Raw genomic sequence first — 55,640 nt, forward strand, 5'->3', positions numbered from 1 at the left:
TGTGTGATCAGACAGCGGGTCTGGGAGGAGTACTCCCCCGGTGTGGAGAGCTGGGGCAAGAGGAAGCTTTCTTGGCATGTTTCTCTATGGTCTTTCTTCATCTTTGTATGATGAATTACATATTTTACGTGTAGACTTATATTTAACTAAAACTAATAGGTGCACACAAACTCATTAATCTTGACAGGCTCCCTGACTCAGGAAAACATTACCTCAGATACATTAGGAAGTTTGCCCCAGTTAGGGCATGGCCAGGTCTAGGGTGCGGAGCTGTGGACTTTGAATTCAGGATCCCCTACCCTGCACCCACACCCTTAGCTGCCAGGCTGCCCTGTCTCCTTCCATCTTCCCATGGGGGAAGAGACGTGATGGGTGTCTCTATAAATGCATGTGGAAAGTTGGGGAAACACTCCCTGGAGATCAGGCTCAGACCAGAGCGCAAACCCTCATAGGAACCCAAGGTTGGCTAATCCCCAAGGACATGCCAGACCTCATGGGAATATCCCCTGCCCTCATGACCAGCTTTACCAGTGTCAGTGACACTTGGCAGTAAAATAGAGCAGGTTTTGACACTCTCTGGTCTCAGCAGCTGACAGGACAAGTCTCTTTGCCATTCTTTCTGGTTTCTCTGTTTTGGACACTCCATCCCTGGTACTAAACCAAATCATTAAAAATTATTTGGGGGAGGGGCTGGTGAGACAGCTCAAGGACTAAAAGAGCTACCAGAAGTCTAAGGACGTGGGTTCAATTCTCGGGGACCCATGAGGTGGAAAGAGAGAACCAACTCCCAAGAAGTGGTCTTGTGATCATCCTATATGCTCCTCTCCTAAAGAAATCAAGAGCAAGGGACTGGAGAGAGGGTTCCATGGCTAAGAGCCCTGGCTATTCCTCCAGAGGACCCAGGTTCAGTTTCCAGTACCCACATTGTAGCTCAAAACTATCTATAACTTCAGTATTAAGAGATCTAATATCCCCCTTGGGCTTCTATCGGCCCCAGGCAGTTTCTCAAAAGCCCAATTAAAGGATAGCGTGTGTGGTACATGCCTGTAATCCCAGCACTCAGGAGGCAGAGCAGGATGATCTCTGTGAGTTCAAGGCCAGCTTGGTTCAGAGGGTTCCAAGCCAGCTAAAGTTACATGGTAAGACCCCCTCCACACAGACAAATAAAATCACACACACACACGCACACACACACACACACACACACACACACACACAAATAATATTTGTAATGGTTTTAGAGCATTAAGGGTTTATTTTATTTGTTTTTCCTTTTCTTGGGTATGTGCCCTTTTATTTATATTACCTGGGTTCCCACGAGGTACATCAAGGCGGTGGAAAGCAAGCCTCAATAGATGAGGAATGACATCACACAGGACAATCTTCCTTGCCATGGAGGAGGAGGTTGGAAAGACCTGGTCTCAGTAGGGACGAGTGTGGGAGGAGGGCCAGGAAATGGTACCAGCAGCTCAGTGTCTTCTGTTTGTTTGTACGTGTGTGTGTGTGTGTGTGTGTGTGTGTGTGTGTGCACCTGCTTGTCTGTATGTGTGCCATTTGTGAACAGAGCTCATGGGAGCCGGAAGAGGAATACCCTGGAGTTGGAATTATAGACAGCTCTGAGCTGCCACATGGATGCTGAAAACTGAACCCAGGTCCTCTGTAATAGCAGTCTGTGCTCTTAGCCACTGTGCCCTCCAGCCCCACACCACTGGTTTTCAAAGATCAGAACAAAGCAGCTGAGATGCTGATCCTCCCTCGTCTGGCAGAGTTCAAGACTGAATGATTCCCATCGGATACCCAGTGGGAAGCATTCAATTCCAATCCCCAGAGGGGCCAAAGCATGCAGGCGCTTGGAGGAGAGCCAGGCCAACCCTGCCGCGTAGTGCCGCCCGAGCATTAGCGCCTATTTTCTTCCTAGCTCTTCGGGTGTATGTGCCCAGGAATGTGGCACCCCGACTCCTACATCTCAGTGTTTCTCTGGGTGCCTGTCTCAGCAGTTTACCATGGCAAGCAGTGGCCTTAATGAAGGCCTCCTGTGCGTAGCTCCTGCAAGTTGCAAAAGGACTTCGAAGCAGGCCTGAAGAGTTAGGGGTTCATAGGAAATAAAAGCTCCTAAGATGCTCAGGAGGTATCCCTGCTTTAGGGAGCTTATTCACGGGTCCAAGAGACACGCTTTTCTAGGTCCTTTCCCCATTTAGCATCTTGCCAGGGATTCATTGTTATGTACAGGTGGTATTCCAACTTGAACCTCAGCCATCCCCTTTTTCTGTCTCTCCCAGGGCCGGGGAAGAAGCTCTAGATCCCCATCACTTCGGTCAACATTCTCTGAAGGCGCCTAGAAACTGAAGCCAGCACAAAGGGTTCGGTGAGGGGGTGGAGCAGGGTAGGTATTGAAAGGCAGGTAAGGCAAGATGTTGCCAAGAGGTCAAATTGGAGACAGGAAGCTCAGGTGTTGCCGGGCACTGGTGGCCCACGCCTTTAATCTCCCCTCTCAGGAGGCAGAAGCAGGTGGATCTCTGTGAGTTTGAGGCCAACCTGGTCTGCAGATGGAGTTCCAGAACAGCCAAAGCTACAGAAAGAAACTTGTCTCCAAACAAACAAACAAACAAACAAACAAAATGCAGGTGTTAGGCTCAAAGGGCAGAAGGAAGGCTGTCAGAAGGGGAGAAACCGATGGCCCTGATGGAGTGTGCACAGGTTAAGGCACAGGTTAAGGCACAAGCGGGGTCATTGCCCCTGTGGGTGAGGACCACAGACATCAGAGGTGCCAGAAAGGAAGACGGCCTTGACCAGCCCAAACGCTGAGGCAAACACCATGCACCTAGCTCCAGAGCCCTTGTCATGTTCCTTCCAACCAAGCAAAAAGTAGTCAAGAGTCTCTGGGCACGAAGATTCCCTGCAGTCTCCTCTGCCACTGCTCCCGCTAGAGGACGGCATTTCTGTCTGTCATCTGAAAACCGATTAGAGAGGGAGAGGTAGATAGACAGACAGACAGAGCATATCTTCTTGCTTGGCGTCGGTGAGATGGCTCAGTGGGTAAAGGCCGGCCTGAGTTCTGTCCCTGGAGCTCACGTGATAGATGGAGAGACGCAACTCCCACAGGCTGAAACTCTGACGTCGATGTGCTGGCTAGGCTTGAACAGGCACACAGGCCCACAAAGTAAATAACAGGTGTAAAACGTTAGAGAGACGTTGGTGAGGTTAGGCCACAGGCTTAGAGGGAGAAATATTAGTAAAATATCAGATTCCGCTCCGCTTGCTTCTCCTGAGAAGTCAAAACCTGGTCCTTGAGGCCCAGATCCTAATTGCCAAAATAATGTCCGTCAACAGCAGGGCTAGGCGGGATGCCCTTTGAGCGGAGCCCTGCCCTCCGTCTCTCCCAATAATCATCTCCTCCCTTCTCCAACTTCCTGCTGTGCCTATCTTACCTACAGTCCAGATGCCCCTCCCTGCCTGACCTGCCCCAGTCCATTCATATTGGGTAATTGAGTTCGGTCACTGTCAGAAATGAAAGCCCAGGACAGCACTTGACCACAGTTAAAGGAGTCTCTATCTCAGACATGGCTGCTGAAGTCCCCCTCCCCACCAGCTGCTGCCAGCCTGACCCATTGCTTCTGTGAAACTTTGTCAGGGGACACCCACACCCCTCCCCCCCCCACACAGTCCCCCAACCTCAGCTAACCGGCTGAAGCCTGATTTGACCTGGAACTCGACAGAGATCCCACTTCCAGGATCTTATTTCATTATCATCACCAACCGCTTATTGCATTCTTTCCTGGCCCCACTGGAGCGGCAAGGCTGCTTGTGGCTGCGAGCAGTCTCCTCTGGGAGATTTGAGGGACGTTAAGGCATGCGTGGCTCTCAACGCCTAAAAAATCCACAGAGACACCCACCCCTGTGTGTCCCCAGGATTGCCTCCAATGTCCAGCTGAGCCCGTTACAGGAAACCCAAAACAAGCCAAGCCCTGTGCCTTATTCCTGTAACTCCAGGTGCTTGGGAGGTCAAGGCAGGAGAGGTTTGAGACCAAGTCTGCACTGTGGTGTAAGGTCAAGGTCAGCCTGGATGAATTAGCAAGATCTTGTCTCAAGAGCAAATCGTTTTAAGAGCTAGAGAGATGGCTCAGTGATTGAGAGCACTTTCTGCTTTTGCAGAGGACGGGGTTTCAGATCCCAGCACCCATATGGTAGCTTGTAGCCATCTATGACTGCAGTTCCAGGGAATCTGATGCCTTCTTTGACTGACACAGGCACAAAGCATGTATGTAGTGCATACACCTACGTACATACAGGCGAAACACTCATATGCATATGACACGTTTTTAAAAAAAATATTATTTTTCTTGGTTGTTGAGTTTGGGGCCCCCCTTTAAATTCTGAGGCAGGGCTGAATGTCTCACTCTCCCCATGTGGTGTGGTTTGAAAGACTTAATGAGACCCCATGTGGCTGGCTCTTAGGCCGGCCTGCGGACTCCAGCCTGTTAAGACAACATTCTTCCCCGATCTCATCCCCCAGGAAGCAGAGGCCCTCCTCAAGGGCAGGCCAGTGACTGCTGCTCCACACTTCCTGTTGTCCAGTCCTTACCAAGCAGTTCCACCGATTGCCCGGCTGGGCTCTTCCCAACACGGTCAGGCTTTGAATCACCCATGTGACTCCCGGAGGAGAGCCTGCTGCCCAGCTCTGAGCCCAGCACGGGCCACCTAGTCCATCCTCCTCCCATTTCTGTGTGTTCCACCTTCCTCTGGCTTCTCACCTGGATCTTCCCTGAATCAATACTTCACCACTGTGGAAGGCTTTCTGTTTTGTTCCCCTTCCTCTCCACCCCCCGCATCATGTTTTCCTAAATGTGCTAAAGATGAGAAACTTTCTTTCTCTCTCTCTTTCTTTTCTTCTTACTTGTTTGTTTGTTTGTTTGTTTGTTTTAGTTTTTGAGACAGGGCTTCTCTGTGTAGCCCTGGCTGTCCTGGAACTCACTCTATAGGCCAGGCTGACTCCCTGAACTTACAGAGATCTGCCTGCCTCTGCCCCTTGAGTGCTAGGATCAAAGGCGTGCGCCACCACCACCAGCAGCTTTTTTTATTTTTTTTCTTTCTAAGACAAGGTCTTAATGTATATTCTACACTCTTCTGAAGTTTGCTGTCCTCATGCCTCGGGTGCCACAGTGCTGGGATAAAGTGTGTGCACGCCATACCTGGTTAAGACAAACATCGAATCACCCTGACAACCGTGGAGGGCATCCTACGTGCCACCTGTAGTAACAGGAAACACGAGCTCCGAGGACCAGGAGGTACATACAGCCTCATCTAATGTCCTCAAAGAGCTGGGTCCAACCTAGCACTGCAGCAAACCAAGTCAGAAAGGGATCCAACGAGGCATGGACTATAGGGGTCAGCCTTCCGGGGCTAAGTCCAGGCTCTGTAGCTCTGTGTGGCTTCAGGCAGGACCTTTAGCTTCCCCACGCCTGGGATTAAGGGGGTGTTCGTGACAACAGTACCATCTTCCTTGCCCGGGCTTATTGTTGGTGCTGGAAGTGGAGTAGGGATATAATGACCTTAAACAGTACCCGGAGCTCACCCGAAGCTCTCGAAATGTCAGCCAGTCTCTAGAAGAGCAGGAACTGCTGGGTGGCCACTAATTAGCAGTGAAGGAGAGTCTCCAAGAGGTTGAGGAGACACTCAGTGTCACACAGCTTTTGCACAGTGGACCCAGAGTGGAAATTCAAAGCCCCTCTTCAAGTCTGGCCAGCTCTCCTGTTCATTTGTTTGTCTGGCTTTGCTTAAAAAAAAAAAAAAAAAAAAAAAAAAAAATTTTTTTTTTTTTTGAGATGGTGTTATGTAATCCTGGCTGTCTGGGAACTAGATTGTCAGACGAGGATGACCTTGGATTAATGATCCTCCTACTTCAGCCTCCCGAGGAGCTGGAATCACAGGCCCACACCTCCAGGCTTGTTTTATTTCCATTTCTGATAGGACTGCAGTTGGACTGGGTGCCGGGCCACTCATTCCAAGTCTCATTAATACTCTGCTGTAAAGTAGGACTCCTCTAGCGAGCATTACTGTGGGCAGCAGCAGAACCACACAGCCTCGGCAGCTGTCCACTTCCACCCGGGCCACAGAGCCCTGTAGAACTACAGAGAACTACCCTCACCTCTACACGGAGCCTAACGACGCCAACCTCGAACGTGAGAAATGAAGGGAGACAGCAGTTTGCCTGGAAATGATTGATGAGGCCGGCTGGTGTTATCTTCCCCTCGGTACAGGCTCTAGGCTTTATCAGGAAGCAGCCTAGCCATGTGGTATCTCCCTGGCTTTGTCGTGGGCGCCAGGGCAGGGAAGGCTGATTGGGGAAATACAATGCCAGTGACTCACTCCCAGGAGAAGGCTGTGATGGGTCATTAAGCTGTCTTGGAACTTATTTTAGTCTCACACCCCCGAGATGAACAGTCTCAATGTTTATCAGGTCTCTGTCAATAGGTCACTCTTCCCCTTCCCCGCGCCTGGTTACACATCTCTCAGCCACTTACTGAAAAGCCTTCTGCACTGGGCCCTTGTCTGTGTCCCTCGACTGAATACCTACCTGGCTGACATGTCATGACCAGCTGTGTTGGGGACCTCACTGCACAGGTCTGGATCATGAGGTACTGCCTCTCCTGCCTCCGTCCTCAGAGGTCAGAGTTTGTTCTCCTTGCCATCAAACCGGATCTAGGAGTTTGAATTGCCCCCTTAATTTCTGGCCTGGTCCTTCCAGTTTCTCTCCAATCTAAAATTCCTAGGTAGATTTTTTTTTTCATTATTTAAAACTTTGTTGTTGTTTAGTTCATTCTGTTCTCTCTTTAAGATAGGGCCCTCTATCCCAGGCTGACCTCAAACTCACTATGTAGCTGAGGATGACCTGAATTACTGCCTCTGCTTCCTGAGTTCCGGGGTTACAGGCACAAACCACTAGGCTGATCCCATGGGGTACAAGATTTCAAATCCAGGGCCTCATGCATGCTAGGGAGACACTTATACCAACTGAGCCATAACCCCCTCCTTATTTAATTCTCTTTAAACTATGCAACTGACTCACTTTTAATATATTTGTTAAAACATAAATTTCCTACAGTGTTGCCACCCAGAAGTTATTCCGGCGAAAGTTTCGGGAGCACAGAATCTCAGACTCATATTCTGTGCTCCTCTTGGCTTTGCCATCTCCGATAGATGCCCCCAGCCTGGTACACTGTAGTTTGCAAATGGCACTTACGTTTTTCCCTCTAAGCTGTGTGTGTGTGGCAGGGGAAGGAGGCGCATGCCACAGCATTTGTGTGTTGAGATTCTGTTCCTCCGTTTCTCCCGTATGATTGAACTCAGGTGGTCAGGCGATAGAAACCTGCTGAGGTTTCTTGTCAGCTCTCTGTCATGTTTTGAGACAGGTGTAGATGGCTTTATGTGGACTCCCAGGCTTCTGTGGCGAGAAGGTTACCCGCTGAGCCGTCTCCCCAGCCCTGCAGAAACTGCTTTTTAATGAGCATCTACTACAGTGGAGGCTGTACTCATGGAGTACATGGCTGTAGATCTTGGGTCAGCCCTATGGCCTCTGAGAGGCTCCAGGTCAGGATATCGCACCTGTTCTCTAGAAGAGCCCCTTCTCACATTGGTCTCCAGTTCACCTCCGCATGGCCTCTAGATTGAGCAGCCAAGACCTCAAGCTCTGGGCAGCTCCTCTGCCCGCCCCTATCAACGGCTTTCCATCTTGATTATGGACAGAATCCTGTCTGTTCATGATGTGAGCCTCATGCACTGCCGTGGTTTGCTGTGTCCCCCGAAATTCATGCTGCAAACAAAATCACCCAGGTAAGTGTTGAGAGAGGGGACCCTTAAGAGGCCTTATGGCGTGGCGGTTCTGCCCTCATGAAGGGATAGCTGCCGTTGTGGAAGCTGGGTCCATTACAGTGGGAGAGGCCTCGTGGAACAGGCCTGAAATCCTAATACTCAGGAGGACTGAGCTGAGACAGGAGGGTGGCAAGGCTGGACTGGGTTACAGAGTGAGTTCAAGCCAGCCTGACCCTCTCAGAGTAAAAACACAAGAAAGTAATTCTGTGCCGCTGGAGAGATAAGTCGGTGGTTAAGAGCACTGGCTATTCTCCCAGAGGGCCCAGATTCAATTCCCAGCATTCACTTGGTGGCTCCCAACCATCCATGACTCTAGTTCCAGGGGATCAAATGTCCTCCTCTGACCTCCACACACACCAGGTGTGCAAACAGTGAGCATATATACAAGGAGTCAAACTTTCAATATGTATAAAATAAACCTAAAAAAAAAAAAAAAACACTGTGACTATAGCTCTGTCTGGAGGTATTTGTTAGTTTGTTTTGCTGTTGTTTTTGAGAGAAGTTCTCAGTATGTAGCCCTTGCCAGCCAGGAACTCAGCCTCGAACACGCAGGAATCCACCTGCCTCTGCCTCCTGGATGCTGGGATTAAAGGAGTGCTCCATGACTTTGGCTTTCTCAAGTTCGTTTGTATTGTCTCCCTAGCCATCAACAAGCTTACAATATTTATTTATTTTTTTAGGGATCTAGTTTCATTATTTTAAGTCACGTGTCTGGGGGAAAATATGTGCATGTGAGTCCAGGGACTCACGGAGGCCAGAAGGGGTGCTGGGTCCTCCAGAGCTGGAGTTCCAGGGGGCTGTGAGCCACCAGACACAGGTGCTGGGAACCAGACTCAGGTGCTCCGCCAGGGCAGTGCAGCTCTTAGCCCCTGAGCCAACTCTCCAGAAGCCGCTGTGACCATTTTGGCTCAGCTGATGAGCGAGCATCAGACCTACTTGCTGCCCTTGCCTAGATTTCAGACGACTCAGATACTGTTTGTGCTCGCCTGCCATCACAGCACTTCACAGTATAGATGATGTCACCTCATTCCAGCCTGACAACAGCCACGTGAGGCCAGAGATACTTCCATCCTGTAGATGAGCAGCATTCAGGAGTTACGTCATGATCTCAGGTATTGTAAAGAACTGGACAGGAACTAGAGTGAGGGCCAAGGCCATGATCTCTATAGAGGAGATTGGGATTCCAGTTGATTTATATTTATATTTTAATTAAGAATTTTTTTTGCTGTTTTTTTTTTCTTTTTCTAGACAGGGTCTCTCTGTTAGTCCTGGCTGTCCTATAACTCACTCTGTAGGCCACAATGGGCCTTGGACTCAGAGATCTGCCCGCCTCTGCCTCCTGAGTGCTGGGATTAAAGGCCTGCGTTGCCACACCTGGCTCAAGTGTCTTTTTTGTTGTTGTTGTTGTTATTTTAAATCTCTTCTCTCCCTCTCTCTCTTTCTCTGTGTGAGAGAGAGAGAGAAAGGGAGAGAGAGACAGAAAGGAAGAGAGAGACAGAAAGAGACAGAGACAGAGAGGAGGAGGGCCATATCGCCGTGGCGCACACGTGCAAACAGAGACCAGTTTTTCTCTTCTAGGCAGGGTCCCTCTTGTCTCTGTCACTATGCCGTGTGCCAGGCCAAGAGTGTCATGTTACAGATGCGTGTGCCTCTGCTTCCAGCTTTTTACATGGGTTCGGGGGTGGAACTCAAGCCGTCAGGCTTGCATGGCAAGTACCTTCACCCGAGGGGCCTCTCCCTGGCCCCAGCATTCCAGCGTCTGGAAATGATCTCTTTGGATACAGACACTTGTTTGTACCTAAGGGGTGTCCTCAAACAGGCCCCTTCAGTGTCAGGTCTCTGTAATTCAGCACCTGAGTAATCTTGGGTTCACCAGCTTCTCATAGGGGTACATCGCCCTCCCTCCTTTCTGCGAGTGTGATACCCCATCACCCCAGTCATCTTGCCTCAGCCAAACACCTGCTGCTCAACCTGAGAATTCAGCTGCTTCTCACCCACAAACAAGACGACATCCTGCCTGTCCCGGCGATAGGCTCAAGAACCTGCCTTGAAGATCCCAAGACAGGGAACTTGGCGACTGAATGTTGCTTCTGAGTGGAAATTGCTGAAAACATTTACACAGGGCCTGCTGAGCACACGGAGGACATTTGCCGACATCTGCCGAGGGCTTAAGCCGAGAGGGACAGCTTTTCCTGTTTGGGAAGGAGAATTGATTTCATCTCCGTTGGCCTCCGTGGACTGACTGTTGCCTCGGTGTTCGAAGTGAGCCACAGAGACAGAGAGGGCTGTCACTTGCCCAAGGCCATGGAGCCTGGAGAGTCACCTGCACAAACAGAGCTCTCGGCCGGGTGAATGTATGACAGAGACACTGCCCCCGTAAAAAGCTCATGTGCTCATGACACGGAGCAGAGACTGGCAAGCCTCTCTGATGAATCTTCCATGTGCCAGGAACGTGTGCAAGGTGATGAGGAGCTGCCTCGGGCATCAGTGTGCTCCCTGGTCGGAACCTTTGTTCCTCAATATGGTGGTGTTGGTGTGGGCCTGGGTGGGAAACCTTTGGGTTCTGGGTTGTTGATGAAGGTGTTGATGCTCGTCTGGTGGGAATGGATTTACGTTTGAAGGAGTCTGGCATGATTTTCTCTCTTGGGCTCATTACCTACATGCTCTTCTGCTTTCTGCCATGTGTTGAAGCAGAATGAAGCCCTCGCTAGGTCCAGTTGCTCAATCTTGGACTTCCCAGACTCTAGAATGATGATCACAAATAAATCGCTTTACTATGTAAGTGACCCCAATCTTGAGTATTCTGCTATGACAGAATAACAATTAAGACAGAAACCTAAAGCAGATCTCTGAGAGTTTGAAGCCAGCATGGTCTACAAAGCCTGTCCAGGACACCCAGGGCTACACAGAGAAACCCTGTCTCAAAAACAAACAAACAAAAAGACAGAAACCTAAGAAAGTGATGTTTAAATTGGGTGGTGATGACACATGCCTTTAATCCCAGCACTGAGGAGGCAGAGGCAGTGGATCTCTGTGAGTTGGAGGCCAGCCTGGTCTACAAAGCGAGTCTAGGACAGCCACGATGACAGGACTACAAGAGAAACCATGTCTTGAGAAAAAACAAAACAAAACAAAACAAAAAAACCAAAAAAAAAAAACTAAACAAAACAAAAAAACTAAACAAGACAAAAAACAATTGCAATGTCACAAAATCAACTGAAAGGCAGTTGGAATTAACCCGGAAAGAAACACACAGTCCCTCAAAGCAGTATCGAAGAAGTATTTTGAGAAGCAGAAGCAGGATCCGGAGGTAGGGGCTTGTCACTGAACCTGACGACCTGAGTTCAAGCCCTAGGTCCCACAGTTCTGAATCCTGCAAGCTGACCTCTGATCGCCACACACACCCCCAACTCAAACACACACAACATAATAAATAATTTTTAAAAGAGAGAAAGAAATCCATTAGACCTAGCCAGGACTGGTGAGGCAAGCCTGTAATCCCAGATGCTCTTGTTACCAAGGTAGGAGGCCTGCCCAGCAAAGGCCTGCCCAGGCTGCAGCGAGAGCTCAGTGACATCATGGCAACTCAGTGTGGTTTTCAAAAAGGGCCTTGTGGTGTTGGAAGGTATAGCCCCAGGACCAAGGTTCAATCCCCCTAGCACCACAAAAACAAAACAAAAAGACTCAAAAACAAAACAAGACAAAAAGACTCATCTCGGGTTCTGAGTAGAGAGCTTCCTACTTGGGCCTGAGTGAGTAAGGATGACACAAAGCAGGTCAAAGAATAAAGGGAAAGGGGACTGGCTCATTCGTCTATTTCTTTGTCCAGCATACACTCTTTGGGGGAAACAACGTACTGTAGGTACAGAGAACCCAACAGTGACCCAAGCCTGCCCACACAGGACTGGCAGTCTAGTGGGTGAGGCAGTCATATAAACACTGGGTGGGTGGATCACATATGGAACCAGAGTCCCCGGAGCCTTGATGGAGACATCTTGACGTCTGCCCTCGTTGGCATGGCCGGCCCTGGGGGTGGCTGGTTTCTTTCAGTCTCTCACTGGGTTTCCAGCCTCACGTCCCTGGGGAACAGTCCAAGAGCCTTGTGAAGACACTGAGCAGGACAGTACAATGCCAGTGGGGGAGCCATATTGGTGCCCATTTGGGAAGCTGGGGAGCTGGGTGCCAGCTCTTGGTGTACCTCCCTCAGTCAAAAGGGGAGGGCAAGCCAGAACATAGCTCAGTGACTACCTCAGCCCCTGAGGGAGTTCACTGCCTTCTGGGGCCGGCCATGTGGAGATGGGAGGCTGCTGAGGGGCAGCTGAAGGTCAGAGCTGGGACTGCAGCAAGGGCAGTCACCTCTCCTCACTCAGCAGGGGGGCTTCCCACCGGTAGGGACCCACACCGTTCACTTCCGTGGGCTGGATTGCAAGGATCCAAGCCTGACCCTTAATGGTTCCATCAGGACCATATTGTTGGAGATGGGATAGGGCAGGGGAGCCGAGGACAGACAGCAGAGCCTGTAAGGGCAGGTTTGTCCTGCTCTCCCTATCTACTTTCCATTAAGAAAGAAAGAAAGAAAGAAAGAAAGAAAGAAAGAAAGGAAGGAAGGAAGGAAGGAAGGAAGGAAGGAAGGAAGGAAGGAAGGAAGGAAGGAAGGAAGGAAAGAAAGAAAGAAAGAAAGAAAGAGAAAAAGAAAGAAAGAAAGAAAGAAAGAAAGAAAGAAAGAAAGAAAGAAAGAGAAAGACCAGCAAACAAAATTGGAAGGCTTGGAAGCTTCCGAGCATGATGGGAGTCTCATCCCAGGGCCTAAATGCCCAAGCAGAACCCCTTCCAGAATATTTGGGTCATATGGATAAGGCCAGAATGTGGAGTGGAGAAGATCACAGGAGAAGAGAGATCCTGAGTAAGAAGGGAGTGGTCCAGAGGAGAAGTTGAGCAGGAGTGTGGAAGAGAGACCCTGCCTGGATTCTAACAGCGTAACTTTGTCCCACCAAAAGGCAGAGGTGGCCAGGAGGAGGCTGGGGCAGGAAATGGGCGGGGGGTGCCTGGTTACAGCATGCTTTCTGAACCCGAGGAACTTGAATTGTGACTGGAAATGACAATAGGGCTGCTGAGCCACACAGGTGCCACAGGCCGGGAGGGGCGGGGCGCTGGAAGCATCTTGAAGATGACAGAGACAGCTGGAGCCCTGATCAGCCGCAGGCTCATCTCTCCATGGATCTCGGCATTCAGTGGCATTTGCGTCATTCCTCGGTGGCTGTCTTTTCGTTTCATTAGCTTTAATTTGCGGTGGGTTGTTCTCCCTGAAGGGTGAAATAGAGATTATCATAAAGACACACAGCAGGTTCAGAGACCCACAACGGAGCTGCTGAGGTCCCAGAACCTTCCCTGAAGACACTCTTCTCTACCAGTAGGTTGTGGCCTCGTTGACTCAAGGAGAAGCTGATGTGTCAGAAAGGGCACTTCACAGTTTGGATGGATTCGGTGTGGGCAGCCTTGATCTAGAGAGCAACCAATGTAAGCGTTACAGGGAGCTCTTGTATAGAGAGCAATCAGGATCGGGAAATGGAGTCTCGGAGCCTCGAGCACAGCCCTTGTTCTGTGCTACCCAACCAGCCCAGGCTGGACCATGAGTTCCTCTCCCCTTTGCCCATTCTTTCTACCCTCACTACCCAGGAGTGTGTTCAGAATGACTCAGTTTCTTCTGGATCCTCATGTGGTTCTCCTAGCTGCCCCCCACCCCCCTCTCACCCCCAGCTTGCCCATCTTCCTCCACCTCCCAAGACCAGGTTTCTCTGTGGTAGCCCTGGCTTTGTAGACCAGCCTGGCCTTGAACTCACAGAGTTCCACCTGCTTTTGCCTCCCCAGGTGCTGAGATTATGGGTGTGAGCCATAGCGCCCGGCTTCAGGTTGCCTGTCTTATAGGAACTTACTAGGTGCCAAACCCTGGGACAGATGGCTGAGGTGCCCATTTAACAAAAAGCAGGCTTTCCTAGGTGCAAATGCTGCCCCTGCTTATAAAATTTTCAGGCTTCTCCAGGACAAATAAGATGTCCCTTAGAGCCAGGCATGATGGCACATGGCTGTGACCCCAATACTCCGGGAGGCAGAGGCAGGCGGATCTCTGTGTGTTAGAGGTCAGCCTGGCCTATAAAGTGAGTTTAGGACAGCCAAGGCTAACTTGTCTCAAAAAACAAACAAAACAAAACAAAAAAAGCAAACAAATAACCAAAAAAGACGTCCTTTACCATGTAACAATGCCCACCCCTCCCCTGCCCCCATCCCAGGCAGAGTGTCATGCTGTGTGCCTGTAGTTCCAGCACTCGGGAAGTTAAGGTAAGAGAATCAGGAGGCTAAGGTCAGCCCCCACCACATAGGGAGTTTGAGATGGCTTCTATTGCCTAAGACCCTGTCTAAATAATATTTTGAAAAAATAAAGCCTCCTAAAGTCTGGCCTGTCTCATGCTCCATGTTCCTGATCCCAAAATGTTCCCAAACCCAGCCAATCCTTGTGTGTCAGGGCTCCTGCCTGGGCAGTTCTCTCTTTTTGACCATCCTTTGGCTTTCACATGAGAAACCTCTATCCGCCTTTCAGTTAAATAAGTCCTTGGTGATCCTCTGTGACTTATTTTTCAAACTTAGTGCTCCCATGCGCTCTGTGCCCTCCTTCCTTCTCCCCTGGGTCCACTCTTCTCCTCTCTCTTGCCAGCACAGGCCCCTCACTACAATGTGGTATCTGCCGTCCACTCTCATCAGTCCTGTGTGTGCTGTCCTGGCTTTGCAGACCTCTGGGGGCAGAGATCCGTATCTCTGAGGTATTCCGTCCTTTGAGGCCCAGCCAAGATAAAGCCCGTGTATAGACAGTATACAGAATGTTCTCAGTGATAAAGCTGGCGCTGCATACATGGAGTGTTTAAACCTGCCCTTTCTGCCAGAACCTTCTGTGATGACAGAGGACCTCAGGGCTGCCAGGCCTTGGCTACCTTTATCACCTGTCAGAACCGAGCGCTTGAAATGGAGAAAATGCCAAGAAGGAGTTAGGGATAATTTTTTATCTGATTTTAACTTGCATGCTTGTTTTTTAGTTATTTGTTATTATTTTTTTGAAACAGGGTCTCCTGGAGCCCAGGTTGCCTCGGATGTATGTCCCTGCTCAGAAAGGTTGAAGCCTGTGTGTGATCAGACACTTTGCCAATGTCTCAAAGGGAGGAAAGTCCAGGTAGAAGAAGGAGGTCGCTGCCGACACAAGAGTTAAGGCCCCTTTAGTTCCAGCTCTGAGGAGAGTTAAGGAAATACAACAGCTGGTCCTGCACATCTGAGGAGCTTGTATTAGCCTCACAACATGCGAACACAAACAAACACATTCCCCATAGGCACAACCATATCACACACAGACACATATCACACACACATATCACATACACACACACACACACACACACACACACACACACATACCACATTCATCGCATACACACCCATGTACACACCCCAAATACACACATCACACAAACCATACACACACACACACCAAACCACACACACAACATACATCATACACATGTACACACACACCCCTCGTATACACCTCACATACAAACACATCATCCTGAGTTAGGGAAGAGGAGCTAGCTCCCTGGTGACGGACGATGGGGTGGACCAGTGGGTCACCCAGGGGAGCAAGAACTGGATAGGACACTGACAGCCCCAAGGCAAAGTTCTCCAGCGGCATGTGGTCATCCCTTGTTATCAGCCTGTGTTGGTGGGAAGGGGACAAGGGAATAAGGGGCCCTGAGTGTCCTGGGTTTGGGGCAAGGGGAGGGGAGCGGGGTGGGGACGGCAGCAGGCAGGAAGAGGGCGATGCTGCTGTCTCAGCAGCAGCCCTGTTTAAGAACACCCTGGCGGTGGTAAAAGCGAGCAAAGGGGAAATAATGACAGTTCCAGCTGACACTGTATCTGCTTAAACTCAGGTATAAATAGATGCGTGTGCCGTCTTCTGCTGAGCCGGGCCACACTAACCTCAGTCAGGGACTCTGAGGAGGCAGGGAGATGTTTTCCGGGGAAGGGAAGCTCCCCCACCCCACAGCACCTTACAAAACGTCCCTGCGTGGTCCCCAGGTGGAGAACAGGTCAGGATTCGGGCAGGGACATGGCCGTCACAGTCCCTTCCCACTTGTACATTGTCAATGGTACAGTCACTTTGGGAAACAGTCGCCTGGTTTCTTAGGAAAGGAAGCATACATTCCAGGGGGTGGAAGGAGGAGGGTGGTGGATAGTTCCAAGCCAGCTGGAGCTACACAGCAAGACCTTGTCTCAAAAAACCAAGGGCTCAGTGGTCATGGAAACTGTTTTCCGGACACAACAGAACTGGTGCACACAGGGACTCAGACAGGCTGTGTCAGCAGACGTGAGACCCGAGTGGGTTCAAGACAGACAAGTCATAGCATTGAGAACTCGGTCATACTTTTGTGGACCTTTCGGTTCATTTTCCTCTGTTTTTGCATTTTTTTATCCTATTGGTCTTTTGCCCGTTTGTTTTGATTTTTATTTTTATGAGTCTGTTTGTTTGTTTGTTTGTTTGTTTGTTTTGAAAGAGAGAGAGAAAGAACATAAAGTTGGGGGGAGGATCTGAAAAGAGATAAGGAAAGGAAAAAACACTATCAAAATATACTGTATGAACCAGGCATGGTGACGCACGCCTTTAGTCCCAACACTCAGGAGGCAGAGGCAGGTGGAGTTCAAGGCCAGCCTGGTCTACAGAGCAAGGCCAAGACAGTTACACAGAGAAATGTTGTCTCAAAAAACCAAAAATAAGGGCTGGAGAAATGGCTCGGAGGTTAAGAGCACTAGCTGCTCTTCCAAAAGTCCCGGGTTCAATTCCCAGTACCCACATGGCAGTTTACAACTGTCTATAACTCTAGTTCTGTGGACTCTGACACCTTCATATCAATGCACGGAGAAGAAAATTAAATAAATTATTAAAAAAAGATAACTGTTTAAAAAAAACAAAAATAAAATGAAACATATATGCATACACATATATAATGAAAAAATTAATAGATCTGCTGCTATAAATTCTATCATAATTTTTTTAAAAAAGCATCCAAGGGCTGTGGGTGGGTGTAATTCAGTAGTAGAGCATTTGCTCAGCCTGTGTGAGGTACTAATTTGATCAAGAGAGAGACAGAGAAAGAGAGAGAGAGAGAGAGAGAGAGAGAGAGAGAGAGAGATTGGAACCACAAACATACCATAGGACATAGCTACCCTGCTATTGTTACTGACATAACATGATCACGTGCCAAGGCTCACATGCAAAAGTCCAAAGGCATTTTATTCATAACACCGCCAACTGGAAACAACCAGAATGTCTGGACACAGGCGAATGGATAAACAAATATGACAGATCCAGAAGGTGGAATATTACTCTGCCATTAAAGAACCACTAATATATGCAATGTTGTGGGTGACTCTCGGGGAGCACTACGATGAACCTGAGGCATAGGAGCTGATCTGTAGAGAGCCTGGGTGCTGGGGTGCGGTGGGGAGTTACCGACTGAGGAGAGGGCATGAGAGAAGCTTGGAGGGTGTTGAAAATGCTCGGCAACTTGATTCACCTGGCATATACACAAACACACGTATCTATCCTTGGTCAGTGCCCCTCAAATGGATACATATATGCCAATTAGACCTCAATAAAATTGATTTTAAAAAGTATTCTTAGCCGGGCGTGATGGCACACACCTGTAATCCCAGCACTCGGGGAGGCAGAGGCAGTTGGATCTCTGTGAGTTCGAGGCCAGCCTGGTCTACAAAGTCCAGGACAGCCAAGGCTACACAGAGAAACCCTGTCTCAAAAAAAAAAAAAAAAAAAGAATTCCCAAACAGGTGGTGGTGTAGTATAGCCTCTTGGGAGGCTGAGACAGGAGGATTGCCACAAGTTCAAGGCCATTCTGCACTACGTAGTGAGTTCCCAGGCAACCAGAAATCTTTTGTTCCCAAAAACCTGGATGAGGGGGACGGAGCCTCCCTACATCAGGGTGGCTCAGACAAACACCTCTCCAGAAAACCCAATCAAAGACAAGGAAATTCTCCCTCAAGGCTGGGCGATAATGCCAGGCTGGAAAAACAGCTCTTGAAAGGCAGCCTGGAAAAGGCCCCTCTCCACCCAGATCCTTCAAAGGCTGGAATTTCTGGCTGAACAAGAAGGCCTAGGCCAGTCCCCAGGGGCAGGTTCTCCTCGGCTCCGGGCAGCGTGCCCGGCCACCCCTCACACAGGTGGCAGCTCGCTGCCTAAGCAAGAGCAGAGGGCCTGAGGGAAGGTGCCCATAGTCCTGGGCCGGCAGAAAGAGGTGGCAGGGAGAGGCAGCTCTGAGCCATCCCGCCCTTGCCAAGGACAGAAGTGAGGCTCCATTCTGGATAGACACTGAGACCTTTACTCTGAGTGGGGCTGGCTTTGCAGCCCCTAGAGAGGGCCAGGGCCAAGCCCTGGACTTTGAACTCTTGGCCTACTGCTCTTTCCTCTACACAGTCAGGCTCCCGGCAGTTGGGCAGGCTTGTTAAGGGGGGGGGGGGGGGCTGGTTCTGAAGAAACAGAGGAAAAGCCCACAAGGAGGAGAAATGTGAAGAAAGGGCAGGAAGCTTAGCCAGAGGCAGCTGTGACCCCCAGGTGTGGGCTGGAGCCAGCTGAAGCCAAGCCTCCCCCTTCAGACTCTGCTTCCAGCCTTTAGGACACACTTGACCACAGAGAGACCCGCAGAGAAGTCTGGGATCTATAGGGTCTGACCCAGCAGGTGTCTGGCTACATGGAGTCCTCCTGGTTCCCAGGAGCTTCTTCTCTTCTGTCTGGTCCTAGTTATCACTCTGTGTCAACACTGCCTCTCCCCCCTGCCCCATTGTCACCTGCACCTGTTTTCCTGCCTTGCTCAATCTCTCCACTCCCAGGCTGTGTGTTCTCAGGGGTCCTGTCTCTTATCTCCCAGGCAGCTGTTGGCCACTGCCGGAAGACACAACATGAGTTAACTCTTCCTCTCCCCGGTCTTCACACACAAAGGACCAGCAGCCGCCCAGAGCTAGGTGCTCAAGACCTCTGGGGTGTGGCCCATTTTTGCTGGCGTGGGGCTGGCTAACTTTGCCTTGCACCTCGCTTATTTAAGAAAAAGAACAATTTTACTTTTTTCACACACACCCCTTTCCTGCCCTAGAGATTGAACCAAAAGCCTCAAACTTGCTAAGCAAGACCTCTACCAAAGAGCTATATCCTCAGACCTCTTGGTTTGCTATTGCTATTGTTATTGGGTTTGTCATTGTTGTCATTTGTTTGCTTGCTTGCTAGCTAGCTTTGGAGACAGGGTCTTATGTAGGCCTAGGCTAACCTCCACTGCTATGTCTTAGAGGGTGAACCTGAACTCTTCTGCATCCGAATGCCGGGCTTGGAGGAATCAATCTCGAAACACACACATCTCTTCAGCTCTCTTTTTATTTAGTTAGTTGGTTAGGTTTACTTTGAGACAGGACCTCGCTAAGTTTCGCACTCAGGCTTTGAACATGAAATCCTCCTGTCTCAGCTTCCTGAGCAGCTGGGGTTACAGGGCTGTGCCATCCAGCCTGGTTACATCTGGCTACTGTATTATCCCAGCTCTCTATACTACCCTTGTCCCTCTACAAGCACGCTCACACACACACACACACACACACACACACACACACACTGACTCCATGTCTGAAAATTTCAGGGCCATCAGATAAGACCCATCCAATAATTATGAACTGAGAAGCTGGTTTGGTAGGAAAGCAACCCAGCCAGAGCTTCTGAGCCACCACTGTCATGGCCTTGCTTCCCATGAAAGAGAATCCTGAATTAACAATTGCTGAACAGATGTATATTTACCACGTATGTTTACCCTCTTAAAATTCCAGTGAAGAACTTAACATTTTAATTAAGCCTGCATAGCTTTTACATAGAAATATTCTCTTTCTGTCAGGCTCTGACAAAGACAAAGGCAGCTCTAGGCTCCTCCTCCTCCTCCTCCTCCTCCTCCTCCTCCTCCTCCTCCTCCTCCTCCTCCTCCTCCTCCTCCTCTTCCTCCTCCTCAATGCTGGTCTAGAGTGGGGAGCAGGAATTTAGGATTTCGTGGTCTTTAAGATCCCTCGTGGGGCAGAGCCTGGGTGCTGACCTAAAGTATAAAATGATCTCGTGCTCTGCGTGGGGATGGTAAGCCCACTAGCTGACAGTCAGCCATCGGGCCTGTGCTCTGGCCTCCTCTCCCTGCTGCTTAGCTAGAAAATGGCCTACCCAGAGGATCCTGTCCCACCCTCCCCCGTGCCCTCCAAGCCTCCATGCTCCTCACCTGCCAGCTCAGCCACAGCTGACAATGGATTCAGAGTGAATGACTGGAGGAGCAGGAAGGAACAGGACTGAAGCAGGCAAGGACGCTGCCAGGGAAACGGATTGCTCTGCCACTGGTGTGGAGAGTGTAGAGCAAAAGCCATTTAGTCCATTCTCAGGACATCCTTTCACCCCACAGATGGGTAAACTTCCTCACCATTCTCTCTCCTTGTTCCTTGACAACCGTGAGTCTCACTGGACCAGACATCCTAGGCGGGACAGGGCAAAAGTGGGGTTCTAATCTGCTCGGCCTCAACACTCCCAGGTCTGCGGCCTGTGCCCTGTCACCGTCTCACACTGGGTGGCCTGGGGCGCTCCTCCAAACCAGTGCCTCTTTTACTTCTGGGTCGCACCCCTGGCCTTGCATCCTGACCACCAATTGCTCAGGCTCTGTGTCCGACCCGGGGCTCAGATACAAGCACACACGGCCCCTCAGAGGTGGGATAAGTCCTCAGAGAGATTCTTGTTGCCTCTACCCAGCCGCTTCCTCTTCAGCCTCTCTACTCATGGACCACCCAGCCTGCTGGACCCCAGGTCACTCACACCCACACCCACACCCACACACTCACCACCCCTCCACTCTGGAACCAGAGACTCCGTCACAGCCTCATGGAAACCGCCAAGCGGGGGGGGGGGCAGAATGGGGAAGAAATAGGGGATCACCCAAATTCTGGGTCCTTTCATCGGGCCAAACTCTTCATTTCATATTAAAAACTCGAGACCCAGAAATAGAAAGTACCTTTCCCAAGGCCACCCAACCGGCAGAATCGAGTGGCGTGTTTGGGGGACTTCTCTACTTCCTTCTCTACTTATGGCCCCTGGACACCACCCTGGGGCCACGTGGAGCCCCCTTGTGCTAATCTTGCGCCTCGCTGTCACGCTTCTGCGCCTTGCTCTCTGCTCGGCCACAGCCAGCTTCACCTCACCTGCCCCCACAGTCCCCGATACTGCCCAGACCCAGCTCAGATGCCACCTCCTCCGAGTAAGCTCTCTCTGAACACTCCCCTCTGCTCCGCCCTTGCCGTCCACCAGGCTAGGTTAGAATTACCCTTGTACACCTCCTCCAGGAAGGCGGGGCTCAGGTCTCCAAGGGCAGCACCCTGCGCTGTGCCTCGCCTGTCTCGGACGTTCAGCAGGTATTTCTGGAAAGAATTATCGTTGTGTGTACACCGTCCCTGTGAATGGCCGGCGTTGATAGGCTGTCTCTTGAGTCAGCCACCGTGCTCAGCAGGCAGCTCACACTCCCGCAAACAGAACACTGGCCCCGTTTCACAGGCTCAGAGGAAATCAGAAGGTGTCTCCGTGTGTCCTGAGACACCATGACAGGCCCCTCTGTCATGGGGAGTAGCTGAAAGACAGCCAAGGGGCACAGGGAGGCCCTCATGGCTCTTTCTGCCCAGACGTCCCTGTGTCCCAGAGCCTGAAGATGAGTCTCCTCCAGGACCCTGCCTCATGCCCAGGCTGCCCCACTGGTTTTCGATCCCAGCATGGACAGGTGACAAGTGCTCCCTACTGGCCACCTGCCACAGGGACACAAAGTACCTTCACACACAACCTCTCTTTGTCCCCTGCTGGTGACAGCAGAGAGGACAAGCCAAGGGCAAGGTGCTTTCTCTTGCCTGTGTGCCCTGCTTCCTTTCTCCTGGGGCTTCCTGCTGGCACCCCAACCCTGAGACCTTAGGCCCAACAGGGGTGTAAGCCTCTCCTAACCCAGAGGAACAAAAAAGAGGGGCTTAAAGCTTTGTGAGGAAATTTGGGGAAATCATGGGGTTCTTGCTCAGGAAATCTGGGGTCCCTACAGCTAGTCTTCAGAAGAATCTATGGGGTTTTGCTCTCAAGCGCCCCTTAAGACCCATTGAAGCCAGTTGTGGTGGTGCTCACCTTCGATCCCAGCACTTTGGAGGCAGAGGCAGCTGGAGCTTTGTGATTTGAAGGTCAGCCTGGTCTACAGAGTGAGTTCCAGGACAGCCAGGGTGACACAGTGAAACCCTATCACAAACAAAACAAAACACAACAAGAAAAAGTAATTTCAAGCTGGGAGCTGGCTTATGGTCCCAGCATTCAGGAGGCCGAGGCAGAAGAATTGCTGTGAGTTTCAGATGTGTATCTAGAAGGCAGCTGAAGACTCATCAGAGTCTTCATGGTGAGAGTCCACCTCAAAAGCAAATGAAACAGAAGGACTCATTGGAAGGCTACGTTCTCTTCCTCCCTTTTCTTCCCAGGTTCTTGACCCAAATACTAGGGCTACCAAATTTGTCATCTCTTCCTCTACTCTTGCTTCCTCCTGGGAAGGGGAAGGGGACGAGGGCTTATCCCCCATGTATCAGACTATCACTGACAGCAGCTTGCTTGATTCCTAAGAGGATCTGAATGCTTCTCCTGTTTCATAGATGAAGATACCGAGGTTCAGAGGAGACCCAAGTACCGGAGGCCCTGTGTCCAGAGCGTGAGCCGCCGGCATTTGAACTTTGGTCCTTGTTGTTGCAAATCCGTTCTCTTAGGATTCCCCTCTCCAACCTCTACAGCCCATGTCCCTCTAAGCGAGCCCACAGCCCAACATCCTGCTGTCCTCAACCGCCTGGCACTAGGGTGTCTCCAGAGCATGAAGAACATATGGCAGCAGCTGTGGCTTTATCCTGAATTGTCACTGGGGGCAACATCCTGGACTGCCATCGCTGTCTAAGTTTTCCTGTCCTGTTTGAGCCAGGATCACACCATAGCCTGGGATGGCCTCGAACGCTATGTAATTGAGGCTGGCCTGAAGCTGCTACTCATTCTTTCTCCACTGCCCAGGTACTAGAATCACAGGCATGTGCCAGCACCAAATGGAGTCATTATCTGTTTGGTTGGCTTGCTCTGGGGTTTCCCCTCCATTGGTGGATATTCTGAGAAGAAGTAGCCAAAGCACAGGATTTTGCATAGCTGTGCAGGGCAGGCGGAGGACAATAAGAGCTTGTTGTTGGCCTGTGGTCTGGGTGGGGAGGGTTGGGGAGGGTGGGGTGGATATGATGAAGAAATGACACAGTAACCCACAGGAAACTTCATCAGAGACCCACGGAAGTAACACAGTGAAGAAAGAAAAACTTCTCAGTTTTGGATGAGTAAAGGCAACAATATGATTTCCGTCATTTATTTAAAAACCGCTCTCGAGTTACTATTGAATTCCCACAAAGCACAGCGCAGAGTCATTAGCTCTGTCAACTCTGTTAGATGTTTTGTGGGATGAAAACAGAGAACTCTTCACGCCGATGTTGGTTCCTGCTTGTCTGTGGTTCCTGGAACACAGTCATCTGTTGACAACTTTTCTGAAATTAGAAAGCAGATTTCCAGGGAAGAGTTTTCGTGAAATTCATTTATCTTGAGATCGGCCAGGTTGCGGGGAGGGCTCCAGGGCTTCAAACCAGTTTGAAGCTTTGGATGTGCAAAGCAAAGGGTGAAAGATTAAAAACAATGACAACACATCTTGGGATTGTTGTCCATCTGAGTATGTACATCTATCTGTGTTATTTTTTATGACATATGGCTACACGCATATAAACATATATAAGTTTCTGCTTGTGAGGGTATTTGTGTTATTTTTATTTTTGTCCCCAATACACTGAACCCCTCCTCCCCCCGAACTGTTACAACTTGAATACTATCTCCCTGACATGTACTGAAGAGCATGGCATTTTTCTCCTGATCAAAGGTGCACCCCCAATACACCTGCCTTAAGTGGGAGAAGTGGCGAGCTGGCAGCTTCCAGCTGTTCGGGGAGATGGCAGATGAACATTTCCAATAGAGAAGCTCCATGCCTTATCAGCTCAGGAGAAGAAAAGAATTGTCTGGAAGAGCAGAGCCTGGGCAAGAGTGCAAGGCAGAGAGGAGGGGACAGTCTGCCCGCGATGTCAATGCAGAGTCAATGTTCTCAGAGGCCCTGCCCCCCCCCAGCAGCCCCCTGCCTCTGCAGGAGCACTCCAGGGTGTCTCCCCTGGGAGACAGCCCTGTGCCCACGGAGGATCTGCTCCTCCAGACCAGGTGATGTGCAGGCCCAGGAGGGAGCCCAGCTTCAACGTTCTGTTCTGAATGTGAATCAATGGACACCCTCCTTACATTCCGGGAAAGAAAGCCCGGCATTGTCGGGAGAGGTTCTCATATGACAAAGATTCCCCAGATCTGTGCAGGCCAAGGGCTAGAAGGTGGGGCTGGAGTAAAGAGCACCTCTTTGCTTCAGCCTTCTGGCCACTGTGCACAATGAGTTGTAGGGCAATTCTGTTTGTATAACGTAAACTACATACAAAATAGAGAATCTGTTAATAGAGAAAACAGGTAAAATTAAGTTTAGAGGTATGTTTTACTTAACATATCCAGAATTTTGTTTTGGTGAGGGTGGGGGAACCAATACATAACTAATGAGCTCCATTATATATATATATATATATATATATATATAGTGTGTGTGTGTGTGTGTGAAGTCTTCCAAACCTCGTATGCACAGTATTCTTGGGCCACAGTTCAGTGGTAGAGCACTTGCCTAGCATATGAGAGGTCTTGGGTTCAATTCTAGGCATCCCCTAGAATTGTTCATCAAAAATGAACAAATGTGACCAAACTATATTTTCTTGGTATACCCCAGCATATCCTTAACTCCTTTCCCAACACCAACAACAACAAGGCTCTGGTGGTGCCCACCTTTAATCCCAGAACTCAGGGAGGAAGAGGCAGGTGGCTCTCCGTGAGTTCGAGGCCAGCCTAGTCTACAAATCGAGTCCAGGACAGCCAAGGGGCTACACAGAGAAACCCTGTCTCAAAAAAAAAAAAAAAAAAAAAAAAACCAAAAAAAAAAAACAAACCCACAAAACAAAGCAACAACAAAAACCTCATAGGGCTCAGGGCTGCCACATTAGACAGCACCGATCTAGGACTTTCCTCATAACCCACCACTCCTCCTTGATGAAGTTATTTGGCCTCCTCTGATCTGTTTGCCTTTGCCAGACTGCAAGAGCAGGTTGTGCTTTGGGCCTGGGCGACCATCCGTCTTTCCTCATTGGCCTGTAAGAAAGGTCAGAGCCTCAGGGCTTCAGAAGGCACTGCCATTCTGCCGGCTGGGCTGCATGACCTGGAAGGAGCCACTTCCTCTCCCCGAGGAACTAGTACCATTCCCTGTCAGGGGAGGCTTTCCATTAGACTCACTACCTTCAAACTGTGAATCTGGGTTCCAGAAGGACTCCCATGCTGAACCTGAGTTTGTAAAAAGAAAGGAATTACCGTGTTGAGAGAAGGGGTCTGGACATTTTGTTTGTTAGTTTTTCCACAGGGTTTCTCTGAGTAACCCTGGCTGCCCTAGACTTGCTTTGTAGACCAGGCTGGCCTCGAACTCACAGAGATCCACCTGCCTCTGCCTCCAAGTGCTGGGATCAGAGGCGTGTGCCACCACATCAACCCCCAGCTCCTGTTCTTTAAGCAACTCCCAGGACAGACCCGGAGAGTAAGTACCCATCCACGCATTCTAGACTCCAACCAGCAAGCCTGCCTGCCTTCCCCTCAACGCATCTCACACAACCCAGGCTGACCTCAGACTCTCCCTGTAGCCAGTGACAACCTTGGACTCCTGGTCCTGGTCGTCCTCTGAGGTTCTGGGACTGCTGCTCTGTCATCATACCAAGTTACTGCAGCATCGGGGGTCGAAGCCAGAGCTCCATACATGCCAAGCAAGCATATTCTGAACGGGCAGAAGCCCGTCCCCGGCAGAGCGCCAAGCCATCTGAAGCATGGGTATGAGGGTGTGGGAACCAATTCCCACGTCACAGTTTCTTCTGAAGGGAAAGGAAAGGCGAGGACCAGGAAATGGCTTCAGTCTTGCTGTTGATATTTAAATTTTTGACTGAAAGAGACCTGAAGGGAAGACAGCCAGATGTCATTTGTTTAAGCTTAGTAGCAGGGGTATGTGGCTGCCAGATGGAGTCCTCTGGACTTTGCTCTAGATGTGAGATACTTTACCACTTAAATGTATTTAAAACTTTAAGGAGGGGGGCTGAGTGCGTCAACGGGTGGGCTTGAGAAGCCAAGTGCACACCCTCCGACACAAAGTTCACGGCCACCGGGGCAGGGCCTGGCCGGGCAGGGTGCTCCGGGCAGCAGGGGCAGCCCTGGCAGGCCCGAGCCGGGAGGGCAAGTCAGTGGCTTGCACCTGTAATCCCAGTATTCAGGAGGCTGAGGCAAGAGTCTCCAGGAGTTCCAGGCCAGCAAAACTCTACCTGAAACAAAAAGACTTGGCTACTTCCTAGGAGGAGAGATACCAAACTGTTCACAGGATGTACACATTTGAGGCTCAGAGGGTGGTAGGCAGATGGCGAGAACCTGGCTGTGTACAAAGGAGCAACTGTGCTCAGGGGAAGGAAGGGCCAGACAGGTCCAGTTTTCTACATATGTGAACTTGAGCTGAGCCATATTCTGACACCTAATAAAAGCTGGGAGAGTCTGAGCAAGTACTAAAAAAAAAAACAAACAAACAAACAAAAAAAAAACTTTAAGGAAGGCAAATAAAAACAATGAGATCCCACTTCAGGCATGGGATTTTTCTGGCCAAGTCTGTAGAGCTCACCCACTGTCCGAGCCTTTTCATTCTGAGACAAGAGCTCCTATAATACAGTCTAAAAGTGCCTAAGTAGGCACGGATGATCTTGAACTTCTGATTCCTGTACCTCTACCTCTGCAGTGCTGGGCTCAAAGGCAATGTGCCACTGGACTGACTCATCACAGATTGATCTGGTGCTTGGGGTCGAACCCGGAGCATGCCAGGCATCACTTACCAGCTGAGTCACATTTAGACCTTTAGGTGTGTGTTTTCCCTTCAGCCGGAGTCCTGTCTCTCCAAGTCACTTCTTCCTCATACTACCTTTGGAGGGCTGGGCTGGGCAGGAGGCAGGTGCGAGATTGCGGGAGGGCAGACCTTCACCAGGCTCCGCTGGGCTACTTTACCTGGCAAACAGGACCTATCGTTTTGTCACTGGGAGAGTTTGGCCCCAATCAGCATAGGTTGGTTAAATGGTGACTTGTCTCTGTGACAAGGAACATGCTTCCAGTTTGGACTGAGGAGTTCAGTGGCACCAGGCTAAGCTGTGGGCACAGATGGCATTTCTTTCTCTTCTCTTTCTTTACTGTCTTTTTTTTCCTTGTTTGTTTTTGGTGGTACGTGCAGGTGTGTGCACCCGTGTCTGTGTCTGTATCCGTGTGTGTGTGTGTGTGTGTGTGTGTGTGTGTGTGTGCCCATCTTCACACGGGTAGAGACTAAAGGAAGGTGCTTCCTACCTGCTCTATCACTCTCAGCTCTTAGTTCATTCCCTTGAGATAGAATCCCTCACTGAACACAACACTACAGGGTTCTGCTGCTGTTTTGTTTTGTTTTATTAAACGTGGGCTCCGGGTTTCTAACCCAGGCCTTCAGCACTGAGCCATCTCACCAGTCCCTTTTCTTTATTTGAAACAGCCTCACCAAGTAGCTCCGGCTACTCTGGAGCTCACTGTGTAGCACAGGCTAGCCCTGAGGTTGGTGATTCTCGAGCCTCAGTACGCCCCCCGCCCCCCTGAGTGCTGGGCTAACAGACATGAGGCGCCAGGCCCAGCATTTCTGCCCTCTGTTCCTTCCCGGGATGGCTCCCCTTCGTACGCCTTCCTAGCCAGATGAGTAAGAGCGAGGAAGACCGACCACTTAATGACAGAGTGCAACCACCGGAGGCCTTTCATCGTGTGATTTCTTAACCGAGAGTGGCTACGCTCATTTTACAGGAGGCACCACTGAGGCAGAGGGTGGTGGGGTCACTTGTGAGTCATTCGGGACTGGCTGAACGTGGCTGAGCCAGACACTGAGCAGGCTAGGGCAGGGCCAGGGGCTTTCCCTGACACTGAGAGAAGTTCTGGTGTGTGTGTGTGTGTGTGTGTGTGTGTGATGACACGTGCGTGGAGGTCAGTTCTCTCCTTCCACCTTTACATGGATTCAGGGCATTAAACTCAGGTCATCAGGCTTGCATGGTAAATATTTTACCTGCTGAACCATCTCTCTCTAGTCCCACTCCTGTTCTTTTTTTTAAAAAACAAGACCTCGAGCAGCGGAGGCTGTCCTGGAACTCCCTGTAGCCGAGAATGACCCTGACCTAACTTTTTGATCCTCCCGACTCCAGCGCCTCAGTGCTGAGACTGCAGGTGTGTGTCACCGGCTATGTGAATTGAACCCAGGGCCCCACATACTCCAGCCAGCAGACTGAGTTCCCTCCTCTCCCACCTCCTCTTCCTTCCCTCTCCTCTTTTTCTTTCTCTTCTTCTTCTTATTTTTTTTTTTTTAGCTCCATTTTGGGGTTGGGGGTGGCGCGTGTGTGTCACAGAGCATCCGTGGAGGTCGGAGGGCATCTTTTAGGACTTGGTGCTCTCCTTCCACCACGTTGGGTTCAGACTCAGTCCAAGGATCCACCTCAAACCATCAGGCTCTGAGTCGGGAAACCTTTACTTGCTCAGCCAGCCCACCAGCCCCTCTTTTTTCCTCTCTCTCCCCCGTCTCTCTCTCTCTCTCTCTTTTTCTTCACCCCGATACATCTCAGCCTGGAGTCAAACTTGAGAACCTCCTGCCTTGGCCTCGCCTGTTTAATGTTGAGATTACAGGTGTGTGTTACCCTAACTAGGCACAGAACCCTAACCCTAACCCTAACCCTAACCCTAACCCTAACCCTAACCCTAGCCACCTGAGTGTAAGCCACCCATCTGGATCCTGGGAGGGTTTTGCATGCTCCAAGAACAAACGGCAATATCAGCCCGGATGGCTCTTATCAAGCTGCATTTCTCTGGTATCGACCAGGTGCCTACCCGCCCAGCCTCAGCTGGTGCCAACATTATAATGAGATGAAAGGGAGGAAGAGGCCGTCATGCCAGGTGGACTGAGGTGGGGAAGGTGCTGATCCCATCCGCCTCCCAGACAGTGGGCACCTGGGAGGAAAATGCTTCTGCTCAAAGATAACACGCTCATCAGCCAGGCCTAGGCCACCCCTGTTCATACAGAGAACTAGTGGTGACTCGCTTTCTTTCTTGGTTCCCTGACAACGATACTACCGTCCTCTTTGGGTCTTGTGAGGGAACAATGACTTAATGTGTGTGAAAGAGCCTCGGGTGGGGCCTGGCACTCAGCGGGCACTCGGCAGCCCCGCCCGTGGCTCTCTGACGGCCTCAGAGTAGCAGGTGACCCAGGATTCCCCATGAGAGACAGGGGTGCTCACCTTTCACTGTGGGGCCCCTCGATGCCATGCTAGGGTAATGATGTCTCTGCTGAAGAATTTTCAAAGGCCGGAGGGAGGTGGATCCAGGGCCACGGGGAGGTTGGCCGAACCGAGCGAGGACTGCTGCCCACAGCAGGCCACAGCCTGGCTCTGCTGTCCTCCAAGCTGATTTGGTTGCCATGTAATGTAAATTAGCACTTGGGGTAGGCACACTCTGGTCAAAGAAACAGGAATTGAGCCTGCGCTCCATTCACCCCCACCCCCGCACCCCCGTGACCTTTAACCTGCTCCAGGTGTGTGTTAAGGCCTGAGTGAGATACACTGGGCTTTGCCCCAGATGTGTTCACAGAAAGGGATACCAGCTCCCATATACCCGGAGCCACCTGTCCAACGGTGGAGACACAAGGTCCACCACACTGATGAGTGCAGAGCCTCCTGCTGCCGATGACCCAGTCCCTCCCTCCTGAGGGAAAGGGAAAAACTGCGGCTGGTTTCCAGGGCCCAAGGCTGACCACTATCCTTTCATGGGTTCAGCCAGCTCCGGGAGGCAGCCATCACGCCTTCCTGCTGAGATTGTGTCTCAGGCACACAAGGTTTGCTTCTGGGGTCCTTGGGCCTCTGTCTCACAGGCAGGATGTTCCTTCCTGGGAGGCTTCTAGTTTCCCTGCCCTCCTCCCATGCCTGTTTTCTCCAGGGTACCCAGTGGGTGACTCTGCCTCCTCCGGGACACTGGACTGGAGCCACCTTTTTATAGAACCGGTTTGAAATCAAACAATGCCATGGCACACAAGCCAGCTGAGCCAGAGGCATCCGTGGGCCAAGAGGGGCAAAGGCTGAGGGACTGGGGAGGACCATGGTGCGTATCCAGGGAGACTATCCTTGCCTCACAGGGAGCTGTGCGGGCATCTTTCCCTGCCCGAAGGTAAAAGAAGGGACCCCATGAGGGTGTGGGTGGAGTGGAAACAGAACCTTCGGAACGTATATGTTGGGGCAAGACAATTTAGATGAGAATGGCTGCCTTCGACCCCGGGTATCCTCTTCCCCAGAGGGACCTGGGAGTGTGTGTGTGGGGGGGACCTTGGTCATCTGGAGGGTGTGGCTATAGGTGGAAATTGAGTAGAACTGCAGAAATCAATCTGCCAAACACAGGCCCCTGCTAGAGCTCAGTGGGTAGATTGCTTGCCTAGCATGCATGAAGCCCGGAGTTTGACTCCCAGCACTGCAAAAACTGGGCCTTAGTGACTCACAGCTGAAATCCAAGTACTCCAGGGGTAGAAGCAGAGGTGGGTGGGTATGTGGGGGGGAGGGCGGTGGAATGTCAGGATAAGGTTACACGACCTTTGACTACATAGTGAGTTCAAAGCCACCCTGAGAATTTTTGTTGTTTTGAGCTTTTTTTTGTTTGTTTGTTTTTCAAGACAGGGTTTCTCTGTGTAGCTCTGGCTGTCCTGGAACTTGCTCTGTAGACCAGGCTGGCCTCAGACTCAATAGAGATCCTCCTGCCTCTGCATGAAAGGTGTGCGCCACCACCATGCTCAGGTTTAAATAAAAGAAAATAGAAAGGCAGCAGCCGATCTTCTTGCCGTCCCAGACCCTATGAGAACAGGGCCTGGGGGACAAAGTCTGGCGGAAGGAGTGAGCTGGGCAGCAAGGAGCTGTGGACTTTTAAATTCGTCTAGAATTGGCCCTAGCTGTGTAGCTAAGGAGCTGGGGGTCCTCACCACCATGAAATACTGGGGTAGGGAGGGATGGGGACCCTAGTGAGAGTTTGGGAAGCTGTTCAGTCTAGGGAACCTTCTGGATATACTCGTGAAGAGGAAGCCGGCTTGGCCTTTCTGCTCCCTGCAGCCTGGTTTCCCTTTTGCCTGGCACACGTGCAGACAGACTGCAGACTCACTGACCTCAGAAAGTCCCACCCCTCCAGCCTTGTGCTTCTGACTATTTATTTCCTGCAGAAGGCTCAGGGTTGTGCCCGTAGAGTGCAGAGGCGGCTCCACCCAGGGGCCCACCCAGAGACCAGCAGGATACTTTTGTCCACATCCCAGTCCCCTCCTAGTGCAGGGAGTGCACTTGGCCTCTGGAGCACTTTCCTTCTGTGTCTGGAGTCATTATCTTAAAGCCAAGAGTGAGAAACCAAAGGGGCACCGAGCCACCATCCTGCCCCTAAAGTCTTCCATCTTTGACTCTCCACACCACATCCCACTCCTTCCTCCCTGCTAAAGTAGAGGCGAGGAGAAGTCCACCAATAATTGTGACTTGTCTCCAGCCAAGCCCAGGCTCGCCAAGCGACAGACATCAGGGAACCCAGGAGTCAAAGAGCTGGGGCTGCCACCACATTTCCCTGGAAATCACTTAAAGTTGCCAGCACAGGAACTGTCCCCGGGCGCCCCGCCCCCACCCCCCAGGCTGCATAGTATTCGTGGTTTCAATCCACCCTCACTGAAGTGGACTGTAAGTCCCCTTTGTAGGTGGGAAGACTGACAAGCCCCCGTGGCAAGTCAAGGGCAGGGCTCGGCTTGGCATTCCTGGCAGGCCCATCTAGTCCGGCATCCTTGCAGAGTCCCTGGCTGCCTTTTCTCCACATCTCTGCAGTGTGAACACCCAGTCTCCTCCATTCAGGGCCTGGCTCTGTAGCCAAACGAGTCTAGTGATGTCATCATTGCCATGGAAACCCTCCGCGGGCGTCAGGCAGGACCTACCTCCCCTGTGCAGTTTCCCTTTGTGTGGACTTTGCAAAGCGTTGCCAAGGCAGTGGGGCCTGCTGGGTGAGTTGGCACAGGGCAGGGAAGGCAGACAAAACCCCACACCGGCATCCCAGAAACCACCACTCACAACACGAGGAGAGAGGGAGGTTCTAGTTTGCACTCTGGGGTGGGGCATGGCAGCGAGGCGGGGGAGGGGGCCTGTTTAGGACCCCTGATGGCAATTGACCTTTGAGCATGGGTTAGTGAGATCCTGTCACCTGAGTCTGCTGGGCCTGGACCTTACGAAAGGGCAGACAGGCTTGGCAGGGGGTGGGGAGGAATTGGTGCTTTGACAGTTGGAGGGCAGGTTATTCTGAGAATCATTGCTGAAGAACCCCCACCCCCCTACACACACACACACACACACACACACACCTTGGAGCACATTAGGTGTGTTATCCCTCTTGGCTTTTAGAATCCTCACAGCAAGTCTGGGGAAGGGGACAGAAGAAATGAGGTGCCTTTTGTACTGTGAGTTTTGTTATTAGTGGTGGCTCAGGGTTTGGGCTTTAAAAAACAAAACAAACAAACAAAAAAAAAAACCAAAAACCCAATATAGCTCCTTGACCCTGAACCTGAAATCCCAGTCTCAGCCTCCAGAATACTGCAGGTGTGTGCTGCTACCCCTGGCTCATTTGCTCATTTGTTTGTATTTCTTTTCCTTCCTTCCTTCCTTCCTTCCTTCCTTCCTTCCTTCCTTCCTTCCTTCCTTTCTCACTCTCTCTTTCTCTTTCTTTTTTGAGACAGGGTGTTTCTGTGTAGTAGCCCTGGCTGTCCTGAAGTCTCTTTGTAAACCAAGCTGGCCTTGAACTCACAGAGATCTGCCTGCCTCTGCTGGGACCACCTCTCCCAGTCCGTATTTGTATTTCTTATTGTTGTTGCTAAACCCCATTTTACAGTGGAAGATGCTGAAATACACCGTAGCTCTCCAGCTTGCCCATGGGTACCAGTTTGAGCCTAAGAGAGTTTAGATTCAGAATGGGGGTCCAAGGCTCTGTGGCCTCCTCAGTCCAGGTTGGCCCCACCGCTTGGAATCTATTGGTTTTACAGAAAGAATACCACTACCTTTGTAGAGTAACCCTGTCCTATGGGGTCTCTAACTCCCGGATCTGAGTGGGGCTTCAGCCAGGAGAGAAGCACAGAGTCCCCCCCCCCCCAAGCTGCCCACAGAGGCTCCAAAAGCTATTGGCCTGTAAGCAAAGTCTATGTCCTGGCCAAAGTCTACAGGGCCACCTCCTTCACAGCCTTCCAGCCACACCCTCTTTTGTCCTACAAGCTGCAGGGGCCTCTTCACGCCTAGCTCACTTAAAAGGCTCCTGTTCCTTCTCTCTGCCTGTGGCTAGGTGGCCCTTGAGTTGATGCATAAAACCTCCCCTCCCTCTATGGCCCTGTTCTTAGAAGTGTCGGGGAAGAAACTTCATGACCTTTGCTGGCAAGCGACAGAGCCTCATGCATACAGCCAAAGAATGGTGGCCTTCCTGGGTCCATCAGCTCCTTCCTGCTTTCCCTGCCATCTTCAGGCTTCAGGGCTACCTTCCTTTTAACTTCCCAGAGGGCTGAAGGGGAGGCCTCCCGCTCTCGCCAGCTCTTCAATGCTAAGCAGGCTACCTGTTTGGGCTGGGAGAGAGCTAGGAGGAGCGGCTGTTCTGGGCTTGGGCTCCTCCTTCTCCACCTGTGTCTCTGTTGAAGGTCAACATAGTCAAGTGACATGGGATGAGGGCTGAACTCACACCAGGGATGCCAGGAATGGTTGTGGGGTGAATGCCTATGGGGTTCTCAGGCTGGACTGGGTGTGCCTACAGCCAGACGGCATCTGGACCCACATGACCCACCTCTGCTTGCCATTCTTTCACGAGGCAGGTATTTCCTGACATCTGTGCTACTTACTATAAAGCCCCCCCCCCCTTCTAAAGGTCCCAAACAAGCCAAAAAGGATGAAGGGGAATTCATGAAAACCAGGCAACTCACCAGGACTCCTGCCCATAGAGCTGCGAGGGAAACACCTTCTGTGCTGTCAGCCACGGTGGTCAGCACCAGCCCAGCCCACAGCCCTGTGACAAATACCTCTGTGCCATTTTCCAAACCTTCTGTACTTTAAGACCGTGTTTTGGTAACGGAGAATCCCAAGGAATGCTCGCACTCCTCTTGAAAGTGCAAGGCTTCCAGCCGGCCCAAAGAGAGGCTGGTGTGGAGTTCAGCTACATGCCCTTCCCCTCCCCGCTGGGACATGCCAAGAACAGAGAGAAGTACCCCAGTGAGGTGGCCAGAGCTCAGAGCCGGGACCTGGAGCCCCCTGAGAGACTCAGACCCCAGTGAGAAAGTCTAGGATGATTCATAAGCCCGGGGGCAACAAACGGGGAGCCTCACACAGGCCTCGACCTTCCTCTTTGGCACAGCAAGCCTGGAAAGCCGAGAGGAAAAAATGAGGGTACAGATTGTCCACAAGGGCGGGGTCACCCGTGAGCCGGCTTAGCTAGACCTCAGTTTAGTCATCTGTAAATGGGGACAGGATGCTTCTTGCACAGGCAGTTGGGAGGACATTTTTTTTTTTTTAATTTATTACTTTTTGTTTTTTTTGAGAAAAGGGTTTCATTATATAACCCGGATTGGCCTGGAACTCACTCTGTACTTTCACTCCTCCTGCCTCAGCCCCCTGAATATTGGGATTACAGGCATGTAGCAGTCCATCTGGCTCTGCTGAGGAGAACTGAATGACATAGGCGCCCTTAAGCCTGTAGCAGGCCATGCCCCACACGGACAGGGGATTTTGGAAAACCAGATGACGGTGCACCGGGGAGTGTGCTCTTCCTGACCAGGGAATCCTCTCCACACCAATGGGAGTTGTAAAATCTCGCTGTGTTGACAGTCTGGGCAAGAACCTCTCTCTGCTTCCTGGCTTCCTGCTCCGGGCTGCAGCTGGACGCTCTGGCAACTAGAAGCCTGAGGCTTTCTGGATCCTAGCTTGTGAGGATCCCTCAGGGAGACAGGCTGTGGAAACTGCCACAGCCAAGCGGCAGCCGGCCAGAACGAGATGGATTATGGCTTCGTGGGGAATCAGACTGCCTAAAAAGCCTGTGAAGGTCAAGAGGGAACCGTGTGGGCCGCACTTTCCCTTCTGAACGTTAGCGTTGACCTTGCAGAAACAACGCCTTTGCGATTCTGTTGGGAACCTTTCTCTGGACTGAGTTCTTCAGAGGGAAAAGACAGAGGTCAATGGTGGGATTCTGGGGCCCTTTGGAGGACCCTAGGTGGTACCAGGGAGATGGCACCAGGCTCGTGGCTTGGTGGATCTGCCCCACAGAGGCCTTCTCAGGTCTCAGTGGATCTATATGGGATTTTGGCCACATCTAAGTCATGGAGTCTTGCCAGCAAGAAGAGAGGCAGGGGGTGTCCACCGGGCCCAGGACTAACATAGCAGGTATCTGCTTAAAGCTCTGCATTTGGGACTAAGGGGTGTGTTGGGGGCTATCTCCAAAGCACCCCTCAAGGAAGGCCTAAGGTGATTCAGGATTCCACCCACCTTCCCTTCCATAAGCCTCGCCTCTGAGTCTATAACCAAACAGGAGCCAGGCCAGGTAGATGGGATCATGGTTTTCCATTTTGCAAGATTTGAAACTGAAGCTTCTCAGATGACTTAGTCTAGATGCCACAGAGACTAAATTCCATCCTTAAGGGCTGAGATCACTGTAAAGCAGGTTTCCCAAAGGTCTGCCTCTCATGATAGTCTTTCTGAGAAGGCGGTCGGATAATTATGGCTGGTGGAATTTCTTTCCCTCTAAATTTTCTTACTTATTTGCTTGTTTGTTTTCACACAAGATCTTAAAACATGAAAACACAATTTTAATGTTTATGGACATGGCTAAATTATTCTCCAATAACAATAAATCTATATACCTACCACCACAGTGAAACTTGAGGCAGGGTCTCTCACTGGCCTGCAACTGTTTAGCAAGCCCCAGAGATCCACCTGTCTCTTCCTCACAAGCCTGGGATTACAAACTGAAGTTATCAAGCCTGACAACTTTTTGTTTTGTTTTGAGACAGGGTTTCTCTGTGTAGCCTTGGCTTCCCCAGACTTGTTTTGTAGATCAGGCTGGCCTCCCCTGCCTCTGCCTCCCCAAGTGCTAAGAGTACAGGCTTGTGCCAACCCCGGCTGTTTGACACCTTTCTTTCACATGAGTTCTGGGCACTAAATTTGGGTTTTCATGCTTGCAAGTCAAGTACTTTACCAACAAAGGCATCTCCCCAGGTCCTTGCTCCTCTTTTTACTTTTTATTTTGCTTATTTATTATTATTTATTCCTTTTGGCTCTTGAGACAGACCCTCCTGTAGCTTTGAACTCAGCTTTGTGGCCAACTACGACCTTGAACTCCTGATCATCCTACTTAATCTTCCCAAGCAGCTGTGATTACAAGCCTGCGTTATCAGGCTTAACTATATTTTATTTTTGGTTTCTTGAGACAAAGTTTCTCTGAGTAGCCATGGCTGTCCTGAAACTCATTCTGTAGACCAGGCTGGCTTCAAACTCAGAGATCTGCCTGCCTCTGCCTCCCAAGTGCTGGGATTAAAGGTGTGTACCACAAATGACCCCCTTTCTATTTTATTTTTTTAACTGTCACACACACACACACACACACACACACACACACACACACACACACTATGTTAGACCTATGACAAAAAACTCAAAAGATAACACATAACTCACGAATATCTTTTGTTATGGTTTTCCATATTGCCATTCATCTTCATCTGTAGGAAAACACAGTTTCCTTGTTTCTGAAGCACAGGCTTCACATCTCTGTCTTTAAAAAAAACTTACTAGGGAGCTGGAGAGTTGTCTGAGTAAGAGCAATGGCCCCTCTTCTAGGGGACCCAGGTTCGAGTCCCTACACCAAATTGGAGCTCTGTATGCAACTGTGATTCCAGGGGATTGGACACTCTCTTCTGAAGGCCCCTGGCATGCACATTGCACTGAGACATACAAGCAGGCAAGTACTCATACAGATAAAATTAAAAAAAAATTTTCTTTAAATGTGTTTATTGGTGGAGCTGGGGTTGTGTCACAGCGTGCGTGCCAGGGTCAAGATAACTATGAAGCTGGTTATCTCCTTCACATTTCTCATGGGTCCTGGGGATTGAACTCAGGTTGCTGGGCTTATGCAGCAATGGCCTTTACTCAAGGAGTGAGCCCTCTAGCCAACCCCATCCTTCACTTTTATAACAGACAGAGACATCTTTTAATTGATGCATACATACATGAGAACTACTACTATTTTTACCCTCACACCAAAAAAAAAAAAAAAAAATCAAAACAAAACAAAAACCAACCCCCCCCAAAACAAAACAAAACAAAAAACCCAAAACTCTTGGTAAGTAAATGATGAATCCTAGAACCAAGGAAATGGAACAGGCTACATCACCAAGATGTACTAAATCATCAGTGTGATCAGTCCGACTCCATGCACTGCCTTTTGTATCTCTGGCTGGCTATGATACAAACCTTTCAGTAAGGACAGTAAGTTGTCCTAGGATGAGCCATAATAATTCATAATCCTGACTGTTGTCGACTCCCTGGTGTAGGTGGCTGGCTTTAATACAGGGAGGCTAGCTTTCAACATGCCAGTGGGCGTTGCTCTAGACATTCTAAGAGGAAAGGGGTGAATGTTTAATGAGCACCTGTTGAGTGCTGTTTTAGGATTCAAGGCCCCAGACTGAACCGATAGCCTAAAGCTGGGTGTGGATGTATATAGCTATAATCCCAGCACCGAGACAGGAGGATTGCCATGAGCTTTGTTCGGGCCAGCCTGAATTACACAGTGAGTTCCAGGCTAGGCTAGCCAGGCCTACACAGCAGGACTCTGTCTCAAAAGACCAAGGAGAGAAGGAGAGGGAGAAGAGGATAGAAAATAAAGGACAGAGAATTAAAAAGAGAAAAGCACAGTGGCCATATTTGCATTCTCAGATCAGGGGAGAGTCCAGGAGATCAAGGCCAGCAGGGCAGCCCAGGCTGGGTAGGTTTTCCTTCACTTCTACCATGCAGCACTCACAGAGGACTCCCTCCTGTGTCTGTGCCCGGGGCAGGCAGAGGACACTGTGACCTTGTCCCAGAGGTTAAGGAGAGACACAGAGAGGGTTGGGGTGGGATGGGGTTGGTTTTGCAGCTCTGAATTCAAGGAGAGGTTTCCTTTTCAGTTGAACAACCGAAAACAGCCCAGCTTGTATTTTTTTGCCTCTTGACTCTTTATAATTAATAAAGCCAGCGTAAGACTTTAAATTTTTGTTTCAAAAGGTGTCTAAATTGAACGTCTCTTATTAAGCACCTATGGACAGATGTCTGGAGTTCCTGGCCTCAGAGTTCCTGGATCAGAGACAGTTACCCAAATGGTATCAACCTCCACCCCCTGCCAAAGGGCTGTCAAAAGCCCAGCTCGACCCCACCCTGGGGATTCTGGTGGCTGGGGAGCTTGCTTTCTACCAGCTGCCCCCCAGTGTGACATTGGTCCCCCTCTGTGCCTTGGAATAACCTGTGTGGCTCCCTCAAGAAGGCTGGTGCTTGGCTCCTGCTCAGGCCTAAGGAGCCCAGTGCTGGTGGGGCAGCAGGATTTCTGAATGTGCTGTCCAGTTCGAGAACCCTAAGGTTTATAGGGAGAGGCACAGAGCACAGACAAGATTGGCGTCTGTTGGAATTCACAGAGAACCTCCTTAGTCTTCCTTACACCTGCCAGACCTGTGCACCTCAGAATGGAGGGACGCCTTGCTTGGCCATCCTTCCACACTGTGACTCCGTTTTATTCAATCTATCTAGAAATGGTCATGTAGCTCAGGCTGGCCCAGAACTCTCTATGTAGCCAAAGATGATTTTGAACTCCTGGGCTTCCTGCCTCTCCCTCTGAAGTGCTAGGTTAAGAGTGGAGAGCCACCGAGGCTGGTTTCTCAGCCTGTGTCTTTTGAGACCAAGCAAAGCTGTTTGCTACCTTGAGGGAGAAGCGTGTGGCCTGCCACTGTTCCACTTAGTCAGCATCTGGTGCATCTGGTGTCTCTAGACAAGCCTTCCCCCATAGAGCAGTGGTTCTCAGCCTTCCTAACGTTGCAATCTTTTTGGGGGCAGTGGGGAGAGACAGGGTTTCTCTGTGTAGCCTTGGCTATCCTGGACTCACTTTGTAGACCAGGCTGGTCTCAAACTCACAGAGATCCGCCTGCTGGGATTAAAGGCATGCGCCACCATGCCCAGCCTCCCGCAACCCTTTAATAGAGTTCCTCATGTTGTAGGGACCCTCCCCCCGCGCCATAAAATCATTCTGTCGCTACTTCATAACTGTAATTTTGCCACCGTTAGGAATCGTAACACGGATATCTGATAGGCAGTCCCTATGGGGTCTCGGTCCACAGGTTGAGGACCTCTGCTGTCAAGGCTTCTGTAATCTGTAGCCAGGCAAGGCCACCTCCTCAGGTGGGCACACACCTATCACCTTGCCATGGTCCCCACCACTGGTGAGTTACCAACCCCCTCCCCTGCACTGTCCAGGGTGGTCACCGGCTTTATGCTGTGTGTATGTGTATGGTTTGTGTGTAATGTATGCATGTGTGTGTATGCAATGTGTGTGCGCACATGTGTGTCTGTGTGCGGTATTTGTGAGTACTCATGGCTGTGTTTATGTGTGGCGTGTGGCTGTGTGTGTGTGTGTGTGTGTGTGTGTGTATTAGGGAGAGTAATGAGGTCATGCCCTGTCTAGCCCACAGAAGGGAAGTGGAGCTCCATCATCTGTCATGTCACCTAGGGTCCGTCACTGCCTTAAACGGTGGAGTTGAATAGCTAAGATCTCTCTATGCCTCAGTTTCCTAGTGTGCAAGGTAAAAGGGTTGGGCATGCAGAGCTTAAGTATTTCCTGTTTTAGGGGCATCGGCTGAGCATTAGAAGGAAGGTCTCAGGTCCTAGGCTGGAGACATCTGGACCCTTGGCGTACACTGAGGAGGAAGTATGGTTTAAGCCTCTTCTGACCACAGGACTGTGACACTCCCATTTCCCAGAGCTGGGCTATGTGTCCCCACCCACAGGTTCAGACACACACACACATTGTTCCAGTGCCCACTCTGGTGGGTCGTGGCTATGCCCTCAAGGTCATGGCTATGCCCTCAAGTTCTGGAGTTCAGTGGGTCCAGTCCCACAGCTCTGCATCTCCCTTGGCAGTATAGTTCAGGCTTGTAACCAACCTACCTGGTCTCAGTGTTCCCGTGCGTACAATGGGCTGGTAATGGGCAGCGTGCCACAGCACGCAGAAGAGCTACAGCCTGGAAGGCATTTCACATAGCGTCCCATGAGCTGAACTTCTTGTTGGGGAACAGTCACAATGAAGAGGAGACTCTAAGCTGCTCAGTCTCAGCCCAGCCCTGAGGTGCAAGTCTTGACAAACAAGGACCCCGTTGCCCTCTGAAGTCCCAATGGAGCCTAGGTTCCTTGAGGTGGAAGACCAACCTAACGTGACTTTACTGACTGTTTCTCAGACTCCACACAAACTTGTGCCCATTCATCAGGTAGCCTTGTACCCCTTGTAATGCCCTATGCCCTGAGTCAGACAGAACACCCCCTCCACCCCCATCTACTGGATAACCTTGGCTAAATCAATCTGAGTTGTGGTAAATGGGAAGAATCCACAGGCTCTAACCTAAGCCCCACATGGACAGTGTTCACGTGACCAGTCAGGATAATCCCAGCACAATGCCTGACACCCAGTCGATGGACAGGTGGGCCTGAGGGTTCAGTCCCATGACGCTGCGTTGGCTCACGGTGGCCTCCTCAGCGCTGTTTCTTTGGTCTGACTCCCTGGATGTCTCTGTTTCGCTCCTGGGTTTTTTTGTGGCCTACCCGTTTGGGACACACCCCAAGAAACTGTGACCAGGAGTTCTCAGGCCTCTGTCATCACTCCTGGCTCCCACCCTCGCCTCCCTGGACAATTGCAGCACCAGAGGCAGCCCCAGGCAGGGCCTGCCCCACATCCCAACCGATGAGCTCAACGCCCATCTGCGCCTGCGCGCTCACCCCACCACTCACGCTTTAAGGAGTGGCTGCTGCCCGAGCAGCCCTTCCCCACGCGCCTGCCCGAGATCCCAGCACCTCCCTCTCACCACGGCCCTGGGATGCTCAACGCTGGACCACTTCGACGCTGCAGCTGCCAGCTTGGCCCTCCTGGCCTCACACCGGCTTCTCCTCCAAGGACTCCTGAGCGGCTGGTGCTCCAGCCATTCTGTTCACCTGAGAAAAACCCAAGGCTGAAGGCCGCCCATAACACTCCAGCCCGACACCCAGGCTTGACGGCTCCCCAAACGCTCCTCCCAAGCCCTGTTCAAGGACCCACATTCCCTTCTGGTTTCTACCCCGTGCTGGCCCACCTTCCTGCCACGCCACACCCACAGCCCACCCCGATTACCCCCGCCCCCCAAACACACACACACACACACACACACACCTTTCTGCTGCTCCCGGGAGGCTCCGTCTCCCGTCTGCACTGATGCCTCCCAGCTGCTGCCAATCTAAGCTCTTGGCCTGCACTCAAGGTTTCCTGCCACGTACCCGGCCTCTTTCCCCCCGTCCACCGTCCAACTTCCGCCTCCCATCATTCAGGGTCTCACCTCTCTAGCCTCCTCCTTCCATCCAGACACCCTTCCTTCATCCCTTTACCTGATCCACTCTTACCTTTCAAGGCCAGTTCAAGGTCACCTGCTCCAGGAAAGCCACCCACCCAGCCTGGATTACAGACTCTTTGGCCTCCTACCCTATTACCTGGGCGTGACTCCCTTGTTGAGCTTGCCATGTTATTTTATAATTATTTGCTCTGTGTCTGGCTTCTCCATTAAGTCATTAGTTTATTGGGGGCAGAGACCGTGCTTACTCATCGCCGGGCTCCCCCCAACAATACTTTTGCTTTGTAAAATCACTCTTTTATTTTGTACCTTCCATGCACTGTCTCCTTTGGTTGGTGGTCTTGTGGATGTGAAATTTGGAAAGGCCAGGTGCTTCTTACTTGGGGTCTACTGTGGGCTGCCATAACCCCAAAGTGAAATATGGCTAGAGTCAGCTGGTCTTGCCAATGAAGCCCTGTGAGTGGCCTCCCGACTGGGCCATCTCAGGGTACTTGAATTTCTCACCCACTGTCCCCAGTCCCAGCTGGACCTCCTACAGTAGCTAGGAGGACACTTCAGCCTAGTTTCATCTAGCCCCATGAGCCAGGCAGGGTCACTTCCTCGGCATTCCAAGTGACCCCTAAGGTCAGTCTAGATTCAGAGGGAGATGGACAGGGAACCACCTTGCACCGGTGGTAAAGAACTTGCAGATCGTCCTCGAACCTACCAGAGCGCCCATCATCGGTTTGGTGTGGACAGCTGATAGATCCCCAGCTGCTCCGCCCATCCCATGAAGTCATAATTCTCCCCCCCCCCACACCCCGCCTCTTTCTCAACATCACCGTGACCCCTGCACTTTGAAGACTGGCAGGACAGAGTGGCCTGGTGGCAGAAGTCCCGGCCTCTGGGTCCTGTTGCCTGATGCTCGCTGGTGTGGGTGCTGGGGAAAACCCTCTCTGCTCTTAGAGGACTCGGTGTCCCTATCTGGGCAGCCGAGCCCCTATTCGCCATCCTCCCGCCGCCAACCCCGTCCCTCCATAATCCCTCCTTGCTTTGGAGCAGGTGCCAGCCATGCTGTCTGGCCTCCAGCTGCCTCTCAGGCTCTCCTCTTTGGCCTTTGCCTCTTATGGACAGACTTGCACAGGGGTGCCATGTGAGAGCCTCTCGTAGGGTATCCAGAAGTGGAAGGGAGAGGCCTCGGCATCCAGAGTGGCTTAAGTGCTGTGGGGACCTGTTTGAGGGACTGCCCCGGGCAGGCGCCCTGCTTCTCTGCTCGCAGGCTTTCCTGGGCAGGCATCCTCGTGCTGTCTTAGAACACCGATGGCAACACGCATTCGTGCCGTTCTCAAACCGGCTTTTGCGTCCTTTCCCGGCTAGTGCATCCTTCAGTCCTCGCTTCCTCCCCCATTCGTCCTGTTTTCTTCTCCTCTATAACACGCCCTGTAATGACTGCCTCGCGGTTCGCTAGACAGTTCGCACAATGACACACATCTTGGTGCCTTCCAATAGCTTGTTGGTCCAGGACAGCGAGAGTGAAGAGCCCGTGCGTCCGGGCCGCGCTCCTCCTCTGTGCAAGGGGGGGCCTGGCAGTGCTGTGTGCGCCCACAGCTCCAAGCCCTCCGCCAGAGGGTGGGGGACAGAGGCCCCAGGCCCCAGGCGGCCAGCGCCACCGGCTGCTTCACCGAGCTTATGTAACCGAGCCCATGGAACCCAAATTAAAAGAGGAAACGATTTCTCCTGCTGCTCAACTCGCCTAATCCCTATCTGTCTCTGCCCAGGGCCCCGCGCTCGCCTCCGAAGGTCTTGGGCGCTTTCCAGATTTCTAATTTCGTTTGCTTATGCAACCAAAAATATGATGGCCGCGTTTCCCGGGGGCGATGGAGTCTGTACTCCCCGCTCCAGGCACGCTAAAAACGGCAGCGCCGGGCTGCTGGAGGCGGGGGCGACGCAGGCGGAGCCGGGCGCCTAGAGACGCGGGGACCCGCGGTGCACTGTGGTCCCCAGCCTTTCCCCGATCCCTTCCCGCTGCCCGCTGATCCGGCAAGGTGGGCGCGTCTTCCACCCGCGCGCCCCGCCCCCAGCACCTGCCAGAAACCGTGCGTTGCCCCACTGTGCGTTCAGAAATAGGAAAAGAAAAAGAAAACAAAAGGAAACAGCACGCCTCTCAGCAGGGGAGGGAGGGCTGGGATAGACAGGAACACTGAGTCGCTGGTTTAAAAGAAAGCAGGACGGACTGAGATGCGTCGACGCGGATCCAGCTGTTAATTTTTTTTTTTTTTTAAGGAAGCCGAGGAAATATAGAGCATATGATTGCATCTGTGTTCTTTCATTTAAATCTGTAAACCGGGGTAGGGATATAGTCCAGCATGAGGTTTTGTTCCTAGCAGACTGAAGGTAGCCGTGTGCACACAGGAATCCCAGCTGAAGGAGAGGCAGGAAGAGGCATTCAGAGCTGGCTTTCAGCTACCTAGTGACTTAGAGGCCAGCCTGGGCTACAGGAGATCCTGTCTCAGAAATGAGAAAAGGATCAGGGCGGGGGCCCTAGTAACTGGACTTGGTGCTAAAACTTGACCTCCGCATAGGTTTTGTGGCATGCACATGTCCAACACCCTCAATTAGTGTAAAACAAGCTTTTGAAAATTTTTATTCTCTCTCTCTCTTGCTCGCTCTCTCTTTCTCTCGTTGCCATGTACCAAGCATTTCTGTAGAGGTCAAAGGGCGGCATTCAGAAGTCAGTTCTTTCAAGATTGTGGACAGGCACCTTCACCGGCTGAGCTATCGCCTCTCCCACCCTTTAAAAAAAAAAAGTTAAAAAAACAAAATCTGTAGGCGAAGCCCGGCATTCCTGTAGTCCCAGCTACTGAGGAGAGCAGCTAGGTTACAGACTTGCAAGCCGGAGGCCCGCCTGAGCTCCGCAGCAAGCTCAAGAGCAACTTAGGCAACTTACCAAGACCTTGTCTTAAAATTAAAAACAAATTTTAAAAAAAAAGGAGAGAATTTTTTTTTTTGAGGAGATAGTTTAGTGGCAGGGTATTGCCTAGCATTCCCGAGGCCTTGGGTTCCATTTCCAGGGTCCCCTTCAAGAGAAGATATGGTGATTATTTGTTTATGTATTTATTTATTTTGAGATAGGGTCTCTCTACATAACCATGGCTGTCCTGGAACTCAGGGTAAAAGGTACCACCGGTCCCAGCAAATACAGTAAATTATTAACATGATAACTTATGCTGTGGGAACTAAGGGGAGGGCTGGGAGGGTGAAATAAGTTGCCCTTGAGCTCGCTGCGGAGCACAGGAAGGCCTCCTGCTTACAAGTCTGTAACCTAGCTGCTCTCCTCAGTAGCTGGGACTACAGGAATGCCGGGCTTCGCCTTCAAATTTTGTTTTTAACTTTTTAAATTTTTTTTTCTTTGCATGATTCGCATCATACAAAGAGCCTGTGTTTGTGTGGTGTTTGCATAATTTTGCTTTTACTGTTAGGGAAGAAGGGGAGCAGGGAGCCAGCCCAACCACCTTAGTCTCTGGAAGGCAGGTCGAAGTAAGAGTTGACGGGCTAGTGCTGGGTGGTAATGGCGCACACCTTTAATTCCAGCACTCGGGAGGCAGAGGCAGGTGATCTCTGAGTCTGAGTCCAGCCTGGTCTACACAGAGAGTTCTAGGACAACCAGGGCTACACAGAGAAACCCTGTCTTGACTCCCACTCCCCCCCCCAAAAAAAAAGACTGGCAGGAAGGCATGAGTTTTCCCTACCCCACCCCAACTCAAGGATATGTTTTGAAGTCTCCTGACCACCAAGAGGCGGCCTGGGGGTGGGGGGTGGGGTCCTAGGACTGAGGGCAGGTTAGTCTCTGACCTGGCAGGTCCAATGCTAGCTTTGGGGAAGGTGCACCTGCTCAAAGGCCCCAGTCTCCCACCTACACGAAGCTCTGGATCTTGAAGCAAACAGCCCATGGCATTTCCTCCTCATGCTCAGAACATCATCATCCGCCATGACAGCTTGGCCAGGGCCAGTGGGAAGAGGTGTCATGTCACTCCTGTGCTGCTTGAAGGCCTGGAGTGGGAACCGAATGGCACCCCCGATATGGCTCCCCAGGAAACGGGCAGCGTTCCCGGCTGTCCCAGATGCATTCGCGTCCTAAGCTGGAGGTCCCCACTGCTGAGCTGAGACTGTCTACACAGCACTGACCAACCAGACACCTGGACACAAGCTCAAAGCAGGGAGGCCACAGTCACCAGGTCATCTCCCATGACTGCAGCCTTCTGTAGTCCACCAAGCTCTTCCCACTTCAGATCTTGTTCCAATACTAAATAATCCATAGAAGCTCCTCAGCGGGCTGACTTCTTCCCATCTCTTCACCTCAGAGCTTCTCAGGACCTTCACTGTTCGTTCATCTCTCTACGAAGGCGAGTTAAATACAGATTTCATCAAAAAGTGCAGTGACCCAGGAACTTCTGGGGGGGGTCAAAACAGTGAGCTAGGGCCAGGGGACACTGGCACACAGGTGAGGAGCCTGGGGAACTGCGGGTAAGCATGAGTAATTCAAGGTGTGAGAAAGGCAGAGGCCAGCTCAGCTGTGAGATAGCGAAGGGCCCCGCCATCCTGCCAAACAAATGCGGACGTGGGGTGGGGTGGCACGCTCGCCAGAGCAGGTGTGCCTGGCCTCTGCGACTGTGGGCATCTGCACACATGTGCACATGCCTAGGCACACACCCAAAGAGACACACGCACAAGCTCACATGCAAGCAGGTGGCCACATGGTGAATCTGTGGGAGCGGCGGAAGCCTCTCCTAGCGGCCTCCCAGCATGCAGCACGTTCGCACGAACCCATGGTATCGCCAAGCCTCACAAGCGGACACACGTGTCCACATGTTGAAACCCAAGAAGACACAGATACATTGCATGCAACACCAACTTGGGCTCACTGGGGCTCCTTCTAGATACCACAGCAAGGGGCTGTGAGCGGACGCTCAGGTAACATGGCTGCACCCTCACGGCATGACTAAGGCCGTGGAAGTGGGACCCTGGCGTGGAAGGGGCACGTAGGCTTCTAGGGGAGCTGAAGGACTCGGGGAGCATGGGGAGGGCTTTCCAGAGGCACGAATCTTTTTGAGTATTTTTATCCTCAGTGCACAAATGTCACACAGCCTCTGGGTAGCTTTGGTATTGCTACCATGAAGGGGGATGCGTGGCTGGGTTTCGAAGCAGATGGCTCTCAAGTGAAAATAAATAAATAAATAAATAAATAAATAAAGGGTTACCCCTTGTCTCCATCGGCCCCCCACCCCCAGTGTTTCCTCCTCTAACATATCAGGTCCTCTCAAGGCCTGCCCAGGCCATCAGCAAAACAGGTTGGGTAGACTGCCTGCCTGGCCTGGGCAAAGCCCTGGGTTCTATCTTGACAACAGAGCTGCCTGGCGTCTGGAGAGAGGGGCTGACTGCCCCCAGCCCACAGTCTGCCTGCCCTTCCTTGGGGCTCAGCTTCTCAGAGCCCCATGGCCCAGGGCGCTGCATGTGACCCATCACGGGTGGCCCTCCCCACCCCTGCCCCGCATGTGCACACAGCGTTTTCCACAAGGCCTAAGCTGTCGGGAGGTCCGGGCATGTGAAAGACAAGCCAGTGGATTTCAAAATCTGCTTTAATCCCTGGGTTCTGACGCACCCGGCTCACCACCAAGCAGGATCTGGTGCCCACGGATCTGACGTCAGAGGGAGGGAGTGGCCTGCAGTGGCCCTGGCATCACGCCAGCCCTCCTGCCCATGTGGCAGAGCTGACACGGAGGAAGAAATGTCCCCAAAGCCTCTGTCTCTTCAACCTCAGCCACTCGCTGGCCTGCAGATATCAGCACAGACTAGAAAATGACAGTGGAAAACAGTAACACACACACACACAAAATCGATCAGGAGCCAACAGGGAGCAGAGAGCTGCACATACATAATCTTCTGTTTATTTGGCAACAAAAGAAAATGTATTCAGGCACAGGGGGCACTTGGAAAAGCTTAACAGACGATCTGTGGAAATTTGTCATTCAACAAATATTTACTGTCAGACCGAAGTTCTGGGCACAAGCAGTGGACAGGCAGACACCTTTAGACACTTTAAATCCTGGACTCAAAGAGGGGTGACGGGTCCTAGAATCTGTGAGGTCAATGTACGGCAGAGTAAACGGTGAAAGGTCTGAGCAGGAAAAGCCAGGGAGGGGCATGGCAGCTTGGGTGAGGTTATTTTCTTTCTGGTTTTTTATTTTATTTTATTTTTTACCTGCTTCTACAATGGTTGCTTTCTGGATCATGAGCACTGTGCGTGCGCGTGCTGCGCAGGGAACATGCCCACTCCTTGGGTTGCCTGTGAGGGGTCAGAGAGCAACTCTGTTGAGTTCAGTCTCTCCCTGCAGCTTTAGGTGGGCTCCAGGGAAGGAACTCAGTCTGTCAGGCTGTCATAATGCTTTGCCGAGTCATCCAGCTGCCTCTTATTTATTTATTTACGTTGAGAAGGGCTCTCACTGCATAGCCCAGGCTGGCCTCAAACTCATGATCTCCTGGCTTATGCCTCTTGAGTGCTGGATCACTTGTGTGCTCAGCTTTGCTCAGTTTGATGTCCCTTCCCCATCACTTTCTCTGTCAGTGACATCTTGCATTTACTGCCATGAATGATTTTTTTTTTTTTTTTTTGAGCCAGAGTCTATGGAGCCCAAGCTGATCTCAAACTCACCATCCTTCAGCCTCAGCCTCCCGAGTGTTAGGGTTGCAGTATCACCACACCCCATGGTAATTATTATCCGTAGAAACTTCGGCAGTTGTTTCACCAGACTTCCTTTGTTCCTCTAAGCCCTTTCTGTCCCAGGAGCCCTTCACATTTCACATTCCAGCTCATTGTCTTCCCTCTAGAAGCTTCTCTTGGCCACAGCACCCCTCACACATCCCGTGTTTTTTGTTGACTCTAGTGGTTTGAAGGGGTCCTGGTCAGGTATTTTGTAGATGTCCTTAAATCAGAATTTGCCTGCTGAGAGCTGGGTATGGTAGTAACACCTCCATAACCCCAACATTTCAGAGGTGGGGGCTGGAAAATCAGGAGTTTAACGTCACCCTCAGTTATATACAGTGAGTTCAAAGCCAGCCAGGGCTACATAAAGTCCTGTCTCAAAATACAAAAATAAATAAAGTAAAACAAAATAAAATAAAATAAAAATTTGTCTGCTGGTTCCTCACATGACTAAACCCAAGTTCTGAGCACTGGAAAGCCAGGTGACAAAGGCGCAGTGCCCTTCTCTTTACACGGGTCCACACTACTAACCTGACTACGCTGCTGATGACCTCAACCCTGGCTGGTGTACACTGCAAGGCCTCTGCTGAGGAGCTCCTGACACCCCACGGCGCCTCAGCTCTTCTCTTCTTCTCTTCCACTGACTGCTTTATTTATTTATCTATCACAGGCTGGTGAATGTGTTTTGCCGCTGGGCTATCATCCAGCCCTGTTTGCTGTGCCGTGCAGCTGCTCCAGCGATGTCGGTCACACCCACATTTGGGTGGCTCTTGTCTCCAGTACTTCCTTTGGGATGCTTTGAGATAGTCCAGCGTCATCCTGCGTATTTCCCACCCTATCCAAGAAGCCATGGGTCCCTTCATTACAGGATGGTATTAGAAAGCAAGATCTGGGCACAGGGAGTGATCTTCAGTTTTCAACACGGAGGTCATGGAGGAAGGCTCCTGGATAAGGCAGAACCCGGATGAAGATGTGAGGAAGGCGAGGAGCAAAGCATGGAGATGCTTGGGGGAAGGAGGCTCCAAGAAGCGGAAACAGCCAGTGCAAAGGTCCTGAGGCATGGGTTGTGTAATCAGAGAACAAAGCCAGCAGCTGAACCAAATGATCAGTGTAGGAGATGAGGTGGGGCAGGCAGATAGGGTAAAACGCCATCACCAAAACTTCAGCTTTTCCTCAGAAGGACAGGGGACCCAGGCATGATGTGACTCACATCTTCATAAAATCGCTCTGGCCATGATGCTAGGAATGGAAGGAAAGAATGGAAGGAGATGCTCTTGCGAGCATCCAGTGAGTTCCCATGCTGGCTGGGCTCAGATGGGAGGAGAGGCCCCAGGGGTGCTGGAGGGATGGCCGAGCAGTCAAGAGCACACACTGTTTTCCTTCAGACTTGAGTTCAATTCTCAACAACCACATCAGCTGGCCCACCGCCATCTGTAACTCCAACTCCTAGCAGATCCAATTCCTCTGGCCCCTGGGCACCTGTACATAATTGAAATTAACACAGAATTTTCTAAAAAGAGGGGCATTTCTAAAAAAAATGTACATTCTTTCATGCAAATGTATGATTTTTTTGTTGTTTGTTTGTTTGTTTAGGCAGGTTGTTGCTATGTCACCTTGGCTAGCCTGGAATGAGTTGTACAGGCCAGGCCAGGTTTGAATCTGATGGTTGTTTCTACCCTCCAAGTGCTGGGATGATGAGTGTGAGCCGTCACTCCGGGCTGAAGGTAGCACTTGGGGCATTTTCTGGCATAGATGAAGGGTGAGCAATGAATGGTGACAATAAGGGTTTTGCCTAATTATCTGGAAGGAGGTGGTTGTGGTTAGCCAAGCAGGGAGGAGACCAGAGGAGTGGCAAGTTGGGAGGTGGCTTTCTGAGTGTACTGGGCCTGTGTGGTCCATCACCGACCCACTTGGAGCTGGTGATTTAGCATCGAGAGGGGAGGGCGCTGGCCCAGCCCGAGGAGGAAGGGGTGGGGCTCAAGCTCTGCACTGATGTCCTGGGTATCCCCTGGCCACGAGCTCTAGGCCTAGAAAAGCTGCTCAGCCTGAGTCCAACCCAAGGAGCCCACCTCAGCCCCAAGGACAGGAAGGAAGCTTGGGGGTGGGGGGTGAGGGGGCCAGCCAGTCCTTGACTTTGCTTCATACTCTAACAGGGTTTTGTATGACCACTAAGGATTCAGTCAGGGAAATATCCCATACTAGACCTTCTATCCAAGGGGAACATGTGTCACTTGTCGAATGAAAAGATGAATGAATGGATGAATGAATGAAAATAAACCTATCTCCTCTCTTAGGACTCCCAGGACCGGTTCAGTTCTCAAGTGTAACTGACTTGGCTTCAAGAAATTCTCACACCAAAGTGGAGTCATGTGCATGAACAAAGGGAAAGAAACTCTCCAGACCTCAGCCAATCACATCCCTTCCCAGGCCTGCAAGTCTATCCTCCTTCCCTACCCTCTGTAAGGCAGAAACTCCACCACCGGTTCCACTCTGGGCCTTTGCTCTTCTTGTCTCCTGTGCCTAAAAGTATCCAGAAAGCTAGAAAAAAAAAAAAAAAAACAAAAAAACAGCAGTAGCTGGCTTGGGGAGGCGGCACAGGTCAGTACGACCATCATCCTGCCAATTCAAAAAAGGACCAGAAGATCAAGGCCTACTTAGCAAGTTCAAAACCAGCTTGGATAACTTAGCTGAGACTCCTTACCTCACACGCAGAGCGACTGCCTTATCTGTGTGAGGCCCCAGGTTCAATGTCTCGCACTGCAATAAGCAAACAGAAGCCCCGTTCTCTTTAACTCTTGGGATGAAGAGCAAAGGCCAGGCCCCTGAGGCCCCCCACCTAAGCTTTCCCCACCAGAGGACTGACTCTCACCCCCACATCCTGTAGCAACCCTTGACTCCTGCCTACTGCCTCTCGTTGCCCCTCTCCCAGTTGCGATAAACTGTCAGGCAATTGGGATAACCAGTTGGATCCTAGGGTGCTGGCTGGCCCAAGGCCTGGGGCCCTGCCTTGAGTTGTAGGTGCATTGTGAGCCCTGTCGTCTTGGCCTGGATGCAAGATGGAGGCTGTGGGGGGTGGGGGGTGGGGAGAAGGGGCCGTGATGGACGTTCTGGAGCATGCTGAGGGTGCCTGGAAGATGGCAGTGCTGGCTAGACTCAGGCCCAGCCTCCAGGCCACCTGAGGGGGAAACAAGCTTTCTCTGTCCAGAGTCTGACCTACAAGAGATTGAGGAAAACAGCCACTGACTGGCTGGCCGAATGAATGCCTCTTAACTAGTAATAATAGTGACTTTTCTTTCCCTTTTACATTTCTGTATTTTCCATTAAAAAAAAAAAGAGGTAAACTCTCTTTTTAGAATGAAAGACAAAAACCAACATTGGGCCGTTCTGTCACCATGTTGGTGAGAAGTCGGCTCCCCGCGCATCTTTTGCGCTGGAGAGACCTATCTCTTCTGTGGGTTCTCGGGCAGAGGCCTGGAGTGGGCCCAGCGATGCCCTGCACTGTTGCCAGGCACTGGAACCTACCCCAACGTCCGTCAACAGTAAAATGGGCGGCTAAATTATGAGAGTCACAGAGGGACAAGTTCCCAGGAAGACAAGTGGCCCGGGCGGGACTGCCGAAGACGGCATGGCTAGACCTCACAGACAGGACACTGAGCAAAAGTACCTCCAGGTCACAAGTGGGCTGGTCCTAAACCATAGCAGCCGAGAGGGCTAGAGGGCTGGCTGGAGGGGGCGTGCCTTTGCGGGTGTCAGTGGGAGGGTCTTCTGGCGTTGGTGGGAGCTGATTGGAGGGGTTTTTTTTTGTTTGTTTTTGTTTTTTTGAAGCAGGGTTTCACGTAGTCCAGGTAACCTCAAATTTGCTTTGTAGACGTGGATGACCTTGAACTCTGATCCTCCTGCCTCTGCTTCCTGAGCGCTAGGATTACGGGCAAGCCCTATCTATCAGTAGCGCCCAGACGGTTCCGGAACCCAGGGCTTCACAAGCTAGGCGAGGACTGCCTGGTGCTGTTTCTCCGTCTGGGAACTGGCCACATGTGCAGCTTGGGCTATGTCCACTTTTGTGGAATGGTCATCCTGTGTACCTCACTTCCCCGGGACCCCCCCCCCCCAAAAAAAAGGTTTGTTTTGAAAAATAAGAGGCATACCTCCCCCCTCCCGGTTAAATCCCCCACCCCTTTCTGTACAGGAGACAGAAAGTGGTGCCTGCCTGCCTCCCTGATGCACGACCAGCTGCCAGACTGTTGCCACTAGAGTCTCTCCACTTAGCCTTCCAAAGTGAAGGGGAGGACTGTTTCCATCTAGCTGAGAACACATAGCTCTCTGGGGTCAACTCCTTCCAGATCGGGCCTCTGGAGGCAGGGCTGGGCTCTGGAGCCTGGGCTGTCCCTCCCTGGCTGGGACACTTTGGGCCTCTCTCATCTGGAACAGGCTGAGGACTAGAGCTTGGTGGGGTGGGGTACAGAGGTACCGGTACCTGCGTTTGGGGGTGGCATGCACAACCTCCACTTTCTGGCCTCTGCGGAGTGACAAAGGTGCAAATGCTTGAATTCAGTAGGCAGGAAAGCCCAGGAGGCCTGGCCTGACCTTGCGCACCACCCCCAAAGGTCACAGCGCTTTAGCTCTCTGGGGTTCAAGTTCCCGCGGTGGCCGGGATGCCAGAAATCAATCCGGGCCCGCCGGCCGGCCGGAGAGGGGCGCGGATCCAGCGAGCTGCCCTCAGCAGCCTGGCACAGTTATTTATAGCCGTGGGTCGCCTTACCTCCTGACCTTCAGCCCAGACCAGAGATCCAACATGATTAGCATCTCTCCCGCGGCCCACTGCGAACAAACACCCCTCTGTGCGGCCTCCAGGAGGGCCTGCCGGAAGCAGGATGTTGACCGTGGCTCCTCAGGGTGGATCCAGTCCCATGTGAGTGGGGGGAGGTGGGCGCGGCAGGGGGGAAGGTGCCACAGTCAGTCCTGTTGCCCTGCTTCCCGGGTTGTGAATGTTCTGGACTATTCTGGGCAGCAGTTTTATTTACAATGTAGGACACCCCAGCCTGGGTCTGCTCCACGGGGGTGCCCGTTCCAAGCCAGAGAGAAAGAAGCCGAGTAGCTCGGGTGTCCGAAGGAACTGTGCACACACGACCCCTGGTTCTACACTGCATACTGAAGGCACGGCACAACCATGACACAGAATTTCTAGTTCTTGGTTGATGGCTTTTCCCACTGGACTCCAGAGGCCCCACCTGTAGACTGGGGGGAGGGCAGGGCGGGGGACAGACACCCGGTTTAGTCATCTGTTCAGTAGATTTGTTGGGCCTCTAGTAGGCCCCTCCCAGGAGAAGTTACTGCCTGTGGGGCTCCATAGAGAAGCCTAAGGCGGGGCAGGCGCAGAACGGTTCCCTGTGTGAGACCTGGAGATGGACACCAAGACAGGGAGGAGGATCAGGAGGGAGGGCGGCTCGGGAGATGGCGGCTGAGTATTTGCCAAGGGCAGACCTTGGACAAGGCTAAGCTCAACATCACATTTTAGGCCGGTGAAGGCTGTGGCTCAGTAGCAGGGCCTCCCTTGGATAGCTTCCAATGACCTTGTGCCCCCAGCACAGAGGGCAAAAGTCTCATCCAATGCCCATCTGGGCGGTGGACCTCGAGAAGGCTGTGGACAGGCCAGAGGGAGCTGGTTCTGTCTGTTTGAGAAGCTTGGGCACAGTGTGGTAGGAAGACAGGGGACATTGTTTTGTCGAGACAGGATCTTACTGTATGGATCTGGCTGGCTTGGAACCCTTATGTAGACCAGGCTGGCCTCAAACTCCAGAGATTTGCCTCTGCTCCCCAGGTGGTTACAGGAATATGCCACCATACCCAGCCTCTGCTATAGTCTTGCACACTTGAAAAAAAGGGGTGGGGGAGGGACAGCAGTTTGTCCGTGTGACTAGCCCTCGCTGCCTACCCTCTCAGGCCTGTTTCCACCCCTGAGCAGGGTAGGTATTAACAGTGAAGAGCAGTCTCAGCTCTTACTGCCTGTTCCTGTGAGCTAGCCGCCTTCTAGACCAGAGGACTAACACCCTCCACCTCCCGGCATCCCTACCCCACTCCCACTACTCTATGTCCCATCCCCTATGGCTCAGCCCAGTTCTGTCTTTTGATCTAGTGAAATTCAAGGGGACAAAAATCAAGGATAAGAACATGAGCAGCTTAGTGGCTGTAGTGGCCACGGGTGGCCAAGAACTCATTCCACAGTATAAAGTAGTGTGTGTGTGTGTGTGTGTGTGTGTGTGTGCCGTGTCCTTGTGGAAGGTGCTGTACATGGGAGGCTGTGTGTAGGATCTTTGTGAAGGTGCAAAGAAGAGTATGGGTAACAGTGTCGGGGTGTGCGGTGTCGGCAAGAGTTACGGGAATGCTTTGGCAGGTGGGGCTGGGGGCTTCAGGCCCTGCAAGGACCTCTCCCTCATGATCAGTCTGTGGCCAGTGGGCCCTGACCAGTCAATGAACTCAGGGTCTGAAAGAGTCAGCGGCTTTTCCAACCTTTTTTGCCAAATGGGATGTCAGCATGGGGGCGGGGCAGGGCTGGAAAGGGAAGGGGGATGCCGGGCAGGCAGGCTAGGCTGGGAAGGTGGCAATGACTTCATGACAGCTGGCTGCTGAGCAGCTGGGTGAGGGGGTGGGGACCTGGAGCCCAACTGGGCCAGGAGACCTGCCCTCTTGGCCACCGCTCAAGGCCAAGGCTTGTTGTTCCTTTCCAGACAGGGAGAGGCAACCTGGCCTCAGTTCCCTTCCTGAGGCCCCTTGGGGCAGAGCAGAGGGCCTCCCCCACCGCATGGCCAGCCATCCTGGAGACCTACTCCAGCTTCACAGATCAAGAAACTGAGGCTAATGTGCTGACACTGGAAATGGGAGGTAGCACATTCCCCCCTGTGCCCCACACAGGGGCATTTAGCCACTGGAATCTGAATGCCTGTTGTGTGTGAGCGCTGGGCCTCCTCTGAACCCCTAAGCATTACGCCTCCTAAACCCATCCAAAGGAGCTTCTTCTTGGG

The 55,640-nt window shown here is 51.5% G+C and overlaps 3 long non-coding RNA genes across 4 annotated transcripts in view; 1 reads left to right on the top strand and 2 right to left on the bottom strand.

The window, feature by feature from the left end:
- Positions 1 to 23,383: 23,383 nt before the first annotated feature.
- Positions 23,384 to 29,700, bottom strand: LOC132655170 (uncharacterized). Of its 2 annotated transcripts, none has more exons than XR_009592840.1 (3): positions 29,497 to 29,700; positions 27,046 to 27,214; positions 23,384 to 23,559 (listed from the first exon to the last, which is right to left on the bottom strand). It is a non-coding gene; the product is annotated as an uncharacterized LOC132655170 (long non-coding RNA). The 2 variants fall into 2 exon arrangements; XR_009592841.1 differs by having other exon boundaries at positions 27,046 to 27,228.
- An 18,084-nt stretch (positions 29,701 to 47,784) lies between these two features.
- The window catches only part of LOC110552072 (uncharacterized), a 9,888-nt gene continuing 2,032 nt past the window's right edge, over positions 47,785 to 55,640 (bottom strand). The window contains exons 2-3 of the long non-coding RNA XR_009592842.1: positions 53,381 to 53,856; positions 47,785 to 50,100 (exon numbers count right to left, since the gene is read on the bottom strand). This is a non-coding gene — a long non-coding RNA (uncharacterized LOC110552072). The remainder of the gene's footprint in view (positions 50,101 to 53,380; positions 53,857 to 55,640) is intronic.
- The window catches only part of LOC132655171 (uncharacterized), a 4,214-nt gene continuing 1,983 nt past the window's right edge, over positions 53,410 to 55,640 (top strand). Inside the window, exon 1 of the long non-coding RNA XR_009592843.1 lies at positions 53,410 to 53,530. This is a non-coding gene — a long non-coding RNA (uncharacterized LOC132655171). The remainder of the gene's footprint in view (positions 53,531 to 55,640) is intronic.

The sequence above is a fragment of the Meriones unguiculatus genome, chromosome 7 (assembly GCF_030254825.1).
Source record: "Meriones unguiculatus strain TT.TT164.6M chromosome 7, Bangor_MerUng_6.1, whole genome shotgun sequence".
In the NCBI taxonomy this organism is placed as follows: Eukaryota; Metazoa; Chordata; class Mammalia; order Rodentia; family Muridae; genus Meriones; species Meriones unguiculatus.